This window comes from Lampetra planeri, chromosome 48, assembly GCF_965212315.1.
Source record: "Lampetra planeri chromosome 48, kcLamPlan1.2.h2, whole genome shotgun sequence".
NCBI classification, from domain to species: Eukaryota; Metazoa; Chordata; class Hyperoartia; order Petromyzontiformes; family Petromyzontidae; genus Lampetra; species Lampetra planeri.
The window spans coordinates 3,101,671-3,173,759 of NC_136154.1; the positions used below are offsets into that span (position 1 = coordinate 3,101,671).

The following is a 72,089-nucleotide window of genomic DNA, read 5'->3' on the forward strand; positions in this document are numbered from 1 at the left end:
GTCTGTGTTCTTGCCGGACGAGGCTATCACCTGCCACCCGCGCTTCAAGTGAGAGTGTGTGGCGAGTGTTTGAGTGTGTGGAGTGAGTACATGAGTGAGTGCGTGATATCTGGACAGTGTGGGGAGGGATAGTGTAGTAGCGGTCAGTGCGCTGCCCTACTGAACCCGGTGGCCCGAGTTAGATTCCCACTCATAGTCAACACGAATAACGATGATCTGAACCAGTCCTCGGCCTCCCCTAGGTCGACTCAGCCTCAAACGAGTACTTTGGAGTAAACTAAAATAAACTATTTTTTTTTCAACAGGTAAGGCCCACAGAGCTATGCAGCTCTTTTCCAGAAGCGACCTGGCCAAAAATGATAGCTCAACAAAGTTTCTTATTGTGTGGAAATGTATAGCAGTCAAATACTCTTAACGCATGTTTCTAAATGTGGAGGGAAAAACCAGAGGACCCGGAAAAATTCCACGCAACCAAGGGGACAACATGCAATTCCAAATATACAAGTGGCAGCATAGGGATCGAACCCACGACCTCCTGTATACCAGGAAATGTAGTTAACATCTCGCCACCGTGGTGCCCCGGGATTGACGTCAGGGGGCAGATAATGTTGATGTTGCGGGGTACCATTACGGAGGGCCGTTGCATTCATTTGAAATTCACAGAAACGTCATCGGGTTTCGTTTTTTGTCGTCTCTCGCCCGCAGTACGATTACGAGGAACATCCGCGAGAGGCGAGGAGAGAAGGTCATGGTGAACGTACCAAGTGGGTATCATTAAAACCAGCCGACCCCCTCCCCCATTTTTTTCCTTTTCACCTGCAACGTACAACAACAGGAGTATATGCTGCGCTTCAAACCTCGCTTCCCCCCTCGTCTACCTCCCCCACCCCCCTAGTCTTCAGGGACAGAAACACTCCGTCCCCATTCATCGACCAAATCCCGCACGGTGACGAGGAGGCGGCCATCGCGATGAAGGCTGACCACATTTACATGGACGCGACGGGATTCGGCACGGGAAACTGCTGCCTGCAGGTAGAGCTAAGAAAAAAACTATTAAACTATTGTCAGGCATTTCACAACGGTGTAGCAAGTTGAAACTAGACTATTTTTTCTCATGAAAATTGTTTTCATGATAACAAGGCCCACTGAGCTACGTAGCTCTTTTTCAGAAGCGACCTGACTATCACAAATGATAGCTCGACGTGGGCTTATCATCATTATCGTGTGGCAATTTATAGCAGCAGCCAAATAATCTGTACGTGCGATGATGATTCTAAATGTGGAGGGGAAAAACCAGGGGACCCGGAGGAAAAACCATTGCCACCATGCGGAGAACATGCAAACTCCAAATATATAGGCGTCAGGGTCAGGATCGAACCCACGATCTCCTGTACACCAGGAAAAGTAGGTAACATCTCCTAGCCACTGTGGCACCCCAGTTAGATAAGCCTACCCTCTCGGGTCCCACTCATGTCCACAGCGGGTTTTGCAAAATCCCACAAACTGGCTTACGACACGAAAACGATTGAGAAATATATGTTCCGTGAACAGATTTTATTCACTCTCGCGCAAACGGAGACAGAGGCGAGAGAGATAATGATCAATACGGCTTCGGAAGCTTTCTCTTTTGCTTCACAGGTTACACTGCAGGCCAGAAACATAGAAGAAGCGCGACATATCTACGACCAGCTGGCTCCTCTATGTCCCATCATGGTGAGTTGCAGTGAGTACAGCTGACTGCTCTTTCCCATCGTTGTGTCAGTGAGTACAGCTGGCTCCCTACATCATTGGCGAGTACCATCTGACTTTGTGCGCTCGCCCCTCCTGCAGATGGCCCTTGGCGCCGCCGCCCCCTTCTACCGGGGGCTCGTGTCGGACGTTGACTGCCGCTGGAGCATCGCCTCTGCCGCAAATGACGACCGAACGCGACAGGAGAGAGGGCTCGAGGTGACGATAATAATATTTTTTTTACCCCGCCAAATGCGATCGCCCCCCCTTCTGATCGCTCTATCTGCTTTCATGCTGGAGATTCCGACACCCTCCTCCCCCCCCCCCCCGTTTAAGAGATTGGATACCACAAAAGCGAATATCAGAGAACTAACGCTGAGATCCCTTCTTCACAGTGCCATCAGATCCAGCGCTCTTTCACTTGTGCGTCGCACGGCAGTAACACCGATATTTTCATTTTATTTTCATGGCCAAATTAAGTGCAGAACAAATTTAACATTTTCTTTCTATTAATTTTTATTGAGGTCATGTACAGACCTGCCACATCACGTTGTAACGCATGTGTACACACACCGTCAGCATAAGCCAAAGGTGACTTTTTTAATTAAGGGGAGAGAGGGATACAACCGAAACACAGCTGACCCTCCATCCTGTGAACTTCCAGGTGTTGTATGAGGGGGGACCATCTGGCTTCCAATTCCTGCAGAACCAAATGTAACGTGGGGTTTTTTTGTTCAAGACATTGGTGACTTGGCTAAAACAATTACCTCACTGTACTAGAGAACACAGACTTAATCACAGGCAGCTGAGACCTGGCTTCAAACCCAGAACCTCAGTGGCGCTGGCTCATTTCCAAGAATGTTTCTACTTAATTTTATAATCGCTCATTGACTGAGCAGACCTTGGGGATTGGCAGTCGACTATAAAACGATTGTAGGATCTGGCAGAGGGAAGGCAGCGATGGCGAGGTGTGGTCGCACCAACGGTGTTTGGCCATGGTGACCTCTTGACCTTTGCAACTATTTTTCAGGCTGCACGACATCTATGAAGCCGTGTATTGCAATCAGGGTTTAAGTTCTGTCACTGAATATCTTCCAGTTGCTGGCAGGTGACGAGTAGGTGGCACGTAATGAGTTGGATATTTTTGTTTTGGGTGCAATTGTGAACAATAGCCAAAGAAGACACTCGCGGTAAATACCCAGCATTGCCCAGGGGAAGAATACATATTACAAAACTTTTCTTAAAAACATAACATATATATACACCAATACAAAAAAGTTTTGTGTATGTAAAAAGTGTTTGCGCATTAGTTGTATGTGTTTAGGAGAATACAATATAAACTCTAATACTAAATAAGCAATGCAACTGTGAACCCAAATGATGGACCATATAATAGACCAGTGTGGTCTCCGTCTCTTCATTGGAGGAATAACAGGACTGCATGAGCTCTCTCCTGAAGCCCTTTCGTTGCCAGCAGACCTCAACATTTATATCTAGCTCCCCAAAAGTGCCAGACACAAGACAAACATAATTTTTTTTTAAATTGTAGTTAGCAAGGCATGTCACAAAACACAGACGGTATATAATTGTGGATAGGAAAATGGGGGAAATGGGGAGGAAGGGCAGGTAATGGCCGAGGAGGTGCCGCAAACAACCGCTGGCAGCCAGATCGCCGACAGGACGCTTAGCAGGCACGGAAGCAGGCAGGAGACTTGTGGATGGTGTTGTATGTGTCGGGTCTTGAACAATTTATAAAATTTATTAAAATAATACAAATTACATTAAAATGGAAAATGCGTAATTATCAGAAACCATGCTGATGTATGTAAGTATGTGCATATATTATGCTAATTGTTAATATTTAATTGTGATCAGCTATGCAAATGCATAGAACCATGCTAATGCATGTCGTAATGATAATTAGGCTCTGCCTCGTTGTCTAGGGTCGTATTATCAATCGGGATAATACAATGAATTGTATGAAGTTATACAAGTGTGATGTAATTATGCTAAATTAGGGTCGGCTTCGTTGTCTAGGGTTGTATTATCAATCAGGATAATACAATTATTCTTGCTTTAACATTTACTGATTGTGTCTTAGTGTTTTTATGTCAGGTCTCCAAATTCAATTCTCACCGCAGGATACAGTTCTCATAATTAAGATTATTACGTATGAACTTTGGAAGGCACCATTCAGACACTTCTGTGTTAAGAAATTTAAATTTCTAACCAAAAACATAACACTCTAATATGCGAACTTTTATGCTTGGAATTGTCCACACAGTACACCTGGAGATGTTCTCCTCATTAATCCGTACATTTAACCCTCAATGGTTACGTTTGTAAAATTGGGTAACAGAACAATATATTCATTTCTGAGAGTAACACGAGCATATACGGCAGTTGGAAAAAGTCCTTTAAAATGAATGTGACGATATTCAAACGAACGGCAATAAAGAAACATGTCCCGAAGGCAAAAGTAGGCCTCAATGAATTCATTGGTAAGATTATGTAATTAACGAAATATCTTGGAATAATGGTGTGTGGCAGTGTGCCTGCTTCCGCAAATGCTTATCAATTGGCTAAGGCTTCAATTAATTCGCAGGCAAGATTCTGTGATCAAAATAAAGATTTCAACACAATAGTCTCTCTGCGAGTGTGTGGATTCATAACATAGGTTTCTAGACGTTTAGTTTAATCAATGAATTCATTGGTAAGTGATGCAATTAACAAAAAGAACGACTAACATACTTCTAAACGACCGTATCCACATAACTCAATGGTCATCAATGTTCTTCATCATCAGCTAATAGTTGACGCACTCTTATTATTAGTCTTCTTCTTATTCCAGATATGTGCATGTTGGTGGTTTGTCTTCTTGTTCAACACTGTTGTGTTAAGCAGACGCAGGGCGATGCGTTGTGAGTGTGTGAGTGTGGGGTAGGGTCATACACACAGGGTTTGAATCATTTGGGCGACGTACCCATCACTACCTGTGGACAGTGCAACCAGGCTCTATCCCCAGGCGCCCACTCATGTGCCCAAGCACGGGAACCCCTCAGTCGCTCATTTGCTAATTTACGCGAATTGGAATTTTCCCTGGAAGCCTCCCGCACTTCGGAAAGCTTTTGAAGGCTTAGCGCACGGAATCAGAAATTTTAGATTTAGCCTTTTTGGGCAGGGCTTGTAACTGGACATCAATCGGGGGGTTGTGTTCTCTCCCGTACATTAAAAAAACGGTGAGTTCCCGGTGGATGCATGAGGAGCCATCCTATATGCAGCTAGGACTGATGGCTCAACGTAGAGGTCAGAATCCTGTGCAGACGCTCAACCATGCCCTCCGTCTGCGGGTGGTATGGTGATGTGCGTACTTTCTTTGTTCCCAACAAATCGCACACTTTGCGCAACCATTTTTAAGAATTTATTTTTGCCCTGATCGGTCAGAAGACGTTCGGGAGCACCCTTGTCCATTACATAGCCATTGAGGAATGCCTCAGTGATCGTCGCCACCGACTGGTTGGGGAGCTGCCAGGTCATAGGCCATCGTTAAAAATGCTCGACTCCCACTCGGAAATACTTAGTCCCACGAGGGGTAGTGGGAAATGGACCAGGGATGTCCAGAGCAACTAGTTCATTTACGCAGGAGACCTGAATCGATTACAATAGTGGACAACAAGGTTTCACCAGCGGTTTCCGCCCCATGCACTGCACACACCCTTTCAACAAATTAGTAACATCCTCAGCCATGCTAGGGTAGAAGAAGTCCAGCTTAAGTTGGCCAACGTCTTATGCACACCCAGGTGCAACAGGTGCTCGTGTACCACCCAAATGACCTTACCCCGCAGGTCAGTGGGCACAACAATGTTATAACGGCACAATCTTCTGTCCCAATGCATGAGCAATCCGCCTCTAAGAATGAGAAAGGCGACACCCGTCGATCCCCACCCACATCAGCCTCCCTGACACAGCGTCACAATTTAAGCAGGGAAGCTACCTCAACCTGGAGGCGCCCCATTCGTCTTGGTCCAACCCAATGACGGCGTCACGCGCCACTGGACCCGCGGCCACTTCAGATGTTACAACCTCGGCTGCTGCCGCAAGGGAAGAGGGCGAGTACTCGTTGGGTGAATTACAGCGCCCGGAGCCCGAAAAACACGCGCACCCGGTAATCACAACAGGGCATCAGTGTTCGTGTGTCAGGAGCCTTTGCAATAGGTAACATTTAAGGAATAGTCCTGGAGGACCTCCAACCAACGTGAAAGTTGGCCAGATGGCTGTTCAACACGCAGCGCATATTGTAGCACTGCGTGGTCAAAGTGCACCTCAAAGCGTCTACCATACAAATAGGGGCGATGCTGTTGCACGTAAACCACAATAGCTAACAGTTTCCGGCGTGTGACACAGTACCGTTGTTCAGCCGGAGACAGCTCTTTGCTTCCGTATGTGACAACCCTATCGATGCCATCGATATCTGGAGACAGAACAGCTCCAATTCTGGTGTTACTAGCGTCTGTATCAAGGAAAAACAGCAAGGAAAAGTCAGGGAAGCAGAGGGTAGGGGCGATCACCAAGCCACCCCGAAGCGCAACAAATGCGGCCTCCTCCTCCCCCCAATAGAATTTATGACCCTTTTCCATCAAGGAGTGGAGAGGTTTAGTGATGGTAGTGGCCCTGACTAAAAAGCAGTGGTAATAGGATGCGAATCCTATTAAACTGCACACCTCCCCCACCATCGTGGGGGTCGGGCAAATACGAACACACGCGGTTTTGTCTGGGTCAATCACAATACCTGATTCACTTACTATGTGGCCAAGATACCGAACCAATTTCTGGAGGTGGCCACACGCATTTTGAGAAAGACAGTGCGTAGCCGTTCCAGGTGTTCGTCAAACGTACGGCTGAAAACTATAACATCATCGAGATATATCACACATGAGTCCCGCTGGAGACCAGCCACAACCAGTTCCATAAATTGCTGGAACATAGCCGGCGTGGAATGAAGACCCATCGGAAGCTGATTGAATTCAAACAAGTCTTGTGGTGTATGAATGGCTGTTTTGGGCTTAGAGGCTTTGTCTAACGGCAACTGCCAAAACCCGGATAGGAGATCAAGAGTGGAAAAGAACCGCGTTCCTGCTAGAGCATAATGTGAATCGTCCATCCGAGGTAGAAGGTACGCATCAGCAACAGGGACCTTATTAACCTTACGGAAGTCAACACAAAAGCGCAAGCTACCATCCTGCTTTTTAACAACTACAATTGGGGCTCCCCATGGGCTGGTGGATGATTAAATAATATTTGTGGCTAACATTTCGTCAACCACCAGCCGAACGTGTTCTTCTTCCTCAGGGCTCAACCGGTAGGGATTCTGCCGGATGGGAGTAGCGTTACGCGTATCAATGTGATGACTCAAAAGAGTAGTGCGGCCGATGTCAAATTTCCCTTTAGCTAAAAACATCTGAAAATTCGCGCAAAAGCGCCCTCAATTTCCCCCTCTGGACCTTGGACAAATCCGTATTCTCCGAACAAAGCGTATCCATCCACCCCTCATCAGGACTTTGGTGCGGCCGCGTATTCGATGTGGCACTCACACTGCCAACGATGCTTCCCTCATAAAGCGCTCGTGACGCATGAGCTAGCATGGTATCTTCTTCGATAAACAACGTGTCTAAACCCTGCGTTATGAACCTGAATGAAGGGTTCCTGATCGTTGGATACCAACATCTGAGCCCCTACTAACGTCAATCCACGACTGGCTTCATTAGTAGGTCCCAAGAGAATTCCTCCCGCCGTCGCTTCCTGGTCTAGTGGCTTTCGCAATCGTAGGGGGACCAACATTTGTGTGTCGGGGGGAATTTTAACCATCCTACATGCAAATGCTTGCACGGTAGCGTTAGCTGTGCACAAGCGAGTGGGAGAAGGCAAGAATGCTATTCAACGGCCGGATGGTAATTCCAGGCACCCCTGGTCAATCAAAATTTCCAGGGGCATCCTTCCCAGAAAATCAGTCCCGATCAAGCAAGGAATAGCAAAGGACGTTGAAACAAGAACTGGTCCCCATAAATTTGACATCCGAAATGCACACCTCTGCTGTTATTCTCCCAATGAGCTGCCGTTTGTGGCGAAGCACAGAGCTTCGACAGAGCATAAGGAACAACAATTAGGGGTCAAGATATTATAAATCAACTCTGAAATGATGGTCGCTGACACACTGGTGTCAACGAGCATCCTAATTTCAACCCCTTCTATCAATCAAATGACAGCGGATGAACCTTTAGTCACGGCCACCACTCAATTGGCCAGCTTTGACCACTGACCCAGTAGGAGCGGCCGGTCGGCCCGATTGAAGTCAGAATCCTCCTGCACCGACGCACGACCGGAACGGAAACTGAACGAAAGAGATGGGTGAGGCGGATTCAGGGGCCGAGTGTGGGATGTGTCGTGACTCGCCTTCGGGTGCAGTGGAGCAAAGGACGGTCGGGCAGATGATGGTGGTGGTCCGGGGAGGCATCGTCATGGCACGCGTCAGCCCTACAAGACATGCCCCAGCAGGCCACAGCTGTAGTACATGACGAGCCCGCTCCCAGGACGAGATGTCTTCCGCCATCGCTGGTCTTTCGCCCGTCCCACCATGCCGTCCCCTCACCCGCCTCCGCTCTGGGTCAATGTGCAGGCTGGGATGGGCTCTACGTCTTCAGGTGTATTCGTCCCCTCACAGGACGTGGTACACCCCGCCAACCCCTTGTGCCATTGCAAGAGCTGTTGAGCCTGGATGCATCTTGCAACATTGATAGGCGAAAGATGGTCGTCTACAGGCGGCAGGACGATGTTGAGGTCCTTAGCCAAAGCCAGCAATCTCTTGAGGACCAACGAGTCGACTCCGTTGTGGTCCATCCTCGGAAAGGCAGCCTTCACTAGCACCAAAAGTGCGCTATGGAAGTCGATGGGAACTTGTGGTGCATGTTCGACGGTGACTTGTAAATTGCTGCCATTTGGTCAAAGGCTTGAGTCAGCATGGTCCTCTTTGACGGTGGGATGGTGAGAAACACTGCCAGGGCGTCGTCATCAGTGACTCCACCTCGGTCCACTCCGCTAAGTCGGTGTTCATCAGGAACCACCGCTTGACGGCCACCCAGTCCCCTCCGGCGGTTGTAAATTATTTCACGAAGGGCAGTCGTCACCGGAGAGATGGAATTTCCACAGGCGATTTGGATGCAGCTTCGGATTTGGCGGGCTCTGCGCTCTGCTCTTCTGACAAGATGGCAGCCGCAAGCGCGGGCTCCGCCACAGAGGTTCCCACTTGGGGGGAAATGGCGGCGAAGGCTTTGTTTCCACGCGGTTCCGCTGCACCTCCGTCAACCGCTGGCTTCTTTGCGGTGGAGCTCCATGACGATGGACGCCGTGGCTTGCAGGAGCTCTGAAAGGCTGGAGTATGCCATCCGGCGCTCCTTCCCCGATGGTAGTGAGCCGTCGCGCGCCGGGTCGGTGCACTGCTCCGCCGACAGCACCTCAGGGGTTTCCATCCCCCGGGCTGTTTGAGGGATGAGGTCTTCATCTTCATTGTCCGATGTCCTGGTACATAGTCTGCATCCCGTAGTCATGCCCTAAGACTTCTACACTCTTTGGATCTTTCGGTGAAGTAACATAGGTTACTTCTAATAAAATAAAATAAATCACTACGTTTCGGGAGCAACACAAGTGTCCGTCATCAGGTGGGAAAGCATGATCTGCTGCTGAGGCAGACTGTTTCAAAAGGTTTGAAATGGGTGTAGCCCAAGGGTCATAAAGAAGTGGACAGGGCTAGTGATGTAAATGTGAGAAATTAGCATGTAACTTTAAGAATGGAGAACGGTGCAATCCAAAGGCATGAGAGCGCAATCCAAAGGACATGTAAGCATGAGAGATGTAAGAGAGAGGCACGTGTGCCTTTTGGCGTCATCTGGTCGAAGACCATATGAGACCGTCTCTGGTGTGGACCAATCAATTTCAAGGACAATGCATACATTATTAGAGTGCTGTTTTTGTTTGCATTTTGACCACAGGTATTGTGGTCAAATGCAAACATTATCCCTTGTAAAAAGGTTTCAGTTTTGTGCCAAATAAAAGGGTAAAAAAACTATTATATTTTGCTACTGGCAAAGGAGGTCTTATGATGTACCATGTGTTTTCGGCATTTGGAGGCCGAGAAGACCAGAATCAGTAATTTAGCTGATAATGTGTTCAAAGAGGTAGTTATATATCTGGACAGCAGAGTGAAGCAGAGCTTCTGTCCAGGGAGCAATGTTCTGGGAACCTGGGGGAGGCAAGGGCATGCCGGGATCAGAAACATCTTCTGGATCGCCAACCCAGACAAGCCCCTGGCTGAATTCAAGCCCTGATTTGGCTGTGCTTCCTTGTTCGTGCCTGTTAACTGATCACTGGACAGCGCTTGAGATCTCGTGACTCGTCGGTGCTAAACACTGCGTTGCAATTAACTCTGTAGGGGGAGTATGTACGTGCTCGCGAAAATGCGTGACTATGGATCGAGAACATTTAGCTCTGGACATTTTAAATAATAAACATCATAACGCGTTGTTCCCTAGGCACCGGGTTGATTGCCATTTGTTTTTGCAGCCTTCGGTTGTCGTTGCTATGAGGCGACAGCGTTGAGCTGGCACCACTGAGAATCTTCACAATCAAAATGTCAATCTGCGCATCTCCCTTTTTGCAGCCCCTGACAACGTGCAAGTGGCGAATCGCCAAGTCGCGGTTTGACTCCATCGACAGCTTCCTGTCGCCCGGCGGAGCGCAGTTCAATGACCTGGAGCTGCCCAAGGACGAGGACGTCCACCTGCAGCTCCTGGATGCAGGCACGGAATTTCTCCCTGCTATGCTCACCTCCACTGCCAGGCTCACCTCCACCACCATGCTCACCTCCCCCAACATTCTCACCTCCCCCAACATTCTCACCTCCCCTGCTTTACTCACCTCCCCTGCCGTGCTCACCTCCCCCGTCGCGCTCACCTCTCTGCAACAATTACCTCCCGCGCCATGCTCACCTCTCCCCTCCTTCACTTTCACCGACCGTTTATTGGGGTTATGGATTAATCGCGCTTACTGTGAAACACCAAAGGATTTTTGACTTACCGTGCCGGTGCAACTATCTGCTGCTCTCACTGGTCGAGGGCACGTGACTCGGTGCTGCGTGACCACAGGCATGCCGGCGAGGAAATCATGATACGTCACGTCGATTGTGATTGGGCTGAGTGCGTCTACTGGCTGGTGTCCCTTGCAGGCCCCCAGTTCCCAACCTCCATCTGCTCCAGCTCTCCCCTCTTCGCTTTTTAAACTGGTTAGATCGAGGATATCAAGGCAATCGGTAAGGTTTGTCACTTAAACAAAACATACCAATTAGTTACTCGTTCAGCACACCAGTTGGGTGTTGGAGAGTAAACCCTACAACATTTACAATTCGAGTACTGTGATTTTTCCGCTGGTAATTCCAGGAGCAATTAAGACCAAAACAGGAGGAATTTTCCCCATTTCTGGCTATCGCCTAATGAAGCTGTCAATGCAATGTGTTTTTCTTCTTATTCTAGTGACATGCAATGTGTGTTTGCATGAGCTGTGTGTGCATGTGGAGAAGAGGTAGTGTAGCAGTTAGCGCGTGCTGCTCTACGAAACTGGTGACCTGTGATGATTAACTGAACTGTTCGTGGGCCTCCCCTAGGTCGACTCAGCCTCAAATGAGTACCCGGTGTGGTGTGTAAGCATCGCTACTGGGGAGACAAAGACGGTTGGATGTGCTGGCCACGTACTCCCCTCGTATACCGTTCCAGCCGTCATCGGTGCTCTCTAACAGCGCTTGCTCGTAGCAGCCTCTGTTCAAGGGCACACGGGGGGGAACTTTGTATCTTTGTGCATGAGCCGTGCCTCTGGCTCATTCGCTGCTCGCTCAGCACTTTTCTCACCTCTTCATCCGCGACCCCCTCGTGCTGTTCTGCGAGAAGATCCATGCCGACGACGATGAGAACGAGGCCTACCACTTTGAAGTGAGTCATCCGCCAGTGTACTTTATGAATATTATTATTCTGCTTGTTTACCCATAAAGGTCTCGCCAGGTCCCAAAAATATTTTTCAGGAGGGTGCCGCCAATTTTTGCATAAGCGGGGGGGGGGGGGGTTGCGATATTGCTGCAGCTGCCTCTGTGTGCTGCTAGTTTGAGTAATTTGCAGGTAAATTTCAGCATTTTATGTTGTTTGGCAAACGTCAGATGCATCGCATGGTGTATTTTTTTTAAGCTGTGGGATGAAACCGGAGAACCCGTAGGAGACCCATAAAGAACAGGAGGAAAAACAGACACAAAAATTTCCACGCTGAAAGGTCCCCGAGTCGGGAATCTAACCCAGGCATCTTCCTGCTTTGAGATAAAAGTGTGTTAATACCGATCCACCCTGCCAACCCTCGAATTCCCCACTTGCGGTGCTACCAGTCGCGTGCCTGCCTAACCGGTAACCCCATAAAATATTCCGTGAGAAGTGATAGCCTGACTGGAGAACACCCGCAAGGGATCGGCGCGTGTCTTCCGTGATCGTGGGCGCTGACCGGAGCGCCCACCCCGTGTGCGTGCGTGTGTCCGTGTGCATGTGCATTGCAGTGCATCCAGTCCACAAACTGGCAGACATTACGCTTCAAGCCTCCACCGCCGAACACCAACATCGGGTGGCGCGTCGAGTTCCGGCCGATGGACGTAAGCCTCTCTGAGAGGGCGACGCAGATTATACGTTGAGGTGAAGTCATACTGAGATGCCTCTGAGGCTTGGGAAAAGAGGTGATGATGGGAGGAGGGAATTTCAAAATGGAGCAGTGCATGCGAAGAAGCAGAACCAGAAGCGTTCTGACCCCGCAGTGTAGTGAGTTAGTGGGTGAATAAGTGAGTGGATGAGTGAGTGAGCGATTGAGTCGGTGGGCGAGTGTTGTTGTTGTTGTTACATGCAGTGTGGTTAGTGAGTGAATGAGTGAGCGGGTGAGTGGGCGATTGAGTGGTTGAATGAGTGTGTGGGCGAGTGTGTGGGCGAGTGTGTTATTGTTGTTGTCACATGCAGTGTGGTGAGTGGATGAGCGTGTGAGTGAGCGGAGGACTGAGTGAGTGTGCTGTGACATGCAATCGTGGTGGTTGAGCAGTGTGGGTCAGATGAAGCAGGCAGCGTGTGATGCAGGTGTAGTAAGTTCGAGGAGACGAGGTCGGAGTTGAGGCACACTCTGTTTATTAACTCAGTGACAGGCACAATAGTTGAAGGGGTAACGGCCCCTTCACCCGTACTATGGGAAATCCACCCTAGTATTAAGCCCTCTGTCCTGTTCCCCAGTCCTCCTCTAATGGGCTACGGGAGGCTGACTGATCTGGCCCTGGCAAGCACAGATCTCGGCACCAGCTAAGCCGGCCTTGCCCTGACAAGGGCAGAGGTCCGGGAGCTCTTGGGCCGCGCCGCTGGCTTACCCAGCTCGGCCCTGACAAGGGCAGCGAGACAGGGGAGTCCCAGGGCCTAATCTCCGAGTCTTCGATCTTCACTGGTCAGCTTCGTGTCGAACTGCCTCGAGCTCTCTGGCTCCCCGCCTTTTATAGGGATCCCCTCAGAGGGCCGGGGGCGTGGGGGATAACGGATGCGGACGTCGGTGTGACCACCCGTGTGTGTGAGTGCAGACACCCCTGTGTTTGTCGTCCGCCATTTCTCCCGTAATAACCCCTACACAGGTGCAGCTCACGGACTTTGAGAACGCGGCGTACGTGGTGTTTGTGGTGTTGCTCACGCGCGTCATCCTCTCCTATGGTCTCAACTTCCTCGTGCCACTCTCAAAGGTAAGGAGTCGCGTCCCTCCCACCGACCATGCGAGCGCTGCCGGGAGGCTCATCCTGGTCGCATTGCAAACCATCCACTTGTATATAGGCTGGCGCAAGTGGTAGCGCTTGTGCCTCAGAGTAAGAATGGCCTGGGTTCGATTCCCGACTCGGGCACGTGTGAGCATTGCGGCGAGGCTCGACCAGGTCACATTACAATTCAGCGGAAACAGGAAGAGGAATTGCGGGAATGTTTGAAACAGCACGACGCTGCAGCCAGACTTCCTAACCTAGTTCCACCCACTCACTGATTCTAGACACGTGCCTGAGCTGCGGCAGAATCTTTCAATCCCAGATCCATTTTTTCAGCCATCTTCGGGCCCACAGATAATCCGACTTTTATATGGAAGACAAGTATCCTCGATTGTGACGGATAGCCTATGACAATGGTAGAGCTTGTGCCTCAGAGTTAGAATGCCCTGGGTTCTCTTGCCGACTCGGGTACCTTTATGAGTGGATTTTGTTCTGCATGGGTTTCCTCCGGGTTCTCTGGTTTCCTCCCATAGCTTAAACAACAAAAAAACCTCCACACAAAATGTAACTTGTACGTTAGTCTCTCGGTTAACAGTGACATCAGGATGACGGTTTTTGCAGTCAACGTTTCACCTCTCATAATGACCCCATAATTTCGACTCACGTCAGCATTGTGAATAACGGTACGTTTCCGTTACGCACACCGCTCCCCACACAGTGCCGCTAGCGCTGCAAGGTTGCCATCTCCTGGCTCAGGCTAGGGTATGGCAGTGCAGCAAGTGGATTCATTGCCATCTGTATTCCATCTGCAACCACCCCCCTCTTCCGTTCACACACAGTGGGTTTTCTGAGTGCTCTGCTTTCCTCCCACGTGTACAAACACACGTTCATAGAGTTGGCCTAAGCGTCCAAATACAGTGACTCCTCTTACGAACGAGTTAGGTTCCAAAGGTCTGTTCATAAATCGATTTGTTCTTAAGTCCAACTTTACTCCCGTCGATTCCAAACCCATTGTACGGCATGTACACTAAACTCGGGGAATGGGTTCAAAAGTTGAAGTATCTCATGTAGTTGTTGATGCCACTGTTTTCTTCATGTTCTGCAGATGTAGATGCCACTGGTTCTGCAGATGTAGATGCCACTGGTTCTTTAAGTTCTGCAGATGTAGATGCCACTGATTATTCATGTTCTGCAGATGAACCTATAGGCGCGACTCCGGGGTCCCATAAGCCCCTGGCTCTCGCATAAACTGCTTTGCAAAGTAATTTTTTATCAAAGTTTCAAAGTTTTGCTTCTTCTGCGCATTCGTCCTCGCTGCGCTTAGACGACATGACAACAGAATGATCCATGCCAGGTGGTTTGCGGCGTTTCTGTGTGTGGTGGGACGGAGTCGGCAAAAACAAATTAGTTACGGTTGAAAATCCGTTTATTCGGGACCCCGGGGTCCCACCATAAGGTTCAGATGTAGATGCCACCACTGATATCAATTGCGCTTCAGTTGAATTTACGACTGTTCGGTCTGTTCGTATCTCCAAAAATTCGTAAGTCGAATGTTCATACGTAGAGGAGTCCCTGTATTGGGCCTCAGAGCTTGGGAATTTTTTAGCACCAGGCTCTGGTTCCGGCGCCCCTCAATCTTACACAAACTGTGCAGCGCATTACAAATGTTATTTTTTAAAATTTGCTACTTTTTATTGCTTCTCTCAAGCACCTTTGGTGCAAAAGGTTGCCGCCTGAATGTTTGGCACGTCCCTGACCGTCAATTCTCTTCTGTCACAGGTAGATCAGAACATCAGGAAGGCGCAGAAGAGGAACGCGGTGCTGGAGGAGATGTTTTATTTCAGGAAGGACATTCAAGCAGGCAAGTCGAGCCATTACAAATCAGACGTCTTTTTTTCACAACTTTACTCTGATTGTGCTCTCGGTGTCGAGTCACGAGATGAAGAATACATTCAGAAATCTCACATGGCAGTGACCAACCCCCATCCCCGTGTTAGACAATAGCACACAGAAGTGAATATCCCGGAACTATTTTTGAGATCCCTTCTGCAAATGACCTCCATGTCACATGGTAGGGGGCAGCACTCTCCTACTTGCCCCGCTGCCAACAGCAATGTTTGTTGCATGGCAGTCAACGCGATATTTGAAGTCTCACAGCTGGAATTTGGCGAAGTTAAGTGCAGAACCAAATTTTACGTCATGGATTTTGTAATTTTTGAGCAATCATTGTTGACCGGGCTGAGACCATCTACTCATCGCAGCGGTGCGGGCTCAGCCACTCTGATCTCCAAGCCAACAATCTGGACCTCCTCGCAACCCAAGCCTTCACCCCAGCCTGCCCTGCATTTTTGTGCGCATCACACACGCGCTTAACCTCGCTCACTGTCGCTCGCCAACTCGCGTGAACGTCAAATTGCCATGCGGTTTCTATTTTTTTGTGGCCAGAGGTGGACGCTCCCCCAGCAGACGGCACCGAGTCCGAGGGCGAGGTGGGGATCCTCATGAGCATTGACACCATCATCAAAGGCAAGGTGGGCAACCCGGCGGGGCAGGGCGCACAGCCATCCTCATAGTGTCAGGCCCTGTGGGCTCTTGCAGCATCAGGCTCACCCTTTGCCATCCACCGCCATGGCTGTCCAGAGCACCGCAACATTCGCTGCTGTATAACGTCTCGCTCACCGTTTTGCGCGGTGGCATAGTGGTCGGCATGCTGTGGCTAACATCAGTTGGTGAGCGAAATCTGAACCAGTTCTGGAGACTCCGCCACGCACCCCCCCCCCCCCCTCCGTGCCCATGAAAACCCCATGCTGACGCATGTGATGAATGGTCAAAACCCCATGACTGCGTGGGGAGGCCATCATCGAAGCGGTGGATTGACAGTTGTACATTATGATTAGAGCTCGTCTCCCAGTGATCATGTGAGCTGCCTTCAAGCATGCAGCTCCACTCAAACCAGTCACTTGCACTTCCCGTGCTGCAGACTGGCTCACCACTTCAGTCATGGATCCATCCCACATATCATCATCAGCCATGATCAATACACTGCTGGATTCAGCCCTCCACCAAGTCATTGCCATTTGTCGCCATCCTTTGATGCAACAAATCGACGTGACAAGCCTGGTGAGAGTAACACTGATAAACTGAAGGCTGCAGCTGACACTGCCTGCCATGGCGTGGTGTGCTGCGGTGCAGTGTGATCAATTGTAATGTGGTGTGCTGTGGTGTGGGGTGTGGTGTGTACGGTGTGCTATGGTGTGTGCGGTATGTAATGTGTGGGCTGTGCTTTGATGTGTGCGGTATGTTCTGTGATGTGTGCGGTGTGTGCAGTAGTGTTTATGGTGTGCTGTGATGTGTGTGGAGTGCTGTGGTGTGTGCGGAGTGCTGTGGTATTTACGGTGTGCTGTAATGTGTGCAGTGTGCTATGATGTGTGCGGTGTGCTGTAGTGTTTACGGTGTGCTGTGGTGTGTGCGGAGTGCTGTGGTATTTACGGTGAGCTGTGATGTGTGCTGTCGTGTGCTGTGCAAGCCAGAGGTGTGGACTCGAGTCATGTGACTTGGACTCGAGTCAGACTCGAGTCATGAATTTGATGACTTGCGACTCGACTTGGACTTGCATAACAATGACTTTGTCCCACCTCTGGTGCAAGCACAGGTGGGGGTATTCCAGGGCCTCGTCCCCATAGTCAACAGCTTCCTGGAAGACATGGAGGTGGAGCTCATCAGCAAGCGTGCGTCCGGTGAGTGCACTCCAGCGGATCATCACCCCTTCTCCAAGTGCGAGCGATGATGAGTCCTGATCTCGTGCAATCCTCATCGTGGCTGTGCAGGGGATGATGGCCGACAGACGAGACCGGTGTTGGAATGGCAGCCATAAGAGGGGAAGCAACCGAGGTGATGACCGCAGATTGTTGATGGCCAGGAGCATAGAAGCCGGAGCGTTGTACTGTACAATTGATTTTGGGGACACTGCTTTCCGCTGCCGACGACGTAGCACCGCAGCAACATGTAACGCCTCGGCGTGCACGGTGGTCGCCCATCCAAGCGCTCTCTGGGCTCAGGAATCCTGATCGGGTTGCGTGGTGCGACAAGCTCGGGCGCCTAACGTGCGCGAGAGACTCCGCACACCGCTACGTGCATGGGAGTGGTGGTGGTCGTCGTCTCCTCCTCCGCTACCGCTGACGACGCTGCGGCGACCGCTTGCGCGTCTCGTTGGTTTCCCCCAGGGGAGCTAGGAACGACGGCCCAGCGGCTTCGCGCCTTCGTGAGCGGCCACCCCGACTACGCACACGACAGCGTCATCTCGGAGCGCGTCAACTATGACCTGATGCTGCATTGTGACGCCCTGTCGCGTTCGTGGCCCCACCGCCATGGCGCGGACCCCTTGCACGAGCTCAGCCACGGCGCTTGCCAGACTGGCTAGCTCACCTCGCTCGCCACGCTCAGCGCACTTACCATGCTCACCATGCTTTTCACACTCTCCTCACTCACCTTGCTCCCCGCGCTCACCACACTTGCAACAATCACCGCGCTCACCACACTTGCAACAATCACCGCGCTCACCACACTTGCAACAATCACCTCGCTCACCACACTTGCAACAATCACCGCGCTCACCACACTTGCAACAATCACCTCGCTCACCACACTTGCAACAATCACCGCGCTCACCACACTTGCAACAATCACCTCGCTCACAACACTTGCAACAATCACCTCGCTCACCACACTTGCAACAATCACCTCGCTCACCACACTTGCAACAATCACCGCGCTCACCACACTTGCAACAATCACCGCGCTCACCACACTTGCAACAATCACCTCGCTCACCACACTTGCAACAATCACCTCGCTCACCACACTTGCAACAATCACCTCTCTCACCACACTTGCAACAATCACCTCTCTCACCACACTTGCAACAATCACCTCGCTCACCACACTTGCAACAATCACCTCACTCACCACACTTGCAACAATCACCTCGCTCACCACACTCGCAACGCTCACAATGCTCACCACACTCACAATGTTTACCATGCTCACCTTGCTCCCTGCACTCACCTCGCTCTTTGTGGTCACCACGCTCACCACACTCTGATAAAACCAAAGGCGAGCGCCAGGTCACCCTAGGACAGCAGGGACCCTGTCCTGTGGTATGTGGGCAAGACGCGGGCCATGCTTCGTTTTCACGTGGCCCGTCACTTCACTTGTTATAAATGTATTGTTTCACGTGGCGCTTCACATCATATTCATATAATTGGATATGAAAAAAAACAAGACAAGGCTTTTGTAGAAGTTCTGGTGGTCTGTGGGTTTCAGGTGAGGTCAGCAGGAAACCGTGTGTGAATTGTCAAACGCAGACTAACAAATACAAAGGTGGACGGAAGTGACCGCGTGTGCATATTTAACGCGTGCAGGCTTTCATGAGCCGATGCTATTAAAATATTTTTTTGGTCAGATGGCTGCGAGTAAAAGTGTGTCGTTACACCCTCCTCCACCCGTCACAGACAATTCATGAAATAAAATGCTCTGAAAATATTTCCGTCCATTCCTGTTGACGCTAAGTGTGTGTGTGCTGTAGGAATCGGTGAGTGGTCACCGTTCCTGTGAACTTCACTCATTGATTCCTCCACCCATGTCCACACAGCGTTCAACCAGGTTATAAAGAAAAAGACAAAGACCTCTCGTATAGCCTTAACAGACCGTTGGGGCAAATGGTGTTAGTGACAAGGCTGGATTATGGACCGGGCCAGTGGGGCTAGTGCCCTGGGACCTCGGACTGCCAGGGGGCCTCCAAGCCTCAGGCCGCCCGGTGCGTGGCCCAAGACTTCCAAAGGAAGTTGAACGCCAGGGCCCTCAGTGCACACATCGCAAGCTGACCACTAGGCCCCTGGGTGCTTCTAGCATGAGCTCACCACTAGGGCCATCGGACCCCTCAGCGCTTACAATGTGAGGGCCCCCAGACCCATTGGTGTTTAAAACGTGAGCTGACAACTAGGGCCCCTGGGCCCCTCAGCACTTACAGTGTGAGGGCCCCCAGGCCCCTCCATGCTTAAAGCATGAGCTGACCACTAGAGCCACCGGGCCCCGCAGCGCTTACACTGAGTCCCCTCGGTTCTGAAAGCGTGAGCTGACCACAAGGGCCATCGGGCCCCTGGGTGCTTACAGTGTGAGTTGACCACAAGGGCCCCAAGACCCCTCAGTGCATACATCGAGTGAACCACCTGGGCCCTTTGATACATATGTAATAAACCTTCTCGAGACGGCCTCTGGAATCAGTCCTTTATTTTTCACTTCCAAAGTTACACACACTCCCCGTTGCTGACAGGCAACGGGAAGCGGGCAGACAGCCAGCGAAGTCGCACCCCGCGCACGTGGCACCCAGAGCCCCGTACGCGCGTGGCTCCTGCTCTCTTCGTTCCCAGGTCTGCTCCCGACTCCTCCGTCTCTCCCCCTCTTAACCCCTGGGTCACGTGGTACTCCTAAGCCAATCCTCAGTAGTCAGCGTTGACCGCTCCAGATGACTCCCCGTCAATTCCCGGGACCACGCCTCTGATCCGGCTTCCCATTAGCTGAGGCCAAGATCGGCCAAGCCAATCACCTTAGCTAACATGCCGTGATCACGCCGAGGCCATGCTCCCGGGCTCTCCCCTCATTGGCTACAAAGCGGGACCGGCAAGCCGATCGCCACGTGAGCCATACATGACTCTTATTACACAAACAGTGAATGCTTAAAACGAGGGCCTCTCGGATAGTGCAGTGCTTCTGTAAAACTGAACCACTGGTTGGCACGCTACAATATGCAGTGGCATGATACAATATTCACCAACAAGTCAGTTCATTATAAAAAACAGGACAGTTTGGAGGGCGTCATATTATGGCAAGCCATTCGTTATTTGACTTACCTTAACTCGCTATCCCTTTATTTTAGCTAGCTGCCCATTTTCCTTAGCTAGCTGCCCATATGATTCAGCTTGTTAATAGAAATGAGTTAGCTAGCTGCCATTTTTGCCAGCTCACTGCCCTTACAACCAAATTAGCTGCACTAAAAAGTCAGCTCGTCACACCGAGGGCTTGTCGTCTGTTGAGAGCTTAGACGTTGGCTAATCAAGTATTAAAAATACACCGCGGTTTTGTGAAACATAAAAAAGATGCCAAAAACGATATTTTTACATACACTGACATATATATAAGATACCTAATCCATTCTTAAAGATTAAGGAAAAGTCCAATCATTTTCCCCATAGACCGTCTGTTTTTAGATCCACCGAAGTCGATAATGCTAACGTTGACATGCAAATTGTCGACAGCTCATACGAGGTATTTTTTCCCCTCGCCATCGATGGGGTGTGACCTATGTACACAGTTTACACCAAGTAATTTCACTGACTTATCAGAAACCTTTGTTGGTTGTTGAGCCAATGAAAAAAAGTTATCTTTGGAATTTCAAGCAACATTATTTCTGTGTCAAACAGGTATATAAGACATTTATTGGCAGGAAAAGCCACAGACAGATGCCTGTTTTCTTGCTTGGTATGCCACAGTAATATATTCAGAGACTTTTTTAATTCTTTCTTTTCTTCTTATATATAAAAGTCTCTGCGCGCTCGCGCTTGCGGGGGATTTGGCTCTCAGACGGTGGGGTTTAAGACTGAAATAATTTGCCAGCCGGCACGCCCTAAGCCCCGTGGTGGGAATAGGCTATTCCGTTTTCCCATCCATAAACTTTAAAGTAGTTTAATTAACACATTTGTGCCGTTTATATTATTCATTATTTACCTATTGCACGACATCGGCCGTACCAACTGACGACAATTGCGTGGGGGGGACGGACCCTACCAAGTGCTGCGCGTTCACTCGAGCTCACGAGGCACATTTTCTTTTACGCGTTTTACAGCCAACACATACATAACGCCGCGGACATTTCTTCACAGTATCATGTCCTCTTCGCCCTCCCCCCCAACACGATGCGTCCAGTTTATACTACAGACTCTGTAGATAATACATTTTTACTGCTTACATAGCATTAATCTTGCACGGCCAGGGGATGCTGGGGAGGGGGGGTAGCGGCCCAGCCCCTAGCCTGGCAACGTGCCAACTCCACCGTCTCGCCAATGTAGGCCAGGACAGGGGGCTACGCATGGCACAAGGCCTCAACACGCCTATGGTAAGTAAACATTTCCTTGCTTCTTAGGCTAACAACTCAAGCCCATTGTTTACTTTTGTTAAACACATTAGTTGACAAACATTACAATCATAATGTTTGTGTGCTCGTAAAAAATCTGCTTCATTGCTTAATATTATGAAACAAATACGTTGCCAGATATTACTATATTTATCTTTGTGTGCACATACCAACTCTGGTTCATTGTTCATCTTTCATTTACACTTATTTCTGCTTATTTCTTAAATGCATTTCTATTGTTTCCATCGCTCACGTCACGCTATTTACTCATACGTGGTACTGCAATACTGATGGCTGTGCCATCATCGGGGATTGTTGTGCCCATCGATGTGTGTGTGAGTCCATGTGTGTGTCTTTGAGTCCATATGTTTGTGCGTGTAGAGCCATGCGTGTCTTTAACTCCACGTGGGTGTCTGTCTTTTTCGAACAGACAACGCTCGATGTGTGTGTGTACGTCGAAGTGTTTGTGTGTCAGTCCAAGTGTGCATGTCAGTCCATTTTTCAGTCCATTTGTCTGCGTATCAGTCGCTGTGTGTGTGTGTCAGTCGATGTGTATGTGTGTGTCAGTCCATATGTGTGTGTGTAAGTCCACATGTGTGTATAAGTCCATACATGTGTGTGTGTGTGTCACTCGATGTGTGTGTGTGTAAGTCAGTGCGTGTGTGTGAGTCGATATGTGTGTGTTAATCCATGTGTGTCAGTCTATGTATGTGTGTGTAAGTCCATGTGTGTGTAAGTACATGTGTGTGTAAGTACATGTGTGTGTGTCTTAGTCGATGTGTGTATGTGTAAGTACATGTGTGTTTACGTCAATGTGTGTGAGTCCACGTATGTCTCTGTGTGAGTCGATGTATGTGTGTGAGTCGCTGTATGTGTGTACGTCGATATGTGTGTATAACTTCATGTGTGTGTATCTCAAGTGGATGTCTATGTGTGTGTGAGTCCATATGTGTGTGTGAGTCTATGTGTTTGTGTGTGAGTCGATATGTGTGTGTGTGTGTGTCTCAGTCCATGTGCGTGTGTTAGTCGCTGTGTGTGCATGCCTCCATGTTAGTCAGTGTAAGTCAATTTTTTCGCGTGTCTGTAAGTCCATGTGTGCGTTTTAGTCCATCTGTGTGCTTTATTGACCTGCTCTAGGCCTATGACACCATCAGTAGGCCTGGGCTCTGGGTTGTTCTTCGTGCTTTCGGAGTCCCTCACCCTTTGCTCACGATCCTTAAGGACCTTCCTGCTGGTGAGCGGCCCCACATCAAACTACGTGGCCGTCAGTCAGAGCCATTCTCTCTACACCTTGGGGTGTGACAGGGATGTCCTCTGGCTCCCACATTCTTTAACATATCTTTTGACCACGTAGTTCGTGAAGCCTTCGATGGCTGTACCGGAGAAATTACCATATGGTACAGATACAATGGTAGGCTTATCGAGGCGCGGGTGCGGTCAAGGGATGGCTCTCTATTGCTCAACCATGTTATGTATGCTCATGCTTTGATGATTGCTGCTCACTGCTGCTGAACCTGGAACTTGCCACTAAGAGGTGGGGCCTTACCATCAGCCCCACCAAAACTAAGCACCTGCCTGGGTATTTTGTACCATCGAACAATCCACCCCCACAACTCACAATTGGTGATGCGACAGTTGTAGAGAAATTACCGAAATTCCCATACCTGGCCAGTGTGCTCATGACCGGCTCCGGTTTAACAGCAGAGGTCTCACTCCAAATCAGTCGAGTGCCATTATCTTTTCATCGGCTGCGTTACACTGCGTGGATGCTACCTGGTCTCTCGCTCTGCATGAAGCACCAGGTCTTCTCGCCCACGGTAATTCCCTCCCTTCTTTACGCTTGCGAAACGTGCACCCCCCTAATGGAACATCTTCGCCGGTTAGAAACATTTAGGCTGGCCTGCTAACGATCCATCCTGGGTTTAACCATATATGTGTGTGCGTCTAAGTCGATGTGTTTCTATGTGTGTGGGTCAATGTCTGTGTGTAAGTCCATGTGTGTGTCTGCCTTTTTCGCCCGAGCAACGCCGGGTACTTACCGCTAGTATTGAGATAAACAAGGAGATATACGTGGGGCAGTAGAGGTTGTTGAAGAGGAGTGTTATTTTGAAATTGTGAAATCGTGTATCGTACTGCCCTCTTTTAAGTAACATAATAACAGTGCCCTCGTGTTCTTGGATTTGCATGCGAGCCACCACATGGTACAAGGCTCTGATACTGCAGAATTTGCATTGCCGATAGACTCACTCTGCAGACGGCGCGAAGGCTGTCCCCCGCACAAATCATGCTGGGCTTAACCTTGGCTCCCCACCACCCGGCGCTGCTGCACGCAGCGTAGCTGATGACTGGAAGCCGCACTTGTTGCCGAGTGTTGGAGACTCGGCCTGATACTGACGACACATGACCAAAACGACAAACTCTAAATGATGATTATCTTCGTTATGAAAAACCCTTCATCATAATCACCATCATAGTTAGGCTTCATCAGTCCATTGTTGATCCCCATTTAATGGTGATACTGTACTTTCCTCAGCAGGGTAGCATAATGTCAATGCTTGTGCTCCATAGCAAGATTACTTGGGTTCGATTACCAACTCGGGTGTGATTTCTGTGTGGACTGTGTATGTTTGTCCCCTTTTCTGCATGGGATTCCTCCATATTCTTTAATTTCCTTCAATATCCAAATACAAACACACATACAATGTAACTGGTATTGGCCAACACATCCCAAAGCTGAAAAAATCGTTGCAAATTAATGTTAAAACCGGCCTGAGATTCATAAAGAATGAGGTAAGCAATGTGTGTTGATCAATTGCAGGAAAAAATTATTGCCAAAACTAAAATGCTACTGTAATTTTCTGCAGTCACTACATTTACCCTACTTGTATATGCTTACGATCTGAGCATCCTTAAAGTCCTGTGATATATTTTGAGTGTCCCATATGGGATATAAAAGTCAGCGAAGCTTTTTATTCAGGGTTGGCTCAGATACTTTGTGGATATCAGGTAAGGTTCCATCTAGACCAGGCACCTCTTGAGGTTGTGTTTGATGGATGCCTTTTTCTGATCTCTGTCAAATCAGGAGGGAGGTCCAACTCCGTGATTATGGTGGCTTGTGATAGACGATTAATTACACCAGTCTCTACCAAAAATGAAAAGTTGCTGTATTCATGCCATCTGTCTGCAGTTGCTTACCATCACAACTCTTCAACGGAGCAGAGTTTGCACATTATGGGCCAAATAGGACTTTCAGTGCATCGTATATGCTCCTCCTGTCATGCCTGTGCATTGATCGCACCAAACGATCCGTGGGACAATAGAACAGGGCGGTGCTTACTCACCAAAGACCGAGAAATACCTTTCAATCAAGAAGGGTGGAGCAATCACTTCATGTTATAATTGGTTAGGGCACGGGAAGAAAGAGGATTGGCTGGGGGGTTCAAAAGAGATGAAAACGGAAAATTTGGGCGAGTGTTGCAGGGCAGGTTCGGTCAGGAGAAGGGAAAGCGGTGAGGATTGTTGGAGACGGAGTGCGACGAGGGGCAAATAAAGGCCCAGAGTATTATTTCATATGTAGAGTAAACTGTTGGACTTCATCAGCTTTGTTCCCCACCCATTCGTTCTAAGATAGTCTCAGTTAGACCTCTGTGACTTTACATAAACGGATGAAAGCTACCAGTCTGGAGTCAGAATTTATGTTTTGGTAAGTTATTTTTTTATATCCAGGAGTGCTTCAGAGAGTAATTAAATCTTTTGCACATTGATTGTTTTTTCATGGAGTCGTCTGATATTGAGGTGCCACCAGAGACCAGTTATGGTTCTGTTGACTTTGGATTTGATGACAATGGCCAGCTTGGTTCTGAAAAGTCTGTGATCTGTCCAATATTCTGCTATTTGCATGATCCTGTCATTCAGACATCACACAGATCACTATTCCTGGTGATAAGACAGTTGATCATGTGCCAGTGGCGATATCGTGGATGCATCCACAAGCTCATCGGTGGGCATCACTCGAAGGAACATCCTGGGGCACCGATGTTGTGATTCTCCAGAAAGCAACTGTTTAATCGGTGTACTCTACAGCTGGGTACTTGTCTTTTTTCATCTTTATAGAGTGCCGTATAGCGTAAGGCGCTGTACATAGTTTAAAAATTGGTAGCAAAAATCGTGATGTATACAGCATGGCAAGGGCTGAGAAATAAGTGACTGTAATAGATAACACATGAGGTCACGAAAGAGCAGGGTAGGAACGGGATGTAGTGGAGCGGTGAGGGGAGGTAAGAGGAAGATAATGGGCAATGGAGAAGAGGTGACGTTTTCAGAGAGGAACGGAATGAGTTACGGAGGGGGACTGCTTCATGTGCAGGGGAAGTTTATTCTAATGGAGTGGTGCAAGGAGGGAGAAACATCGAAAACGAGATTTGACAGAAGGACAGAGAAGATTTTCAACGAAAAGCATGAGGGGATACATACAAATAGATGAGAGAGGCTAGCCAGCTCATTGCACACAAGGACAGACAATTCCCACCTGAAGAATGTAATGCAAATCTTAACTGGGACACTAAAATAAACCCCACAACCTTGGTTACCTGTACCCTCCCCATATCGCCAAAGCACACCTCTGACTTGAAGCAGTAACACTCTTGGAATAAATGTGCTACCAAAACAAAGACCTCAAATCAAAATCAATCTCAACAACCTCTAAACAATCAACCTGAGAACGTTTCTCTGTATCTCTCGCAGTCGATCTCTGTTCATCTACATATGTCTCTATCTCTGTGTCTCTGTATTTCTCTGTATCTTATCTTTCTCTGTCTATTTGTTTCCATTTATTTCCCTCTCTCCCTGAGTCCGAGTGTGTTTTTGTATGTTCTGTATCCATATATCTTCATGTTAATTAACGCCAATACATTTGTATAGTGCTGCCCATCCAAACAAAGTTCAGAAACTGACTGAAAAGGCGCCTAAATCGAGGGAACCAACTCGGAAACACGGCAGAAAGGTTCGGCAGCATGCCGGGAGGCATGCGAGACTGGTGGATGGACAATTGGGAGGATCAAGCCTCTCATCGTGGATTTCACCATCCAGCCATCAGGAAGTTCACTGATGCACAGCAGTGGGCTACCTTACATCGTGTCCACACTGGCCACGGTAGGTGCAATTACATTTTCCAGAAGTAGAAAATAACAGAATCATCCAAATGCGACCACAGCACACAAGACAATGGAACACATCGTGAACTCATGTCAACTGCGAGCATTCTCTGAGGGTATATGTGGATCACACTTATTTTGCTCTGAAGAGAGCGGTTGGCTTTGCAACCCAGACATCGATTCATGGTTGTTAGCAAGTAACTGGATTAAATTAGTGATGGGTCATTAATCAATCTAAATGCTTCCCATTGAATTCGAAGAAGTGTAGTGAGGTAGGAACATGAGATGCATTCTCAATGACATATGTCTATATATGTGTCTGCATGATAGTGATGATAGTGATGATAGTTGTTTGGTCCTTACACGATGATGTTCCCCAGCCGGTAGCGTAGCACTCGGCATCATTGGTGAAGATTTGTCCCGGGTAAGGCAGGGACGCGGGTTGGATCTTGCTGGTGACCTGCACCGACTCGTTCAGCTGAATGAGTGCGATGTCAAACCTGGTGAGGGGTGCAGTTGACGGAGAGGGCAAGTGGCGTTAAAATTACGTTCGATAGCTAAAGGGATGACAATACTCTTTGGTTCTTTCGGTATAGTCACGTAGTTAGAAATAAAATAAAACATATCACGACGTTTCGATTGCAACACAAGCAATCATCATCAGGTGGGAAAATCAGAGCAAAACAAAATTTCGGAAGTAGGAGAGAGAGCTGCCGTGGCTAGAGATTATATAGGTAAGAAAGGGGGAGGGGCAAGGGGGGAAAGAGAGAGAGAGGGGAGGGTGGGGGGAGGGGAGCGCTGCGTGAGCGCTAGAGGGAGAGAGGCTGTGGGGGGGGAAGTGGGCTGCACTTGAATTGGGAGGCCGTGAGAGCTGGGGATGCGGGGGGAAATTAACTCGGAAAAATAGACTAGTAACCGGCAGATATGATAGACACAACCATAAGGCAGTTAAGGTTTTACCTGGTTAATAACATCCTTCCTATGATTGCTCAATTTGTATACATGTTCTCGGTTGAAGTTATGTTTATGTTTATATATATGGATGGCTTCATGAACAAACCTTTGATAGTAGCCCGAAGGTTTGCAGAGTATCTTGGTCTCGGAAAAAACAATATCATGCGAGCCCACAGCGTTATACAATGGTCAGCCACGGCAGAGGTATTGCTTCTGCCGTGTTTCAGATTGGCCTTGTGTTCGCGGACACGGTCCGAGACATGTCGTTTCATTTCCCAATTCTAACTGCTACCGCAGGTACAACTCAGTTTGTAAACTCCAGGATATTGCATGTCAGGAATGACATCCTTCACAGATGGGATTAGATCACAGATTTTGTGTACTGTATTGAATCGGACCTGGATCTTGTGTTTGTTTAAGATTTTGGAAATATTTTAAGTAACACTTGCTATGTATGGTAACATGATGGTTTTGATCGGCTTCTCAGGGGGTTATTTCTCCATGGTTGGAGAAACAGCTTTGCGAATGTGGTCCTAGTACCCATTCATCTTGAGGGCCTGGTGTACGTGTTCCAGTTCACTGGCTCGGTAGTGTGGGTCAGAAATGCAGTGGGCCCTATGGTGTCGTGTTTTGATGTGGGGATTCTTCTGTGTCGGATGGTGGTGGGAATCAGGTTTCAGATAGGAATCTGTGTGGGTGGCTTTCCTGTAGATAAAGTGTCTCAACGAGCCGTCAGGTTTCTTCTCAAACAAAACATCCAGGAATGGTAGCTTTCCATCCTTCTCCACTTCCATGGTGAATTTGATGGATGGGTGTATGAAATTTATGTAGTTGAGAAATTGGTCCAAAGCTGGAAGGCCATGTGGCCAAATGACAAAAGAGTCATCTACATATCTCTTCCACAAGGAAGGATGTAGGGTCGATGTCTGGATGGCATCTGTTTCAAATTTCTCCATGGAATCATTCGCTATCACTGGTGATAAGGGGGAACCCATGGGGGTACCTTAATTTTGTTTGTAGAAAGTACCATTCCAGGTGAAGTAAGTGTTGGTAAGGCAGTGCCTAACCAGAGTAGGTACATCGGGATACAGTCCATGTTGGACTAAGTCTTCAATTATTGCTAAGGTGTCAGGTACAGGAACGTTGGTGAACAGAGAAGCTGACGAGCAAATCATCTGGGGACAGTGAAATGCCCTTGATTAGAGAGACCAAGTGAGCTGAGTTACTTACTGCTGAGATAGTCTTGCCCGTGAATGGAAGGTGTCAGACAGAAAACGGGCCAGTTTGTAGGTAGGTGAGTTGATAGTCGAAACGATGGGCCAAAGTGGAGTACCATCTTCATGGATTTTTGGAAGACCATAGAATATGGGTTGTCTAGCAGCAGAAGGTTTTAGGGAGAGCCGTTTGAATAGTTCGAATAGAGAAGTCGAACTGGTAATTATATTGTTGTTTTTTGTAGCCAGGTGGTTGGTAGGATTTTTGTTGATTTTGGTGTAACTGCCATCATTAAGAAGGTCCTGGATTTTGTTGTTGTATGTGGTTTTATCCATGATGACAGTAGCATTGCCTTTGTCGACTGAGAGGATGACTATATTTCAGACAATGGCTCAAATGGGTAAGACACGCACTTTAAAAAAATTCGTATTGAAAAATAAAAATAAACATTCATGAGAGGTGTTTTGTGTTAGATCGCGTAAATATAATTGTGTTGTTAAACCCGCCACCATCCGACATAGCCAATTAGTAAGGCTTGTCACTGAACAAAAATACATGGCAATTCTTTACAAGTACAGCACACCGGTGTGCTGGACATCACATTTATCCCACTATATAAGAACGAAATAGGAGGATTCCTTCACATATCTGGCTGTCGCCTAATGATGCTAGGTGTAATTACTGGTGAAACGTCGTAATCGAATTGTAAATGTTGTGGATATACTCTCCAACAATTCAGCGTTCTATACGAGTGTATTGACATGGAATGTGCCACTGTGGTACATAGCGCTGGTTGCTGGCACAGAAGGGGATCGGCAGGTGTAGTAGCCCTGTCTGCCAGCAGGATGTGATGAGCCGGAGAGAGGGACGTCAGACAAAATGGATAGAGGGGGTTCTAGAAGGGGGGCATGGCCGAAGGTGGGGCGAGGCCATGCTGGGTGAATAAAAGGGGAGCCTGAGCGAAGGTTCGGGGCTGTTGTTTGGAGTGGGACCGTTGTGCTGCTGGAGTTTTCGTCATCGTCTTCACCTCCTCGGCGTTGTTGGTCAGGCAGCCTGTTTGCTATCCTGACCATAGTGTAGTTATTTCTTGTATCTGTGAAGGCTATAATAAATAGTGTCTCCTACCATTTTTGTATCTGAGTGACACACTACACTAACAAGGAATTGGCATGTTCTGTTTATGTGACAAACATTACTAATTGTCTGTCTCCGGTGGTGGAAGGTTTAACGGCACATTTATATATTTACGCCATCTAACCCAAAAACCTCTATGGATAATATTGGTCGCGAAAGCCTACGTGTTAAACTGACCAGCGGTAGTGGAGCAGTTAGCATGCTGCATTATGAACCCGGCGACTCGAATTAGATTCTTGCTCACAGCCAACACCAGTGACGATTATCTGAACCTGTCCTGGGCCTCCCCTAGGTCGACTCAGTCTCAAATAAACACTTGGTGCAGTGTGTAAACATCACCGCTAGGGAGACAAAGACGGCCGGGCGTGGTGCTGGCCACCCGTGCCGGCCTTCAGAGGTGATTGCTTGCAGGACTTGTCCCAAAAGTCTGTTAAGGCTATATGTGGGATCTTTATAAGGTAGTTAGTATGTTCTCCCCTTTTCTACATGGGTTTTCTCGAGTTTCTCATGTTACCTGCCATAGCTAAAACATACAAGGTAATTGGTGTTGGGGAAATATTTAAATGTTGGATCTTCCTTGAAAGTCGTCGAACTCAGTGTGGGAAAATTTGTGAAGTAATGGTTTTGGTGACCAAGCTGAGAGATTGCCAGGCAGTGTGCAGCCATTAGCTTTCTGGTCAAACTAACTAATCAGCGAGTCCATGGGCGTCTCTGTCAAACACCTCCGATAAGACGGTTGGATACGTATGGTGAGAAATAAGTTCAAATACATACGTGCAATCACAGCACCAATGTTTGTGTGCTGAAACAATGGAATGAGACACTCACTGTATGCAATGGGCGGCAGTCATTACCCATTCGCTGTTGATGAAGATGCCTCCGCACATGTAGATTGAAGCATTGGAACCAGCGTGATTGAGATACGATAACAGCTGGATCTGTAATGATATCATAGCATCACAATAGCATTTTATATCACAAAGGTAGAGCATGCAAACCACAGTTTTCTTTGCATATCAAGATTATACTGAGTGCAGGAATCCTCGCCAACCATGGACTTGCCAACCACGGTTTTATGTATACACGGTGTATTATTTTTAATACCAATTTACCAACCGCAGCCTGGAAATCTGAGTATCCACGAGTAATGACGGTTTTAAGGAAGTCACATGAACGTGTGTGTTACGTCATTGCATTACTGCATTACGTAATTTTATTGCGTGATGTAATTAAATACGTTTTGTACGATACAGTTATTTTATGTTTTGTTTCCGATTCTGGAAAGCGTAAATTTTTCACTTAATCACCGACCCGCAGCGTGCAACGTGCAGTGAAGGTGAGAGAGTGTTGCGTCTGTAGCCCGGAGGAAAAACGGGAGTGTAGGCTGAGTCCCACCTCCGTCTAACCAGCCCTTCCGCCATCATCTCATTGTCAGCATGGTCGTGAATATTAAAGGTATGTAAAATTACTCTTTGGTTCTTTCGGTAAAGTCACGTAGGGTAGAAAAATTAAATAGAACTAAAAATAATATATCAAGACGTTTCGATTGCAACACAAGCGGTCGTCCTCAGGCGGAAAAAAATAATCCAGCAGTAGAACTGCTGATGGGCAAGCAATAATCTTATTCGGTGTTTAGTTAATAAACAGGAAACTTATTTAAGCGATGACGAGTCTGACCGCGGCCTTGGTTCCCCTAACCCCATATTTCCATAGGCCCTGTAATTTACCAACCGCGGTTTTGCCTACCGCGGCCTTTTCCAGGAACCTAACCCCTGCGGTTCGCGAGAGATTGCTGTACATTATTTGTTTTAATTCTCTACATTTACCGTATTTTATATTCGAAATATTTATTGTTGAATGTTTGGGTTGATAAAGGGTAATAAAGCAAAATAAAGGGGGGTCATATTACTAACCAGGAACCAAACCCTCGTTTTTTCATTTGCCTTTGAGTTTGCAGAATGTGGAATTTACAGATTGCGGCTAATTTAAAGAATGTAACCCCGTGATGGGCAAGGGTATGCTGTATGAGGCAGTCGAGCAATGTTCGATATGCTAGGTCTTCACGAACTTGTCTACATGTTCCTTGAAGGAAAGCTACTGGTTTATTAACACCCCGAGATGTGTAATTCTGTTCCTTGTGTTGTTGTTGGGGCCGCTGGTCCCCGAGGTCCCTCCCTGCTGCGTGCCAATGGCAGGGGCTCCGCCGTTTGCCGACCACTCACTGGTCTGCGACCAGCTGCTGCCGTCGCTGGGTTCATCGCCCGACGGCTCCCCTCCCTGGTCCGCCCCTCCGCGAGCTCGTGTGAGAGGCATAGCTCGCCGCCCGCTCTCGTTCACCTGTAAACGCTGCGTTATCTCTCCACCAATCCCACGCTCTGAACGGGGGTCAGGGGTCGGAGGGCGGATGACGCTGCCCTCACACCGCGCGAGTCCCTGCGGCGATAGACGGAGCGGGTACCTGTGGACGCACCGACCCCCCCCCCATGCTACGAGCGCACACACCTGCACACAGCTTCACTCACACGTAAGACCACTCGAGGCTGCGCTGGGTTATTAATGGTTTATTCTCCGCGACTGCGCTTTACTGTTGGGTCGGTATCGATCGGCGTGGCTGGCCTACGTTATCGTCCCTGGGTCCGTACCCGATCTATTGGAGGGATATGTTCTAGGCGGCTCTGGACTCTCTAGTCTCTTTCCCAATACCCCCTTTCCATTTACTCACGATTAGGTGCCCACGGCGGTCCGCTGATTGTCCCAACCATCGGGACAATTGTCCCGATGGTTGGAGATCCTCCAGGATTTTGATTTTGAAACCACCTACCGTAAGGGCGTTCGCCACACAAATGCTGACGCTCTGTCGCGCATGCCAACCACCTCCGAATGTGCATGCCTCCTGGGGTCGGGACGTTGCAGGCCAGCAGGGGACATACCGGTTCCGGTCCTGGCGGCCGCCGGCCACGACGAAACATTGGTTCCAAATTAAATCGCACAACAGGGAAAAGATTCCCTGTTGGGGATGCCCGTCAATGAATGGGGGCGCCTCCAGATGGAGGATACCTCTCTCCTCGGGTTGCGTCGTCGCGTCGGCTGTGCTGGGCAGGGCAGGGGTGATGCCGACGCATGGGAATTGGTGCATGGTCTGCTGATGCACTGGGACAGAAAATCCCATCGACATCGGCTGGTGGTCCCTTCGGGGTTGCGGGGCAAGGTGGTGTGGGCCGCACATGAGCGCCTCCTACACCTGGGGACCCAAAAGACCCTCGCCTTACTCCAACTCGATTATTTTTGGCCAGGCATGACGAAGGATGTCGGGGATTTACTGGGGTCATGCCCTCGGTGCGCGCAACGAAAACCGCCAGCACGTGTGTCTAACCCACCCTTGCATTCAATCAAAGTGTCCAGAGTTAACGAACTCGTCGCACTGGATATTTTGGGCCCATTCCCCGCCACACCCAGGGGCAATAGATATTTGTTAACTGGTGTGGAGTATTTTACACGCTGGCCAATGGCCTGGCCCCTTGCCAACCAGTCGGCAGCAGCCATCGTGGAGGCCTTTGTTCAGGGTTATGTCCTGGACAAAGGTGCTCCGGAGTGGCTGCTGACCGACCAGGGCAAAATTTTTTCCGGTAAATTGCTCAAAGAAGTCTGTGAGCTCCTGGGCACGAAGAAAATTCGTACCTCCCCGTATCACCCGCAGACTGATGGGATGGTCGAGCGTCTGCATCGCACCATCGCGTCAATGTTGTCACAGCAGGTGTCGGACTCACAGACCGATTGGGACTTGCAAATTCAAGGGGTATTGGCGGCGTACCGGATGGCCCCCCACGCAGCTACGGGATTTTCACCCTTCTACCTCATGTACGGCCGTGAACCTGACCCGCCTGTTCGTGCCCAGCTGCAGATCCCCGCGCCTCAGGGAAAAACTAAATTGGCTGACCATGTAAAATTTAATTTGGCCAAATTGACAGAGGCACGGGATGCTGCCATGCAAAACTCTGACCTCCGTCAGAAAGCGAATGAGCGGCTCAGACTGGGTCGGGCGCACATGCTGCAGTGGAAGCCGGGGGACAAGGCATGGCTGCACTGTCCCCAGGTGCCACTCGCAACCTCCTCTAAGCTGGTGCGGCCGTGGCGGGGCCCTGTGGAGGTGGTCGAGGTTTTGCGACCGCAGTGCGTGCGCATCAAATGGGGGAAGCGGCGGTGGTTCGTCCACCCCTCTAGATTAAAACCCTTCGTTGCGGTACACATCCCCACTTCACACACGCGTGGCCAAACATGTGGGGGGTCTACCGACTCACTGGGTCCGTCTCCGTCGCGCTCACCTAATGCCTTGCCGGCTGTGCCACCTCCAGGTGCATCAGGAATGACGGGCTCACGCCCGATCACCCCTCCTGGGGATGCCAAGGGTCATGCGGCGTCGGATGAGGTCTCACTCCGAGACGGACAGTTGCCACCTGACGGTCCACCACCCGGGGTTACCCGTGTGAGGGGCCCGCTGCACGGACACGCGCTAAAATGCGCAGACTGTTGTGAGGCCGGAAGATGTGTACATAGGTTGTGTTCATTGCGTGTTGTGTGTGTGGTGGGTTCCCTGCAAATTGTGTATAGACTGTTTTTACGGAATTCGTATTTAATCGGGGGGGGTGCGTCGGGTTGTTTTCTCTTCTTGCTGTTGCGTTCTTGTTGTGTTGTTCTTGTTATTGTTGAAAAATAGTGAGGCACACGCGCGGTCAGGGGGTAAATGCGCTTTTATTGTCGTTTTTTTTTTGTATGTTGGCAGCCGGGACGGCTGCAAGCTATGCGGGGGGGGGGGGGGTGATGTAGGGGTGTTAGAGAGAGAGCCGTTATGCATGGCAGCTTATGGGAAACAAACACAGTGGGCGGGGCTACGTGAGTGCACGGGGGGGGTGCTCTCAACGACGTCCGCACCAGGCAGCCCGGGGCCCCACCCCTCAGCGGGGGTTGAGTATAAAGGGGGATGTGTCAGAGGGCTCGGGGCAGAATGTTAAAGCTAAACCAGTGAAGACCGAATATCGTCTAGCTAGAGCCCTGGACTCCCCTGGGACGCCGCCCTTGTCAGGGCCGCGTAGGACCGAGCCAGCGGCGTTGTCCCGAGAACCAGAACTAGTGCTCTGGGACTCCGGGTACCGTAGCCCGACTTACCAGTGTCGGGCCAGACAGCCTCCCCTAGCCCGTTAGTGGAGGACTAGGAGGTAGGTCAGAGATAGCTAGCAGTGTATTCCCAGCTAGCCAGGTGAGGGGGCCGATACCCCCTCCAGTGTTGTATGTCCGCGGTTGTGACAACTGTTGCGGAATAAATACGTGTGCCTCAACCCCGGCGTCCAAGAGTCCTCAACGGTATTACACTGCCAAAGGAGGCCTCATTGTGTATATGCTTACCCCGAGCTCTCATTACTCTGATAGTGCGTTGTGTTTGAACTGTGCGCCTTTTGGCGTCATTTGGTCGATCACTAGGCTCCAAGAAAAGCTGTCTCTGGTGTCGACCAATCAGTTTTAAAGACAATGCATATACTACCAGAGCATGTTTTTTTTATGTTCACCACAAGCATATATGGTTAATGCAGTCATGATTCCTTGCAAAAGGTTTTAGTTTGGTGCTTTAACATCTTAACACCTGTTTAATTGCCAAAAAGGGTAAAACCAATTATTACCTCCGTGTTAATTAATTTTCATGCACCGCGGCACTCAAGCCCAACACTCGCCCTTAACATGGACACTTGAACGTTAATGATCCGCTACCGAGGTGTGAGTATGACTGACATCAGCGGAGTGGTCAGATGGATCTACGCGGCAAAATGTGCAAACATTTGCATTGTGCCATCGTGTCTCTCAGAGTGCATTGATGATTCGCTATCTAGGCGTCTGTTTAGGGTCCCTCAACGAGTGGACAGCTAGCAGAGATCCATGTGGCAATGTGGACAATTACAATATGTCATTGTGCATGTTGAGTGTGCTACATTATCACACAAGACACACATATACGACATCATACTCTGGTAAATAAATCGTTCTCACAGTCGATTCATTCCTACCTTCCCACGGATGCAGCACTCTCACAGCACTACTTTTCGACGCAGAGATGAGGATCTTAGCAGCATGAAACCACATAGAGCGGAAACATGTAAAACTAAAACGATATTTTATTTTACGAAGTGGTTTATCAAGAGGAAATGCAGTGAAATACTTCAAACGTTTATACACGTGAAAAATTGGAGTACCCGAAAAAAAATTAATGTGTCCTCACTGAGTGAAAGAACACGCAAACTCTAAATATACAGAAAACAGACCTCGTTAGGCAAATCCGCGTTGGGCAAAGTTTTTCTGTACTGCCTTGAGAAAAGTCGATAGGCCACTTTTAGCGAGAAGAGACCTCAGAGAGCTGCATTCTAATTAAGTAATTTTTTCTTAGATATATTCATGACAGACAAATTGCATCGTTATCACACATGAGAGACGACTGATGGGGTTTGGGGAGCCACTCTCACCTGCCAGGGCCAGCTGTTGGGTGTTTGCCTCCTCGCCATTGACGATGCGACTCTGCTGGGGGTTGACTTTGATTGCTCGATGTTTGTGGTCGAGCGGTAACGTGGTTCCTTCGTCATCCCAGGCTATGATGAGACCTGGGACACAGACACAGCAGCATGATATTGATCTCATAGCTAAATTATAAACGAACTTTTGTTTAAGAGGTAAAGCCAACTGGACTATTAGCTTTTTCTCAGAAGCGACTAGGCCACTAATGATAGCTCAACAAAGTGGATTATTACGTGGAAATTTACAGCAGCAATATACTCTAAATGCGCGTTTATAAATGTGGAGGGAAACACCTGTTTACCCGGATAAAAATGGACACGGAGAACATGCAATCTCCAAATATACAGGCGTCAGGGTCAGGATCAGGATCGAACTCACGACCTCCTGCATACCAGGAGAGGGGGAACACGTTCCTTTGGAGTAGGCAGGTAGGAACTTGGTTGGACAGCGCATTCGTGCACGACAAACAAATATGCGCGACAGACAGATAATCCCTGGTGGGCAGTGTGGAACGTGTTGTTCCTACCTGTATAACACTGTTGTATATATGCCTTTTCCCAAAACATATAATAAGAGTGATATTGTCGAATTTTTACGTAATCGACTTTATTATTTATATGGATTCAGCGAGTTCCAAAACAAAATACAGTGACGCATACCTGCGAACTCCTCTCTCGAGACAACAAATGCCAAAAGAACCCCCCTCCCTGCTGCCTCGCCACACAAAAGACATCTGGAGGTTGATTACTGTGGAAAGTTGCAAAACTGGAACGGCCACAGTTAGGGGCAATTGAGAGCATCTGTGTCCACAGGCCATAAGATGACTGGAGGAAGGGTAGAGGAGCCAGGCCTTGATGTGACTTCGGAAATTACTTTAATAAATTAGAACAGACACACACACGTACAATGGACTAACGGTCACTCAAAAGGAAAGTTCCATCGTGAGAGGAAACCAAGCAATCACAGGCCAAGGAGCGAAATCAAAGGAATTACGGTCCTTTGTGAGAAGACGAGCCGAGGCTAAACATTTGGATATAACAAAGAAGCCGAACCATCCAAATCAGTCTTGCTATGGCAAGCTCCGGGGTATGGTCCTCGAAATCAACCATGGGTGTCGAGTCTTACAGAGGAGAGGGGAGATGCGTTGCTAAGTATTGAGTTCGGCGCTGAGAGACAGAGTATCGCTGAAAGTTTGATTCTAAATTCATCCTTATTTTTTGAGTCGCTTACAGAGTCAAGGACTGCAAAAAGTTATATTGTACTAAGCTATAAGAGTTGTAAAAAGCTAATAGGTGTGCGAATACATTTTATGAGTTTACGAGAGTGAGAGAGGAGCAGCGACGAGCAGCTCACAGCAGGAGCCATCCTAGAGAACCAAGGGTGGTCACGCAAAGCCAGCTGCTACTCACAAGACCAGCAGCGCAGCGGCTCACGGCTAACCACGAGCGTGCTCACCTGGAAGCCGTGAGCACACTCCAGAAAATGTCGAGCTCAAGGATCAACAGTGTCTAGTGACGCGCTGCGGCACAGCGGACGAGCTGCGAGCGCTATCTGACGACGGGACCATAGCGCACATCGACCCATCATCCCTGCCAGCACGGGCACCGCCGCCAGCGTAAGCAGCGTGCGGACTCAGCAACCACCCCAGCGGTGGAGAGAGACTGACGGCGCAGCCAAAAGCGCCGTGTGTTCGACACATACACGCCGACTCAGCGCCCCCTACTGGGGACTTGAGGTATTTTTGTTACAAGGAACGCTGCACCGCGGAAGCCGCTGACTCGTCAGAATCACAGCAGGAATAATACATGAACAAGTCAAACCAGACTGCCCGCAATAATTACGTACTATAGGAACTCTATCCTGCGGCGAGATCTGAATCCTGAGACTGGACATAATTACACTAAAACATAATCAGTAAAAGTTCAAGTGAGAATAATTGTATTATCACTATAATACACCACTAGGCAACGAAACCGAGCCAATATAATAATAATACACGTACCTACACACACACCTATTGATCATAATGCAAATATGAATCGAGTCTAATTAGCATAATTGCGCACATTTGCAAAATTTAATAAATTAAAAAAATCAAAACAATATGTACAACAACATTCCGTCACTGCGACACTCCAACTCAGGATTTGAATGTGCATATTCACTCTCAGTGCGAATGATTCAGAGAAGCTTTTTACCGGTGGAATTTCCGTCTGGTATAGATACAATGGGAGGCGAATGGATGTCCAGGTGTGGTGAAGGGATCACTCCCTATTGGTCATTCATGTTATTGTGATGCCGCCACCACGAAGCCGTTCAGCAGGCGCCCCATCCCCGACCTCGCCACCACCAAGCAACGGAGCCAACCCCTCGTCCCCCTCACCTCACCTCACATGAACACACCTGCACGCATTTCCCCCCCCCCCCCCCATAGAGCTGGAAGGGAAGGTCACCTGATCGACCGGTTTTTATCCGAGAAACCCTTATCGGGATTAACTCTCACGGTTTACGGCGATCAGGGAATTGGACGGCCTCCCCCGACGCTACGTTGCACCGCGGCGCTGCGACCTGCCTTAAGATGGCATGGCCGCGGCGAGCGGCATTCGGCCACCGCGGTTGAAGCGCATTCCCCACACACACCACCCACGTGTCGACGGGGCAAGCAGGGGAGGGACGGGACAGCATGAGTAGCGGGACCGCAGGGGCTCTTGCGCATAGTCACGGATGGTTGGGATAATTACGCTTGAGCGCGCAGGCACGATTGTTAGGGAGGGAAAGGGATTAATTAGAATTTATGCCGCGCAACGCCGCACATTGATTAGCATATCACAGGCGTCCGGAACCGCGGTGCGCGTGCTAGAGGACGTGAGCCCATTGTTAAGGAAAAGCTGAGGGCCACCGTCCGGCGCGGAGCCACATCCCTTTGATGTAGGGAGGATAAAAAAGGGGGGCAAAGGAGAGATCGGGCTCTCTTCTCTCCAGCGCCAGGCGACAGGACGCTCTCCAGTCCAGCGACCCGAACGTCCGTGAGACGCATCGAGGCACGCTGCGAGTACGGGATCAACGAACCGCCGTGGGCATCTAACAGGGAGTAAGAAGGTGAAGTAGGATAATAGCCGATAGATAAGGAATAGGTACAGGTTTAGTGGAATAGGCCAGCCTCGTCGACTCACTGATTCAACATTAGTTACCAGGTAGCGAATAATAAATCATTAATAGCGAAGCGTGGCCTCGCGTGATCTTGTCGAGCAGTGGGAACGTGTGGGTGCGCGTGTGTACACAGTGGTTCGCCACGTGAGTGAGCGCTGCGTAGAGCGGCGCACGAGTAGGTGTCGCGTGTGTGCAGGTGTGTGCGCTCGTAGTGTGGGGGAAGGGGTCGGTGCGTCCGCAGGCCCCTGCTCCGTCTGTCGCCGCCGGGACTCGCGCAGTGTGAGGGCAGCGTCGTTCGCCCTCCGACCCCTGACCCCCGTTTAATAGCGCGTGATCCGTGGAGAGACAACGCAGCGTCTGCAGATGAACGAGGGCGTGCGGCGAGCTATGCCTCTCACACGAGCTCGCGGAGGGACGGACCAGGGAGGGGAGCCGTCGGGCGATGAGCCCAGCGACGGCAGCAGCTGCTCGCAGAGCAGCGAGGGGTCGGCGCACGGCAGAGCCCCTGCCATAGGCACGGAGCAGGGAGGGACTTCGGGGACCAGCGGCCCCAACATTACGTATACTGATGATCTGGTGATTTCTGCCCACTGGGGAGTTGGAGACGGTGGCTATGAAGAGATTGCACCTCACCATCAGCCTCAGAAAAACAAAGCATTTGCCTGTATATATAATGTTATTAAATGCTCCCCGCCCTCTACTGGCCTTGAGTGATGGGGCAGTTGTGGAGAGGGTGGAGAGGTTTCCGTACCTAGGAAGTGTACTCATGAGCAGCTCTGATTTGGCAGCAGAGGTGTCTCTCTGAATTAGTCGAGCGGCATTATTTTTTAATCGGCTGCACAACACTGTGTGGAAGCTTCCTGGTCTATGGCTACGAAGCTCAATGTCTTCTCAGCCATAGTTATACCCTCATTTATCTATGCTTGCGAATCGTGGAGCCCTCTTAAATAATATCTGAGCCAGTTCGTAACATTCACCCTACGGTCCATTTCGGGTTTAACCAGACTGGATTATGCGAGGAACTCACCTATTTTTTTAAACATCGGTGAGCTCCTCTGGCAGATGAGGCTGCATTGCCTGGGTCATGTGGCCCACATGCCCAGCCACCGTGTACAATATGTGAGTAGCTGTGTATGTGTGTGAGTAGCTGTGTGAGTCTGTGAATAGCTGTGTATGTGTGTGAGTCTGTGAGTATCTGTCTGAGTATGTGAGTAGCTGTGTATGTGTGTGAGTCTGTGCATTGCTGTGTATGTATGTGAGTCTGTGAGTAGCTGTGCACGTGAGTCTGAGTAGCTGTGTATGGGTGTGTGTCTGTAACTAGCTCTCTATGTGTGTGAGTCGGGGAGTAACTGTGCATCTGTGTGAGTCTGTGATGATCTGTGCATGTGAGTATGTGAGTAGCTGTGTATGTGTGTGATTCTGGGAGTAGCTGTGTATCTGTGTGAGTGGGAGTAGCTGTGCATGTGTGTGAGTATGTGATTAACTGTGCATGTGAGTCTGTGAGTAGCTGTGTATGCGTATGATTTTGTGAGTAGCTGTGTATGTTGGTGATTCTATGAGTATCCGTATATGTGTCAGAGTCTGTGAGAAGCTCACCAGCACTGGAAAGCAACAGCAGGTGGCTTAGAATATTCAATTTCCACATCTTGGTCTTTCAAGGTTACTAGATGTCGCGTCTGTGAGATACCACTGCAATGGACCGCTATTTAAACACCAGCCAGCATCCTCCTCTCACCTCGCCTCCTCCCCTCATCCGCATGTATAACCCCTATTGTGAACACCTTGCTCTGTTCAGATTTCATTTCCTGGAGTTGTCTGAATTCCATTCCATGAAGTCGTAAATGCCGTGTGTTTCCTCGTGTATTATAAAAGTTAAGTGGATTTACTTCGTGTGTCTAGCTGCCTGGATTATTTTTACAATTTATAAGTGGTGGTGACACTGCAGCCCTCCCTGATTGTTTGTTCTGAGCATAGGCATAAAGACACCTTGGCTGCAGCACGCTTACACATGAACGTCAAGGTATATTAATTTGTGTAATGCAGGATTCACCATTTGAGCATCAAGAACAAAGCCCGGGTCGAGTGTTGGTGTTGTGTCCCATTAAAGGCTCCGAGTAGCAACGTGTATACCACTCTGAGTAGAACTGCTATATGTTACACGTATACCACTGAGTAGGACTACTATTTGTTACACGAATACCACTCAACTGAATTTGGATTTTTCCAGTGACTAAAACATTTTAGTTCCCCTTTCTTGAAACGCATTCTCACATTGCTTACATTCTGTACATTCTTTACAACATCATCACGGCGGGGTGTTAGAACTAGTTTATTCTGTGTTTCGACAGATGTCAAAAAAGTCACACAAAAACCATGATTTTGTAAAAGTCAGTCACGATAAAATTGTTTTATTCGAGTTCCAATATTGACTCATAGACTGAACGTGGGACAAAAATCGGCCCAGGCATTTGCAAAAACATCAGCCAAAATTCTCGTTATGAAGTAGATAGATTGCTACGTGACTTATTTGCCTGCTTTCGCCATGCGATTTCATTCACTCATTTGGGCTGTACAAAAAAACAAATAGGCCAGTGAGAAATAATATTTGGGGCTGCCGAATATGGGACTTAATATTATCGTAGAGAGTAAATAACCCATGAAGCATACAAATTAGAGGTCATGAAATATGAAAAGAAAAAAATTAGAAATATAAATGATACTAATAATACTGTGATTAAATTTGAAATTTTCCCACACACACTGGCACCATTGGCCCTTGGAATAGACTGGTCCACTGGGCATTTGACCAGACTGCCCAATGTCCAGTCCAGTCCTATGTGTAGTGATTGTGAATGTCACTGTGTCGTGCCAAGCTTGCGAGGCCACGGTGGATAATATGTTGTCATTATGTGCACCCCGGTTACGGGGCGTAGTACCAGCCCTAGCGGGGCTTGGGTGAGTGCTGGTCAGCGCGGAGGCACCATATCCAGCGTGCGGTGCGGGCTCCTGGTGAGGGAGCAAGAGAAAGTGTTAGCCAGCCAGGGTTACGTTGGGGCATGATACGCTGGTTGACTTGCTGACACATGACCGGATGATATTGTAAGGGGGGCCACCGGTGGACGGGGGCCGCTGGGTGGTCACGTGGTATGAAGGAGCTCTCGGGAGCCTTCGGGAAAGAGCTCGAGATATCTAGAAGGTGGGCGGGGTGAGGGGCAGAGCCAACCCCAGCCCAGGCCGATATAATGGGGGCCTCCTGAGGGGCTCAGGGTTCTTTGTGTTGTTGGTGAAGAAAAACTACATTGGGTTGAAGAAGCCTCTAGCCACGTGGTCTGGGACCCAGCTCGTGGTCCAGACCGGGATAGCGGGACCGTGTCTAGTTCTGCCGTAGTGTGTTTAGATGGGCGTTCAACACCCAAGTGTAGGTTCCGTTATGTTGTATTGAGTTGATATAATAAATAGTGTTTCTCCCAAGACAACGTCTGCGACTCAGTTGGACTCACTACATATATATGCCACTCTGAGTGGAAATGCTATCTGTTACACGTGTAGTGGGTTCAACTGAGTCGCAGATGTAGACTTGAAGGCAAGACATTTATTCAGTTCCAACACACAGGGTAACTTCCCCTTAACACAATACAACCTTTGGTGGTGACCACCAGGCTAACTACACTAGTTACAACGTAGCTACTACTTCGGACCAGGACCAATAGTTTTGGCCCGGATCCACGTGTTGTAGACTCATTGAATGGAGAACGTAGACGAAGGGTTTCTTCCAGGATGAACAACAACCCTGGTCCCTCTCGGGACCTGGCTTATATTCTCTGTGGCGTTGCCGGCTCCACCCTTGGCCAAGTCCACCTTCCAGAATCTCCGGGAAGGATCTTGGTCCCAATCACGTGACCCCCCCTAGCCCCTTCTTGGGGCCCCTCTGTCAACTTAACCGGTCACGTGTCCTCCCAGGTCAACCAGAGTGCCATGGCCTCACACAACCTCATCCTTCGGTCGGCACTTACACACCTTGTCCTGTCGGGTAGGCACTACACTTAAAGCATGGTGCCATTTCGCGCTATTATTCAGCACACACCAGGCCCCTTTAGGGCCGGTACTACACCCACACCATTGTGGTATCTGGCGATGTCGCTACACAGCACGCCATGCCCGTCTCGGGCCAGTACTGCACCTCTTCTTGACATCCAGCGATGTCACTACACACGTATACAATTGAGTATAAATTCTAGCTGTTACACGTATACAACATATACAACGGAGCAGAACTGATATCTGTTACACATGTATTGACATGGAATGGATCACTACGGCGAGTAGCGCTGGGTACAATAGAATGAGGGAATATGGGTGTAGCAGCCAGCACAGCATGTAATACCATGCAGTGGGTCACTAGGGTGCGTGGTGCTGGCTGCTGGCAGAGAGGGTCATATGAGTCCTACCGACAGAGCAGGGTATAGCAGCTATCCCGCCAGCGCAGCAGGAAATGCCACGAAGTGGGTCACTAGGGGGCACGGTGCTGGCTGCTGGCAGAGAGGGGCATGTGGGGACACAAAACCCTGGCCTGCTGGCGAAGCACGTGATGGGCCGGGGTGAAGGATGTAGGCAAAGGTGACCAAGGGGACACGGGAAGCATGGCTCAGGACCTTCTGGAGAGTTCCAGGAGGGGGCGTGGTTAAGGGCGGAGCCAGGCAGATAGCAAGTGGAAGGCGGCCCAGAACCTCCTGGAAGGTTCCAGAAGGGGGCGTGGCCAAGGGCGGAGCCAGGCCACACTGTGGGGCATTAAAGCGAAGCCCCGAGGCTGAAACAGGGCTGTCTACAGGTGGAATGGAACCCAAGGTGCTACGTCTTTGTCTCCAGCATTGTGCGTCAGACAGCGTGTTGGCTGCTCTGATCCGTAATTTGTTATCTGTGTGTGAACAGTGTGTAAGATATACAGTACAGAATATACGTTGTTGCCTCCTAAAATAGAGTCTCAGAAGTTACTCACTACATTTGGTGTCGGAAGTGTCAACGATAACAATAAATAGTCATGATAGTTAGGGTTAAAATGTCCATGTTAACCCGGAGAAAGACACTCACTTTGATGTCTTCGGACGAAGAAAACAGCGGGGAGGTGATTTCCCAGACAGCCCCAGAAGCCCGGAGATGAATCCAGAGGAGGCACTTCTGGCAGAACAGCAGGAGGAGGTCTGTGACTCCGCGCTGCGGCCATCAGGAGGAGGACACTGGATCATGAGCACGCGCCTCGCAGACCTGTTTTCTGCGGCGGTTGCGCTGGTTGCTGAAATTGAGTTTGTGGAGTCCACACGGCCATGGACCGCTCTGCCACCGCCATTTCACGAGCGCGGGAATGGTGGAGCCGCAGCCTGCGTGGGTGGGAAGCTGTTCCCGATAAATTTGAGACACCGCTGACTTCGCGCTCAGAGATGCCCACCCTTGAGAAGCGGCTGCCCTTTGTAAGGCAGTTTGCAGCAGCGGGGGGTGATTGGACGGCCTTTCAAAGGTGGTTTACTCCTATGTGTGGGATGGACTGATGTTGAGGTGCTGCGAGCGCTGCCTACGACTTTAGATGACGACGCCTTAGCGGCCTTTTACGTGATTCCCCCGACGGACAGGACAACGTCATTGGCATGCGCGCAGATGGCGGCTATCTTCAACCCGCCGTCCAACGTGCGACAGAAGTTTGCTACGCGGAGACGGGGCGAGACCACTTCATCGGTACAACGAGCAGAAGGAAGGATCCAGGGGGTATGTTCCGTGTGGTCCTCCGAGATGGGCTGCTTATGAGGTGGGATGCAAAAGTCCAGCACTACTGCATCATTGTGACGACCCTGCAGGGATAAAGTTACGAGAGCTGCCCATGTTTTTTTTTCTTCTTGGTTCTTTCGGTAAAGTCACGTAGAAGGGAAGTAATAAAATAATAAAAAATAAAACATAATAAAACAATTCTCACGACGTTTCGGCCACAACGCAAGCAGCCGTCCTCAGGCGAAGAATGAGAACATTATCAAGCTAGGAGCTTATATATAGGTGTAGCGAGGAGGAGCGCCTTAACAAAATAATGTGCATATGAAGAGGAATTTAGCATACCAATGGGCAATGAGTAGGAGGTGGGCGGAGGGGTTTCAAAGTCCCATTATGCCCATGCATTATGCAGGATCAACAGCACCACGGGGGGGCGCAAGGAACAGCGTTAATAAAGGAAAGGAATGTTAATGATATGTAGCTGCATTTACCAAACAACCACGTAGAAAACCAAAGTAAAAACTACATTAAAAACTAAAATATAAACTGATACTTACTATACTCTACAATAAGCTGAGTTACTAACAACAAATAATAAATTACAATTCTACGTCGTAAGAAGTATATAATATACTTCCATCTAAACTTTATTCTCTTAGCATATACAGTACTATATACTGCCATAGATAAACCCAACATTAAATTATATACTGTATTGCTGTAAACCACCCTATACTTTATACATTTTAATATAACACTATGTATTATTCAACTCACCCTAATGTGTATCGAAATGGTTTATTACGTCCTTCCAATGCACCTTTGGGTGCAGAAGACATTGTCTTTTTTGAAGCGAGATTTCTTTTGACCCGGGATGTCTAAAGACGTCCACAATGTTCTTAAAGGATGTGTAGAATGTGCGCACGGAAAGCCCCCGCCGAGGCTAGCCCGACTACCATTGCAGTCTATTGGGGTGTCGGATATAAACAAGCTCGTTGCTCTTGACATCCTTGGCCCATTTCCCACCACGCCAACGAGAAATACATTTTTGCTCGTGGTAGTGGAATACCTGTCACGGTGTCCTATGGCATGGGCCCTGCCGGATCAGTCGGCTGCGTCTTTTACTGACGCATTCCTTCATGAGTATTTGTTGGACAAGGAGACCCTGGAATTTCTCCTTACGGACCAAGGCCGGAATTTTTCTTTACAATTGTTGAAGGAAGTGTGCGATCTATTGGGAACTAAGAAATTTCGGACCTTGCCCTACCATCCCCAGACTGACGGGATGGTGGAGCTCTTGCATAGGACTGATACATCTATGTTGTGCCACCAGGTCGATGAGGCACAGTCTAACTCGGACTTAAACGTTCTGGGTGCTCTCATGGCATATGTAGCGGTGTTACGGAGGGGCTGTATACAATGGGATCAGATGGGAAAGAAACACAGTGGGCATGGCTATGTCGGTGCACGGGAAGGTGCTCCCAGCGACGTCCGCATCGGGCAGCCTGGGGGGCTGACTCGGAGCTGGGATCCCCCGGGGCCCCACCCCTCAGCGGGGGTTTTGGTATAAAAGGGGATGAGCCGGAGGGCTCGGGGAGAGATGTTGAAGCTTACCAGTGAAGATCGAAGATCGTCATAGATAGAGCCCTGGACTCCCCTGGATCGCCGCCCTTGTCAGGGCCGGGCAGGATCGAGCCAGCGGCGTGGTCCCGAGAGCCAGAGCCGGTGCTCTTGTAAGAGCTGGTCTGGGACTCCGGGTACCGTGAGCCCGACTTACCAGTGCCGGCTAGCTAGCCTTCCCTAGCCCGCTAGTGGAGGACCCAGGGGTAGGCTAGGCGTAGCTAGAAGTGTATCCCCAGTTAGACGGGTGAGGGGGCCGATACCCCCTCCAGTGTTGTATGTCAGTGCTGTACTGTACCGACACGGAATAAATACGTGTGCTTCCAACCCCGGTGTCAAAGTCTCCTGGAACACTATTACACGTATATAGAATGGCTCCTCACACCTCTACCGGGTTCTCCCCCTTCTTTTTAATGTACGGGAGAGAGTGCGATCTCCCCATAGAAGCCAAGTTGAATATCGAGTGTTAAGAAGGTCGCTGTGCTGGGACGTATGCGCCTCATGCTTAAACGATTGACTGAAGCACGGGAGGCATTCTGTGGGAATTCAGTCAGCGGAAAATGAGAAACTGACAGGGATTCGGGAGTCAGGGAAGCTGTGTAATGTTGGGGAGAGGGCATGGCTGCATTGGCCCCAGGTGCCCTTGGGCACGTTCCCTAAGTTGTATAGACCATGGCAGGGCCTGGTCGAGGTGATAGAGGTCAAGAGGCCGCAATGCATTCGGATCCAGGTCGGTCGCAGACGATGGTACGTGCATTCGTCGTGGGTAAAACCTTATTTTCTGCCTTGTCAAGATGTTTCATCCCCACTGCCCCAAGGTCTGATATGCCCAACGAGCCCGGGCGTGCGACGTGGAGGTTGTGCCTCAGTGGATTGCTGTTCCTCCGCCCACAGAAATTCAGCACTTGACGACCACGGAACCACCCATTCAGCCGTCAGAAAGCCGTTATCGGAGGAGGGAACGGCCGACACCCACTTCTTCTCCCCCCCCATCTTTTGTCTGGGAGGGGCCACACCCGTTACGCCATCTTCCAGTCATCCCTGGGGCACCCAGGAAACCCGACCTTGTCCCACCCAGGGGCCCGGCGACGAAGACCCTTTCGAGAACTGTGTGGTTTAAATGACTGCCCCTGGTCATCCTATTTATTCCGCCACCGTTTGGAAAGAGGTCACAGACACGAGCCGGGCTGCGTGTTGCCGGTTAAACTGGGTCCTTCTTGGGTTCATGGGCTGTGGTGAGTCAGCGGTTGTTGGGTATTGTATATAGTCTGGGGGTGGGTTATTACAGTGCGTCGCAAATTATTTTTTTGGTTGTTATTTTGACTCGCGAGGGGGGCTAACGGTCGTTGATGTTGTGTTGACTCACGATGATGGTTAATGGTTGTAGTTGTTGTGTTGACTCGTGCAAAGTTGCTGACAGTTGTTGTTGTTGTCATGTCATAATTGTTGTTGGTTACTGATGGGTCATCCCGCTCCGTGAGGTGTGGAGGTCAGCCGGGATGGCTGTGTTTTTTAAGCGGGGCGGGGTGATGTAGTGACATAGAATGGATCACTATGGCGTGGCGCGCTGGGTACAATAGAATGAGGGAATATAGGTGTAGCAGCCAGCACAGCATGTAATACCATGCAGTGGGTCACTAGGGTGTGTGGTGCCGGCTGCTGTCAGAGAGGGACATGTGCGGACACGGCACCCCGGCCGTCTGGCGAAGAACGTGATGGGCCGGGGGATGGATGTAGGGCAAAGGTGACCAAGGGGACATGGGGAGCATGGCCCAGGACATTCTGGAGGGTTCCAGGAGGGGGCGTGGTTAAGGGCGGAGCCAGGCAGGTGGCACGTGGAAGGTGGCCCAGAACCTCCTGGAAGGTTCCATAAGGGGGCGTGGCCGAGGGCGGAGCCAGGTCACGCTGAGGGGCATAAAAGCGAAGCCCCGAGGCTGAATCAGGGCTGTCTACATAGAACCCGAGGTGCTACATCTTCATCTTCGTCTCCGGCGTTGTGGGTCATACAGCGTGTTTGCTGCTCTTACCCGTCATTAGTTATCCCGGGTGTGAACAGTGTGTAAGATATATAGTGTAGAGTAAATGTTGTTGCCTCCTAAAATGGTGTTTCAGAAGTGGCTCATTACACACATATATCACTGAGTAGAACTGCTATCTGCTACACTTCCACCACTCTGTGTATAACTGCTTACTGTTACACGTATACCACTGAGTAGGACTGCTATCTGTGCCACGTACACCACTCTGTGTAGAACGGTTATGTGTTACACAAGTACCACTCAACTGAATAAGGATTTTTTCCAGTGACTAAAACCTTTTAGTTCCCCTTTCTTGAAACGCATTCTCACATTGCTTACATTCTGTATATTATTTACAACATCATCACGGCAGGGTGTTAGAACTGGTTTATTCTGTGTTTCGACAGATGTAAAAAAGTCACACAAAAACCATGACTCTATAAAAGTCAGTCACGATAAAATTGTTATATTCGAGTTCCAATATTGACGCATAGACTAAATGTGGGACAAAAATCGGCCAAGGCATTTGCAAATACATCAGTCAAAATTCGCACTATGGAGTAGCTAGATTTGCTATGTGACTTATTTGCCTGATGTTGCCATGCGATTTCATTCACTCATTTGGTCTGTACAAAAAAACAAATATGTCAGTGAGTAGAACGGCTATCTGTGACACGTATACCACTCTGAGTCAAACTGCTATCAGTTATACGTGTAGTGACACAGCGCCGACTGCTGTACCGCAGCATCAACTGCAGGTGGACACTTTGCACACACCCCTTTGAGCAAATACACGGGTGTGCCGGCAGGGCTGAGGAACTGGGGCAAGGATCACGGTAGACCCTGTAGGGAGGCCCCTGAAGCCCTCTGGAGGTTTGGAGATGGGAGGTGCGGCTACGGTGTAGCCAAGCCACGCCAAGGGGAATATAAGCAGCGGAGAGTGAGAACTCCGGGCAGCCAGTTCTGTGAGTGGACTCATCTCGTCGTCACTGTCATTGCCACCTTCGTCGCTGCCACCTTCGTCCGATCATTGCGCAGCCGGACAGTAGTTGGCTGTCCCGGTCGACACGTCGGTGCAGCACACACATGGTCGTGTCTGGGTTTGGCTATATAGCAGCGTGGTCATGAGAGAGGAGGCCGTAGTTGGTGGCGTGAACCAGAGATAATAAAGAGAGATGGTGCCTCCTGAAACTTCATCATCTCCGACTGAGTGTGTGTGACGCACGCCACACGCACACACATGCCTCGAGAACAGAGGACACCACACCTATACAACTGAGTAAAACTGCTATATGTGAGACGTATACCACTCTCAGTAGAACGGTTAGCTGTTACACACGTACCACTCAATTGAATTTGGATTTATCCAGTGACTAAAACCCTTTAATTCCCCTTTCTTGAAACACATTACTTACATTCTGTACATTCTGTACACCATTAGTGTGGCAGTGTGTTAGTACCAGTTGCTTCTGTGTTTCGTCAGATGTCAAAAGTGTCACACAAAAAGCATAACATTATAAAAATCTAAAGTCACGCTGAACATGCTTACGAAAAAATGGATCTTGAAATTCTCATTCTAGTTAGTTAGGTGACTCGTATACTCAACGTGTTATTATTCGAGTCTGAGTTATGAATATGGAAATTGACTTGACAGTAAGTCCTCGCTTAACGCATGTTCACACAATGCGTTTTCTTGGATAAAATTTACAACATCCTCCTTCAACTTACCTCATCGCCTTCCCTTGCCCCTTTTAAAAAATGTTCCCCGTCATTCCGGGGACCAGGGCAGTGTGATGTTTGTCCCGGTCCGAAGTTAATAGTTATTTTGTAACCTGTGTAGTTAGCCAGGGTGGTCACCACCCTAGGTCGTTGTCTTGTTAAGGGGTAAAGTTACCCTGTTGTTTTGAAGTAATAAACGTGTTTCCTCCGAGTCTAAATGTGCGACTCTGTTGAACCCACGACATTTGTATTAAAATAGCCGTAGCAACAGTAATCCCTATTGATGTATGGTGCCCTTCATAGGCATGCATTTAAATAATGTATTATTTGATGTTTCGCTTCCACGCAGCACTAAGGCGGTAGCTATCCGAACGGTTAAAATAATTTGCATGAATGCAGAGTCATACCATCACCCCGCACAGTAATCTGCTCTTATCAAGACGCTCATTCATCGAGCTAAGAAAGTGGTGACAGTCTGAGAAGTGAAATTCACCATGTTAAAGAAGCACTACAAATGAACTGTTACAATGATGCACGAATCAACAGGGCATTGAATGCCAAAACCAAATCAAATAACAAGAGCATTGAAACTGCCCAAGTAATTAAAACAATCAATATACTGTATTTTGTGGGAGTAACTGATAAACTAGCCAGATGTTTGGAAAAACAAAACATCTGAGTCAGATTTGGCATGGTACATAACATACAGAAATTAATATCTGGTACAAAAGATGTATAACCAAAGCTATCAACAAAAGGTGTACACAGTATTAACTGCACGTGTGGAAAATGTTACGTTGGGCAAACAGGATGAATGATCAGCACGAGACTAAAAGAACATCAGAGAAATATGAAATACTCCCAAATACAACTGTCAGCAGTATCAGAACACGTGTGCCAACAAGGAAACTCAATTAATTTTGATAATATTGAAGTTCTGTGCAAAACTAGGTACTACTGGCCAATACTAATTAGAGAATCTATCGAAATTGACAGAAATTAAAATGATTTTAACCGTTCGGATAGCTACCATCTTGGTGCTGCGTGTAAGCAAAGAATCAATAATAAATCATTTAAATGGATGCCTATGAAGGGCACCATACTTCAATCGGAATTACCGTTGGTACGGCTATTTTAATACACACCATAGACAGGAAGAACAAGCTCATAGGGCTCGCATAATGCGCATTCATAATGTACGTTGACTCATTAATCCCCCGCCACACTTTGCATAAGAGCGCGGAAGTGTGGTTACCACATCTACGCCGCTATATAAGGAACGAAACAGTTAGACTTCTCCACAAATGTGGCTGTTGCCTGATGAAGCTAGTTGTAATTACTGGCAAAACGTCGTACTCAAATGATTAATCTTGTGGCTTGGCTCTCCAACACACCAGTGTGCTGTACTGGTGACGAATTGGCATGTTCTCTTTACGTGACAACCCTTACTAACATTTATATATTTACGTTATCTAACCCAAAAAAACTTATATTATGGAGGAAACATGACGAAGAATATTTACAGTACCATACATATTTAATTACGACTGACACGCATTTTTTTGTCGTCAAGCACCCCCTCCCCTTGTGTTTATCTCTTTTGTTTCTCTCAAGCCCTTTTTCCCGAAGGTTCCCTGACTTGCTTTCCACAGTCAATCCTCGTCCTCCTTCTCTAACGGTGTTCAACCTTTCTCCTGTCAGTCATCCTTTCTCACCATTTGTGTTTTATCTTTCCTCCAATCCCGCCCAGCCAATCTCTTCCAAGCATCTATGTACCTCCCCTTTCTCCGTCATTCGCTCCACGTGGTCTCCCAGATTAGGGGCACCAATCACAGGCCTTGTTTTGCTTCCTGACTGCCCGTGTTTGCATGCACAGCATGTGCACTATGTCAGGTAAGTCGTCTGTTGTGTTTCGGTCTCTACACATATAACGGCTGTCTTGGTTGCTACACCTTCGCAAGATACCATGCACATTAATATATGGTGGGCACAAGGGGGCAGCCACGTTATATTCAAAAGCAACTGGTTCCGACCTGGATATGGAAACGATTTTATTATAGTTAGTTCTCCTATAACGCATTATATCATCTGGCGCATTGGATATAACACGATGAATGTATCAAGGAACACATAATGCGGATACGAATTGGATATAACGTGATTGAGTGAACAGAACTACGTCGCACGAGCGGAATGAGCGGCCGTGTGGCTGCCTTGGTGTAGCATCACACAAAGCATTGGGATGCTGCTGGATGCTTCTAGATGCTACCAACGCGCCTCAGTCTTTGTTCAGCCTGTGTACGCATCTGACGTGTTATCGTGGACTGTGCTTTACCCCTGTATTATATATTATTACGGAATGTTCCCATAACCCGGGTGTTCTTCAGGAACACAATTACCACAGTGATCTAGGAGAATAGGCTGTGTTATGATTATGAAAGCCTCACTGTATCTTAAGACTCTTTAATTCTGGAGGGTCCTGCTAATTTATTTTTGTACATAGTAGGCGAGCAGTGGTCGCTATGTGTAATCCAAATTTAGTGCAGTAATTTGTCGTGCCGATATTTTAACATTATATCGTGCAATCAATCTCGACTCTGACGCTTGTATATTTAAAGTCTACATGTCTCTCTCCTCGTGGTCACGTAGATTGTTCTTTGGAGGATCTAGCTTTTCGACATGAACCGATTTTATTTCTCAAATCCCCGATGGATATAATTGCACTCACATCGCCTCCTCTTGCTCTTGCTACCCCTCAATCGATATGTTGTCTGCCTTACCTGGTATACAGGAGTTCGTGGGTCCGATCCCAACCCTAACGCCTGTATATTGGAGCTTGCACGTCTCTGTCTCCGTGGTTGCATAGATGTTTCTCCGGTCCTCCGGTTTTTCACCCCACATTCAAAATTAACGGGTGTTTAGAGTATTTGAATGCTATACATTTTCACGTGATAAGAAAGTTTATTGGAATATCATTTGCAGCCAGGTCACTCGGCATTACCAGGTAAAATAATAGTTTATTTTTGAAAATGTTTACCAATGCTTGGGATTTTTGAAAAACAATTACCCTTTCAGAAATAATAAAGGAGGTGTTACTATGTTAAAAACCGGTCCCATCGATATAACTTCTCGACCGGAGCTATTAATGGTTTGATATTTGCATTGCCTTTATGCTCTTCGAAATTTTGGCATTCTCTGGTCTAACACAGGTGAGACAAGGCCATAAAGGATGTATTTAATGTAGACCAATCAGTTTCAAGGACAATGCATGCATTATTAGCAATGCATGTTCGCATGTTTTACCACAAGCATGATGTGTGGTTAATGCAGACTTGATGATTCCTTACAATAGGTGTGTATTTTCGATGTGTGAACATCTTAACACCACCTGCTCTCTCTCCGGAAGGGTGAAGCCGATTATTTTTTGATCATCTAGATACTGGAAAAGAAGGTTCCCGTAGATATATATTTTGTACGGATGGCCATTACCGCTTACGTCGCACGTTTTTTGTTGCTAGTTCATTTTATCAACAGCAGCAATAATAATAATAACACATGTGATGGTGTAATAATGAAGGATGAATTACAACGGTAATTCTAACACCATGGCAATACAGTACTGGATGGGGAATTCCCCATGTCGTGTCAGTTGTGTAGCTGTAAATCGCCGGACGTTACTTGTCGATGTGGGCAAGGCAGGCGCCTCAGTGGGGTGCAGCTGTAGAATATTAAAATCAACGCATACCCATAGTTGCTATGCACGTATAAATGGGTACAAGAGTGAGGCAGGGGACAAATGAACCGCGGTCTAAAGGAACCTGTGTTGGCGACGGAGGGGCAATCGAAATGTGGGAGACGCTTATGGATCGCTCTCTCACTCTCTGTTAACACTAGCACCGAAGCATGACATTTGTCTGTACAATACAGTTGTCGGGGCCGTTGGCCCCCGGGGTCCCCTCCGCCTGCATCCCCTATTCCGGTTGCGTTGCCGCACCGCCCTATTACCCGCTACGGTTTCGCCGGCATTCAAACGCGACGCCCCTACTGTTACAGCCTTGCGCCGCGCTCCCACGCTGCGAGCATACGTGCGCACCGCATCGTCAATCAAGCGCCATACTGCCCCTCTTTACACCGCTACGTACAGCTCTCGCACGCTGCGAGCGTGTGCCCATCTATAGCCCTGTGCAGCACTCGCCTCCACGTCGAATAACCATGTGACCAATGCGCACCCGTATCCGACACGTAGCGAACGTACGCGCACTCACGTACACAGCTCCCCGCGGCACTCGCTCACCACTGAGCACTCATGTTGGGATTGTGCACCTGTATCATACACGTATTGAACACAAGCGCACCCACACGCGCAGCTCCGCGCAGCGCTTACTCACGTGGCGAACCACTGTGTACACACGCGCACCCACACGCTCAGCTCCGCGCAGCGCTCACTCACTCACGTGGCGAACCACTGTGTACACACGCGCACCCACACGCTCAGCTCCGCGCAGCGCTCACTCACGTGGCGAACCACTGTGTACACACGCGCACCCACACGCTCAGCTCTGCGCAGCGCTCACTCACGTGGCGAACCACTGTGTACACACGCGCACCCACACGCTCAGCTCTGCGCAGCGCTCACTCACGTGGCGAACCACTGTGTACACATGCGCACCCACATGCTCACACTGCTCGACAAGATCACGCGAGGCCACGCTTCGCTATTAATTATTTATTATCTGCTACCTGGTAATTAATGTTAAATCAGTTTGAGTCGACGAGGCTGGCCAATTCCACTAAACCTGTACCTATTCCCTATTTATCGGTTATGACCCTACTTCACCCCCTTACTCACTGCAGGGTGCCCACGGCGGTTTGCTGGTCCCTGTGCTAACAGCGTACCTCGATGCGTCGCACGGACGTCAGGGTCGCTGGCTGGAGCCGCGTCTGGTCCTCTGGCGCTGGAGAAAAAGAGCGATTTCCCCTTTGCGCCCCCTATTTATCCTCCCTTCATCAAAGGGATGCGGCTCTGAGTTTTTCCTTAACAATTGGCTCGCGCCCCCTAGCACGCACACGGCGGCTCCACGGCGCCTCCACGGCGCCTTTGATATGCTAATCGGATGTGCTGCGGCACCGATTCCAAACACGCTCCTTCGGAGTGAGCAGGTAGGAACTTGGTTGGACAGCGCATTCGTGCACGACAGAGAGACCAATAATTCCTGGTGGGCAGTGTGGAACATTGTTTCTACCTGTATTAATCTCCCTCTCATGCATGGCACCGTGCTCCTGTGCACCCTAAACTATGCCGCCCCGTCCCTCCTCCGCCTGTCTCGTCGACCCGTGGGGGTGTGTGTGGGGGAGAAATGCGCCTCAACCGCGGTGGCCGAATGCCCCACGCCGCGACCATACCATATTAAGGCTGGTCGCAGCGCCGCGGCGCAACGTAGCACGGGGGAGGTCGTCCAATTCCCTGATTGCCGGAAACCGTGAGAGTTAATCCCGATAAGGGTTTCTCGGATAAAAACCGACCAATCAGGTGATCTCCCCTTCCAGCTCTAGGGGTGGGGGAAAATGCATGCGGGTGTGTTCATGTGAGGTGAGGTGAGGGGGACGCGGGGTTGGCTCCGTTGCTTGGTGGTGGCGAGGTCGGGGGTTGGGCGCCTGCCGAAGGGCTTCGTGGCAGCGGCATCACATAGCCCCCCAAGGTGCCAGTCCCCATCCCGGGTTGACTGGAGCACCTCGCTTGGGCTGCGCCCACGAGGAAACGTTGCGGGGTCCGGGGGATCCGTCCGGACCTGGTGGCTGGCCTCGGGGCGGGTGGTTCCGTCCTCTGTAGCTCCTGCGGCGGCCTCCTCCTCCACTCCAGCGGCTCTCCCCGTCCTCCGGCACCTGTGGGCTGGGGCACAAACTCAGCAGCGGAAGGGTTTAGTGGCCGTCGTCCGCGCCGTCTCCGGACTGGATCGGGGCGTCTCGGGGGACTGGCGGGGCCCATGTAGTGTGCGAGGCCCCCCAACATGAGGGGTGCGGGTCCTCTGGGATTTCGGGGCCTTCGGGTGACGGGGTTCTCTCTCGCCGGGGCCGCTTTCCACGGTTTTAAGCGGCGGACATTGACCACCGTCTCTCGACCCCTCTCCCCGCCATAAATTAGTACCGTCCAGGGGGAGATCTGCCGCACCATGGTCCAGGGTCCCCGCCAGTAGGTCGTCAGTTTCCCCACCTGCCCGGTCCCGACGCGAGGGGTGTGTAGCTACACCATAGCGCCTGTCAGGAATAAGGGGGGTTCCATGCGGGGTCGGGTGCTCTGTTCCTGCCGCCGATGCGCGGCTTCCCTTGCGGGTATGCTCGGCCTCGGGCTTCTCGTAGGGTCTCCAACAGGTGTTCCACGGGGCGGCTTCCCTCCTCCGGCTGGGGGGAAGGGACGCCGAATAGCAGATCTGCGGGTAAACGAGACTCACGGCCGAACATCATTAAAAACGGGGTTTGTCCCGTCGACGCGTGTACGGTGGTGGCGTAGGCGAAAAGGGCGTAGGGGAGGTGTTCGTCCCAATCCCGTTGATTTGCGGCCGCCATACGTTTGAGTTTCCCCGCTAGGGTCTGATTCATGCGCTCTACCATACCGTTCGCTTGGGGGTGGTACGCTGTGGTTCGGTCCTTCTGGATTCCGAATTCTCGGCACAGTGCCTGGAACAGCTCGGCCTCGAACTCGCTACCCTGGTCGGTGAGGACTCGTTTTTGGATCCCGTGCTTAAGTACGTAATGTTCCACGAATGCCCGGGCCACCACCAAGGCCGTTTTATCAGGGATGGCCACTGCTACGGGGTAGCGGGTGAAATACTCTACTGCGACTAGGATATACTGGTTGCCTCGATGGGATCGCGGGAATGGCCCCTGTAGATCGATCCAGACCAGCTGATTCGTGCGTCTGACGTGGAACGGCCTTAGGTGTACCTGGTATCGTGCCGGTTTTGGCCCGCACTGCTGACAGGCGCGGCAGCCCTGTACCCAGGCCGCCACGTCTTGTGGCAATTTGGGCCAGAGATACTGGCGACGCAGGGTCTCTCGCGTGCGTCGTTCCCCATCGTGGCCCCCGAGTGGGTGGTCATGCACCAGCCGTAGCAGCCGGGGTCACACCTGGGCAGGAACACAGATGCACCCCGGCTGGCCGGCCTCGGTTAACTCCCCTACCACTCCGTTCTGCACACACAACCGTGCATACAAACCGCTCCAGGGTCCTGGTAGGGCTCTCTTTTCCTCCCGCAGTGCCGCCTCCACTGCTGCCAGATCCGGATCTCGCTGCTGGGTCTGTCTCAGCTGCTCGTCGTTTAGGCCCGGGAAGGCGCAGCCGACGTCCTCCTGGATCCGTCCGATCGGGTCCCGAGCCCCGGGTCCCGCGCTTGCCGGGCGGTCGACGGGATCCTCGGTGCCACCTGTGAGGGTCTCTGTGGCGCACACTGCACTCTCTCTCGCTGGGGGGGGGGGTCAGTGGCCGCGGCCTCTCGGGGGTCCGTTGCCTGCCGGCAGCGTCCCCCCGTGAAACACGTGCAGGCCTCCTCCGCCCTTGTCTCGGCGTACACCGTGGGTTGCCTCGACAAGGCGTCCGCGTTTGCATGCATCCGGCCAGCCCGATACTCGATTTGCAGGTTGTACTCCTGCAACTGCGCCAACCACCGGGCCATCTGCCCCCGCGGCTCCTTGAATGTAAGAAGGAACTGCAGAGCATAATGGTCAGTGCGTACGCGACATCTCCTGCCGTACAAATACGGCTGGAACTGTTTGCATGCGAAAATCACGGCATACAACTCTTGGCGGGTCACGTAATAGTTTAGCTCGGCCCCACCCAAGGTTCGGCTGGCGTACGCGATGACTCGTTCCGTCCCATCCTGTACCTGTGACAACACCGCGCCCAGCCCGCTGCTGCAGGCGTCGGTGTCCAAAATAAAATCGGTGGTAAAATCGGGGAAAGCGAGGGTGGGGGCGTGGGTGAGGTGATCTTTGAGAGTGGTGAAGGCCGTCTGGCAGGCCCCCGTCCACTGATAGGGGTGCTTAGGGGAGGTGAGTTGGGTGAGAGGGCGTGCAATCTCGCTGAATCCCTTTACAAATCGACGATAATAGGTGGCGAGCCCCAAAAATGATCTGATCTCCGTCAGATTCCTTGGCCGTGGCCACTCCACTACGGCGCGTACCTTCTCCGGATCGGTGCGCACGCCTGCCTCGCTGACGCGATGCCCTAGGTACCCCACCTCGCGTTGTGCAATGTAACACTTACGTGACTTGAGCTTGAGATGAGCCGCTCGCAGTCACTGGAACACCTCTCGAAGCCTGGACCAGTGCTCAGACAAAGATCTACTGAACACTATCACATCGTCCAAGTAAATCAGGCACTGTTCCCATTGCAAGCCCCGCATCACCAACTCCATCAGCCGCTGGAACGTCGCGGGCACATTGGTGAGTCCGAACGGGAGTACTCGAAACTCGAATAGCCCCATCGGGGTGGTGAATGCAGTTTTTGGCCTATCCTCCTCCGCCATCTCCACCTGCCAGTACCCGGATGCGAGATCGAGGGTAGAAAAATATCGCGCTCCGGCGAGGTTGTCAAAAGTGTCGTCGATGCAGGGTATGGGGAAGGCATCGCCGAGCGTGACTGCGTTCAGTTTACGGTAATCAACGCAGAACCGGGTTGATCCATCCTTTTTCGTTACTAGTACCACCGGGGCTGACCAGGGGCTCGCCGAGGGCTGAATTATGTTATCGCGAAGCATGTCCCCAACCGCCTCTTTGATCTGGGTGCGTTCGGGTGCACCCACTCGGTACGCAGGGAGTTTGATGGGTCGGGCTGCACTGGTGTCCATTTGGTGCTTAACAAGGTCGGTCCGACCCACGTCCGAGTCGTGTTCACTGAACACGTCGGTATACTCCCGCAGTAACTCGCGCAGCCGATCGGCCTTTCCCTTAGGTAAATCCGCCCATGGCACATGTAACGCGTCGAGCAGGGGGACGACCTCGGCTCGGGTAGTCGGGCCGACTCGCCAGGCCAGGTCCTGGTCACCCTCCGAACAACCGGGGTCCTCAGCCCAGAGTGCGAACACCGATTCGTCAGAGTGGCGTGCGTGCAGGGGGTGTACGGTGGCGATCGGGGTGCGCCGTCGCAGTATCGCTGGGGTATTGTGCAGGTTAAACATCCGCATAAACAATCGGTCCCCATCTGCGTTTACCAACGTGGCGGATCCCACGACCCCATACTGTTTTGCCAACTCCGGGTGAGGAGTTAGCATTACCTCCCCTGATGGTCGAAGCGCGGGTTCGGTGGGGGATGTTGCCACCGGCACCAGCATCTCGGTGAGCGGGCCAATGGTGACTGCCGTCGCCAGGATAGCGGCCACAGGTGCGAAGCGGGGGCGCGTTGGTTCTCGTCCCAGGAATGGAATCCGCTCGCCGTTGCTCTCCATGGTGGCGCATCGCTGGCGGGGTTGCACGTTGAGTCCCAGATTTCTAAGAGGTCGGTACCTGCAATACACTCGTGACACAACGCACTCGACACGTAGAACTCCTGGGTGCACACCTGGCTGCCCATGCGGACCTCTAGGGTCGCTCTCCCCAGCAACCCCATTCCGGCTCCGCTCGCTGTGTGCAGCGCGCGGTCCGGGGCCTGCAGGTGACGCACGTCGACCCCGATCGTGCTGCAGTGCGCTGTGTTAACGAGCGAGGCCACCGCCCCCGTGTCCAGCAGGATTCGGGTACGCACTCTGTTTACCTCCCCTTCCACCAGTGACGTGGCCCCCGTGATCCCCGCCACCAGCTCCCGTAGCCAGTCGCCAGGAGTCACCGTTTCTGTGGGCGTTGTTGCTGTAACCTGTGTGGAGAACACTCGCTCGCCATTATTCTCATTATCGTCTATTTGTATCGGGACCGCGTCGATTGCACCCCTAGTTGGTCCGCTCACTAAGAGGCGTTGGAGTTTAACCCCCGCGTCTGCCTAGCTCGGGTGATTTCAGGACAGTCTCTCACTAGATGCCCTCGGCAATCGCACATATAACATGCCCGGGGAGGGGGGGCGGTTCCGTAGCGGGTCCCCTGTCCTCTCCCTCTCCTTCCCCCAGTACGCAGTTGTCCCACATCGGACTCTAATTGGGACACCCTCCCGGCTAGCCCCCCTACTGTCGAGCGTAGTTCCCCCATCTCAGACTGGAGGGTACCTGGCCAGCAATATCTCCCATGCCGGTCTGTAACCCAGCTACCCACCCCGGAGTTGTTTCGCTGGGTCTCTGGGGCTCCCTTGCCCGCCCCCTTACTGTGATGGCGAGCTCTTCCTCCTCGTCGGAGAGTAGGCTCGCTACGGCGCACTCTCGTCCCCTCCCTCGAGGCTGCGCGCGCTCACCCGAGAGTTTCTCACATTTGCGCGCGCGCTTGACAAGGGTGTCAAAGGAGAGGCGTGCACCGTCGACATTTGGCTGCCACCACGGGGTTTGTGCCAAATATCGCTGGACCTTCCCGGCGGCGAGGCCCTCAATTATTTTTGACTCATACTCCGGGTACGCGAGCTGGGTCAGCGTGCGCAAGTCCTCGTCGTAATCTCGCAGATCCTCGCCGGGTTGGCAGCGGCGTGCCTCTAATGCCGCCTGCGCCTCCTCCTCATCATACTTGCCGAAGCGCTCTTCGAGTTGGCACATTAGTTCCTCCCAATGAGTTTGAGCGCTTGCGGGCAAAGCTTCTACAAAGTCAGCTGCCCGTCCATCTAAATGTAGCTCTAACTGCTGCAACGCCTCCTCATCTGACCACCCATTAACCTTTTTCGCCCCCCTGATGCTGCGGGCAAACGATTTCCACGATGGAATTCCTTTGCCCGTAAATGTGCATTTGATTTTAATCTGGGTTGGGGGGCCTCTTTCCCTTGGGGGTGCGGGGGATCATCTCACTTCTGACACCACTTTGTCGAGGTCACTAGTCCCCGAGATCCCTCCCTCGATAATGTTTACGGCCGGGCTAACATCATCACTCGCCCCCCCGCTGCTAAGCGAACCGCTGATGGGTTCCTTACCCATGGTGTGGGAGCCGTCGCTCGAGGATTCCCCTCCACCGCGGATCCGCGTCGTAGGCATGGTTAGATACCGAGTAGTGTATTATGCCCCCTTTACACTACCACGATACCTCCCTTTCCTAATCGCGCGCCTGCAACCCACACGGAGCGAACGTACGCACGCCCACACACACGCCGCTCCGCGCACTCCAACTCAACTTACGTTATGATCGCGCACCTGTATCACACACGGAGTGAACACACGCGACACCTACTCTCGCGCCGCTCTGCGCAGCGCTCCCCCGAGGCGAGCCGCAGCACTACACTCACCCCTGACTACTCGCGTTATGATCGCGCACCTGTATCGCACCCGGGGTGGACGCACGCACACACACGCAGCTCCCCACGCAACACACCGCCCAACAAGATCACGCGAGACCACGCGAGACCACGCTTCGCTATTAATGATTTCTTATCTGCTACCTGGTAATTAATGTTATGTCAGTATGAGTCGACGAGGCTGGCCTATCCTACTTCCCCTGGACCTATTCCCTATTTATCGGCTTACGATACCCTGTCACCTTGCTACTCACGGGTCGAAGTATTCGGCGTCCTGTGGCTTTTCCTCTATGCCGTCGGGGCATGTCACGCGGACGTCCGGAGGGCAGAGCTGGGAGCCGACTTGCACGCGTGCCTCTTGAAGAGAAGTGAGAGTCTCTACCTTGCTGCGATCCTTTTTATCCTCTCTCCCGTACTCCCGAAGGCTCTCCGCTCATGAGCGGCACATATGCTAATTAATGCTCTGCTGGCGCGGCGTAAACTCTAAACAATGGCACGCGCCTCCCTTGCACGAGCACGGCCGCTCCGCTGCGCCTCCACGGCGCTTTTGTTATGCTAATCGGATGTGCTGCGGCGTCGATTCCAAGCACGCTCCTGTATTAATCTCCCTCTCATGCATGGCGCCGCGTTCCTGCGCACCCTAAACTATGCCGCCTCGTCCTTCCTCCGCCTGTCTCGTCGACCCATGGGGGTGTGTGTGGGGGGGAAATGCGCCTCAACCGCGGTAGCCGAATGCCCCACGCCGCGACCATACCATATTAAGGCTGGTCGCAGCGCCGCGGCGCAACGTAGCACGGGGGAGGTCGTCCAATTCCCTGATCGCCGGAAACCGTGAGAGTTAATCCCGATAAGGGTTTCTCGGATAAAAACCGGCCGATCAGGTGATCTCCCCTTCCAGCTCTAGGGGTGGGGGAAAATGCGTGCGGGTGTATTCATGTGAGGTGAGGTGAGGGGGACGCGGGGTTGGCTCCGTTGCTTGGTGGTGGCGAGGTCGGGGGTTGGGCGCCTGCCGAACGGCTTCGTGGCGGCGGCATCACAGGCTTACCTGTGGTTACTGCCCCCCTGTTACCGCATCCTTCCTCTGATCCTCGGCGGCGGTCGCCGGCCACCCATTGTCCCTCGTTACCCATTGTCTGGCAGGGCACTTGCACTTTTCTTGCCTAATATTACGCCCTCCGTCCTCCCCCCAATGTTGTAACTCATAGCGTTTGCCCCAGGGAACCTTTTCTTTCTGCGCCCATGCAATTTTAAACCAATTTTAGGGGCATCACAATGTAACCTGTCCTGCGAGGGTCGGCCAATCTCCTGGCACCAGGAAACCGTGGGACTTTTCCCCGAGAGGCCCTTCGGATTAAAACCCGATGTGCCAGGCAATCCCTCGCCAGGACACTGCGTGGGTGCAAGTGCTGCTTGTGCACGTGTGCTCAGGGTGGGGGGTAGTGGACAATCGCAGCACTTGCGGAGTTGCTCCACAGTCATGGCACCACAGTCTATATATAAAGTTCGTCTACTGAACATTTTGCTGTAACAGGAAATCGATGTACAGACCAGTGTTAGTACTGAAGTCCGGGCAGCAAAAGTAGCACTAACAGAGCACTGCGGCAGCTAAAATCTTGAGCCAGCGGCAGTCTGCAATGAGGCCAGATAGAAGGATGTGTAATCCATGGGGCAGGCCGCCAGACTATATCCGACTCACTGCTGAGCTGCGTGATAGCTGCAGTCAGGTGGTAATCAAATGACACTTCTACCACAGTCATACTTCTCCCGGTAGTACTTGAATAAACTGAACTGTGGCTCATTTTAAGGCCAATGTAGACATTATTATCGAGGCTTTACCCACCCCCCCTCCTCCGTTCCCTATGCGTACGTAGATTGTCAGTATACCCCCCATACACAAGCGTACGCATTTTGGTTAACCCCCCCTCCCCCCTCCATGCGTACGTACTAAATGGATTGCCCCTAATGACAACGATAGTGATACATTTTAAAATGTTACTTACGAGCACGGGTTTTAAACTGGTATACATGTTTTAGGGCGATGCAGTATTCTATGTAGTGTGCATAATAAATGGAAACATCACCACCATGTTGGATAATTTAATGTCATGATGAGTCGCGCAATATTCGCAAAGTAACTATCCCTATACGTAATTGTTTCGTGGACTGCAATAATGTTTGGTTAATTCAAATACATATTCTCAAAATCCCTAGCCCTGAACGTGGACAGATGCGACATGACATGAATAAGGACACCTACAGAATACACGAACATGTCTCTAAACACATTTATTAATGTTGGAAATACAGTACACGTCTAACGCCCCATAAATCCCCAGGCCATTTACAAGAACAAATATGACATCAGCCATACTGTCGGCCAATTTTCTTAGAGGGGAGAGATGAGAGGGCGCGTGGAGGTAGTAGAGGGATATGAGAGGTAGGCAGGTATTCATTTAAATTCGGTAATGCCCACTGAGCTATGAAGTGATTTTTCAGAAGCGACTTTTCCACAAGTAATAGCTCGCCAAAATTTATAGCAGCCAAATAACCTAAACGCATGTTTCTAAACGTGGAGGGAAAACCCGGAGGACCCGGAAAAAAATCCACGCGACCAGGAGGAAAGCATGCAAACTCCAAATATACAGGTGTCAGGGTCTCGATCGAACCCACGATTACCTATGTACCAGGTGACGTAGTTAACATCTCGCCATTATACATTTTCACGTGATAAGAAAGTTTATTGGAATATCATTTGCGGCCAGGTCACTCGGCATTACCAGGTAAAGTAATAGTTTATTTTTGAAAATGTTTACCAATGCTTGGGATTTTTGAAAAACAATTACCCTTTCAGAAATAATACAGGAGGTGTTACTATGTTAAAAACGGGTCCCATCGATATAACTTCTCGACCGGAGCTATTAATGGTTTGATATTTGCATTGCCTTTATGCTCTTCGCATTTTGGCATTCTCTGGTCTAACACAGGTGAGACAAGGCCATAAAGGATGTCTTTAATGTAGACCAATCAGTTTCAATGCATGTTCGCATGTTTTACCACAAGCATGATGTGTGGTTAATGCAGACTTGATGATTCCTTACAATAGGTGTGTATATTCGATGTGTGAACATCTTAACACCACCTGTTCTCTCTCCGGAAGGGTGAAGCCGATTATTTTTTGATCATCTGGATACTGGAAAAAAAGGTTCCCGTAGATATATATTTTGTACGGATGGCCATTACCGCTTACGTCGCACGTTTTTTGTTGCTAGTTCATTTTATCAACAGCAGCAATTATAATAATAACACATGTGATGGTGTAATAATGAAGCATGAATTACAACGGTAATTCTAACACCATGGCAATACAGTACTGGATGGGGAATTCCCCATGTCGTGTCAGTTGTGTAGCTGTAAATCGCCGGACGTTACTTGTCGATGTGGGCAAGGCAGGCGCCTCAGTGGGGTGCAGCTGTAGAATATTAAAATCAACGCATACCCATAGTTGCTATGCACGTATAAATGGGTACAAGAGTGAGGCAGGGGACAAATGAACCGCGGTCTAAAGGAACCTGTGTTGGCGACGGAGGGGCAATCGAAATGTGGGAGACGCTTATGGATCGCTCTCTCACTCTCTGTTAACACTAGCACCGAAGCATGACATTTGTCTGTACAATACAGTGCTGTTTGTGTTCCTAAAGCAGAAGTCATTGACAAAACGAAACTCAAACTACGAAGATGAAATAGCAGGCGGACCAGTGGTCAGTGAAACACCACCATCGCTTCGTATACAGAAGGTCGTGGGTTCGTTCCCGACTCTGATGCTTGCTGAATATTTGGAGTTTGCATGTTATCCCCGTGGTCGTGTGGATTTTACGCCGAGACCTCCGCGTTTTTCCTCCAAATTGAGAATCAACATGCATTTAGATTATTAGCCTGCTATAAATTTCCACGTGATAGGCCACTTATTTGAGCTATCATTTGTGGCCAGATCTCTTCTGAAAAGAGCTGTGTCCCTCAGTGAGCCTTACCTGGTGAAATAAAAATAGTTTATATAGTTAGTTTGTTTCGCCTCAACAGACTTTTGGGGCAGGTGCTATGAGCAAGCATCCACTTGATAGAAGTGGTAAGGTATATTGTTTAATTTCAGAATCAGAAGTGTCAGAAGTTTATTTCCCCAAGTAAAGCACATTGAGCTCATTGTGATTTTGATAGGACAATAGTGTGATTCTAATAATCTTAATGCTCATCTAATCCCGCACCTCCATTCACATAATTACGGAAGAGCGCCTGCATCGCCATACTGCTGCTGATGTCGGGTATCGAGCCAAACCCCGGACCAGGGTTCATCAACTATGCATTGATCAAGGGACGCTCCATAGTCAATGAGTCGGTGCTGATCCATCAATTTGCTGATACACAATCGTACTCTGCAGTGAAGTCAAAGCTAGATATGGAGAACCTCGACAACCTTGAAGATTGCACACGAGCGGTGCACGTGTGGTTTGGACGAAACGAAATGCTGCTTAATCAATACAAATCTGAGGTTTAGCTGGTTGGCACGCAGGCTCAGGCAAAAACATTTGTGGGAGGATCAGGTGTGGTGGTCGCAGATTCCAGGATTCCGTTTTCTACTCGTATCTGATGAGCCGAGGCACCGTTCTCGACCAAAATACGTCTCTTTGATCACCACGTGTAAAACATGATCAGGTCTTGCAATTTTCATATCAGGGCTCTACTACACATTCGACCACTATTCAGTCGTGACATAGCCAAAACAGTGGCGTGTAGCATAGTATCGACAAGGCTCGATTATTGCAACTCACGACTCTATGGGACGTTTGCCTAAAACATTACCAAGCTGCACCATGTACAAAGATTATGTTGTGGCTGTGAGCGGGAATTGAACTCAGGTCGCCAGATTCGTAGCGCAGCGCGCTAACCACTACCACTCACCATACCCACTGACAATCACAGATATGAAGATTACCTGTGAAGCCTTTAACAAACTGTCACACCATCAAGGAGATGGAGTGTAGTGGGGTAAAATAAGGGTACTCGTGGTAATAAAGCCCTAATACGCCCAAGAGGGGAAATCTGGAATTTCCCCAGTGGCTGCCCTTTGGCTATCAGTGGCGTGTGTGCACCTTTACCAACATTGCCACCTTGGAGATTTGCTGTCAGTTTAACATCTGTTGTGGAAATCCCCGCAATTAAACTCCGATTATGACATTGCATAAAGGGTATGTATTCACATGCACAGGAGAGTTGTGTTAAAACGACAGTCAAACTGAAACAGTAATGCTTCGCAGTTGTTTTAATAACTGGTTACAAAACAAGAGTTATACTGACAAAGTCAAGGTCTCTAGATTTTTTTTGTATCTTCATGGTTGCTGTTGGCATCAATATGCACTTGTAATTAGCACAGTTATCTATGTACGGTGCGGAAAAAGTTTGACGTACATTTTAACAAACACATAAAATCCCACTATCTTTTAGCGAGTGGCTATTGCAGCCTCCGAGGTAGAGGCTCGTAAAGGATCCTACTGGTCAGTGCCAGGCTAGGTGCACCTTGAGGCTACTTGAATTGAAGGCACTTGCCATCCAACAACAACAGAAGGCAGAATTAGCAACGCTTACAACTGATGGAACCTGGGTTTGTCCAGTGACCTCATGCCAAGAGCGTTCACGTGGACTCAAAAGTGCACAAGAGTCGTGGTGATGTCACCGCCACTAGTTGGCGAATGTGCATAAGTGGAGTGGTGAGTTGGCTGCGCTACGAACCCAGCGACCCGAGTTGGATTCTCGCACACAGCCATGTGTTGGTGTGTACATAGCGTGCCGTGTTAGTGTGCGCGTGTGTTGTCAGGAGTTCATGTAGTGTTCGTGTTTATATGTAGGTGTGAATGTTTTCTATGCAACTGCTTGGTTATTACTTTAGAGAGTGGCTCCTTCACCTAAATAAAGGCTGTTGTGGGCTTTCCCTTAAGAAGGAATTAATGATGGTGGTGATGATGAAGGTGGTGGTGATGGAGGTGAAGGTGGCGATGGTGGAGAAAGTGGTGATCGCTTATGCCCCCCCTGAAGATGAGCGCCAATGGTGTGATACAGGCCAGGCTGGTGAGTCACATCAACTTTAGTTATCTCAAACTTGATTTGAAGCTTTCGTGACTGTAGGAATTATTATTTGGTTCTTTCGATAAAGTCACGTATAAATAAAATAAATGAAATAATAGGGTTATGATAGAGGTAGTGATAGGGGTTGGCGTAAGCCTGACCGTAGCCGTGGGGCGAGGGTAGGGAGTAGCTGTAGGATGCGCTAGGAAGGAATAGATGGAGTTTGTTGAATTATAAAAAAAAAAAAATATGTTCAGTGGGATTTTTGTTCCAGAGAAGGCAGATCGCTTGAGTGCTCTGCCATGAGGAACCCGAGAGGTCGCCGAAAGATGGAACCGCTACACACCATGTCAGCGTATGCTCACACACTTAAATAAACTATATTACATTGTATACAACTTTGTTTAAAATTATTTATTTTTTCATCATGCTGAACGTAGAGCGGCAATCGCGGAAATAAATACTGTGTTTAAGACATGGAAAAAACAGAGAATTGAGATAATCCAATTCATGCGAGAAATTGTATGTCTACTCAAAGGAAGGCAACAAAATGTAAACATCGCAAGAGCATCTGGAACATCTATCGGTGTTGCTGGTGGAATCCTGTCTATTGTCAGCTTTGCTTTGATTCCCGTTACCTTCGGAGCATCTCTTGGTCTCAAATTAGCTGGAACTATTTTGGGAGTAGCCAGAGCATTGGCCAACACTGGTTCGCGGAGAAAGAGACACGGACTCACACGAAAAGCCCTAGATTCACAGAAACCCACAGATTAAGGCAGGGACAATAAGACTCACAGAGACCCATAGTCTAACACAGATACCTATAGAATCAGACCCATACCGACAACAACAGCCGTAATTGATTTACTAAGTGGCGGTGATGTCACCTCAGCGCTTGTTCCAAGCTAGGTGCACTTTGCGAACATTCCAAGTGTGGAATTCTTGCTGACAGGGGTTGGTGTTGACTCTATAAGATGACTGACAGACGACGTGTGCTCCCCACTCTACCAATTTGTTGCGTTTAGCCGCCTGAAGCTAGTGTCTTGTTGCTAGCATTGCTCATCTGCCATCCATTGTTAATATATAGCTACTGCCTCCAATTGCCCATTAGCATCCTTCATGAGCCTCCGCCACAGAGTTTGATCTTGACACCGCTGGTACCAGTCTACAGAAAGGACAAATTATCTCTACATCCTTCGGCACCACATCATCTAATCTCTTCTCTAGCTCATACCACACAAACATATGTGGGCTACATAAACCAACCAACACAGTTCCACCTGCGGAGCAAGCTCACCGATGGAACTGTGTCCAGATATATCAACAATCTGTGAGATTCTCCCACAATCCTGCATAGTTAAACCCAGGCACGCCAGCCTGAACGTTTTAAAATAGCGTGCATGTTACTTCAGAAGTGTACAGATTGTGTAAGCATACAAAAGTGAGTGCCTAACTTTTGCTGAGCAGCACGGAGCTTCGTATGGAGTGAAGCTTCGTGATTACACGATTCTTCTGCTCAACTTATTCAGGCTGAGATCACTCATGCAAAACCCATAGCTAGTCATATGCACATTATCCAGATAACGTGCATATGGAATTCTCCAATCTCTCCACATTATTCATGGGGAGTTGAGGGGGTAGACTTTTTGATGAAACAAAATACCCAGGCAGGTACTTTGTTTTTATGTGCCTAATGGTAAGCAGCAGAGCCTCTAACCCCTTTTCAGAGTGAGAAACAATGACCAGATCATCAGCATATATAATACGGTTAACTAAAATGGAGTAATGCCTTGACCGCACCTGGGCATCGATCAGCTTCCCATTATATCTATAACAGATGGAGATTACTCTGATACAGCCATGGGAGGCGTCTTGAATGGTGTATGTACAGTGTATGTATGTATGTTGAACTCCTTTCGCACTTACGTATCCAACTGTGATAATCGGAGGTGGTAAAAAATATGTTAAATAATGTAAGAATTATTGTCGCATCCTAAGGTGAAAAATGAATGGCTCCGACTCCCGGCCATGTAGCTTTATCTGGGCCTGCCCACCATCATGAAGGTCCTTAAGTATTCTGAGCAGAGAGTAAGGGACTCCGAAAACACGAAGAACAACTGAGAGCCCTAGCCGATTGATGGTATCATAGATTCCATATTATCAGCAACCCACAACCACCACTCATCGTTGCATCTCAACATGGCTCTCAGAACCTCTAAGAAAAGGCTGTGGTAAAACTCGTTTTCCAACGTGGGACAGTATAAATGGTGGGAGTGGGCCTGTCACTTTTTCTCAGCCAGCCAGAACACTTCCTCTATCAGCCAGGGTCTATGGGGAGGTTTGGACCATGTACCCGAAGCAGGAATTGCAGCTGCATGAGCCACAGTCCTAAACATCATTCATTTTCCCTCGGTAGCAGGAGTAGGAGGGGACGATGCCAAACCCAGCTGCAAGCAATGATGACATTCTAGCTTACAACTTTCATTACATAACCGAGACACCAGGCCACTGTGGATTTGAATGGAGTCCGAGGTGAACACTCACCACACTTTAAATGACAAACCGATGGTCAGTGGGCAGATCAGCTACACAGTTGTTCCTGGTGTCAAGGACGTGTGCCAACATCCGTGCTCCCATCACTATATAGTCCAGCTGATGTTCCTTTTTGGACCCAGCGTGCGTCTATGATGTTGTGTGGATGCACTGATGCCAGAATAGCGTGTTGGAAATGACAAGCCCATGGGTTCCACATAAGTTTAGCAGCTTAATGTTGCAACTCGAATTGAAGGACGTGGGCAGGTGCTCCAAACTGAGGGCAAACACATTTATTGTGGTAAATCTGTAAAATGGAACAGCACGTGTTTCACACAGCACTTCTCAACCGAGTCGCCATTAACCACGTGACTGGTGTACAAGTCCGGTTAATCAATAACCCTGCCACCCACCCACAGGTCCAACTCAGTTATCACATGCTGGTGTACACACGTGCATTGATGCACTGCACAGCCCATAAGGACTTTCACCAAACAACACTTTACTCCCTTGCTGCACGAGGAAATAATTAAAAGAGTGGTACATTCCTAATGTGCCACACTAATAATTCAATAACCCAAAAACACAACGCGGATGTGATGCCGCCGCCACGAAGCCGTTCGGCAGGCGCCCCATCCCCGACCTCGCCACCACCAAGCAACGGAGCCAACCCCTCGTCCCCCTCACCTCACCTCACATGAACACACCCGCACGCATTTTCCCCCACCCATAGAGCTGGAAGGGGAGATCACCTGATCGACCGGTTTTTATCCGAGAAACCCTTATCGGGATTAACTCTCACGGTTTCCGGCGATCAGGAAATTGGACGACCTCCCCCGACGCTACGTTGCGCTGCGGCGCTGCGACCGACCTTAATATGGTATGGTCGCGGCGTGGGGCATTCGGCCACCGCGGTTGAGGCGCATTCCCCCCACACACACCCCCACGGGTCGACGAGACAGGCAGAGGAGAGACGGGGCGGCGTAGTTTAGGGGCGCAATTGATAGGGCAGGTGGTGGTGACATGCGGAAGCTCCGCGCTTAACTTCAGCAGCGGG

The 72,089-nt window shown here is 49.8% G+C and overlaps 1 protein-coding gene, 1 long non-coding RNA gene and 1 pseudogene across 2 annotated transcripts; 2 read left to right on the top strand and 1 right to left on the bottom strand.

Moving 5' to 3' along the window:
* The first annotated feature begins 936 nt into the window (after window positions 1–936).
* On the top strand, window positions 937–11,055 carry LOC144733713 (glutamate--cysteine ligase catalytic subunit-like). Its single transcript, XM_078615740.1, has 5 exons — window positions 937–1,032; window positions 1,639–1,713; window positions 1,831–1,947; window positions 10,439–10,737; window positions 10,923–11,055. Exons 1-5 carry the CDS (start codon window positions 970–972, stop codon window positions 11,053–11,055), a joined length of 687 nt encoding a protein of 228 aa, XP_078471866.1. The 5' UTR covers window positions 937–969.
* A 600-nt stretch (window positions 11,056–11,655) lies between these two features.
* Window positions 11,656–13,859, top strand: LOC144733858 (uncharacterized). Its single transcript, XR_013588443.1, has 3 exons — window positions 11,656–11,759; window positions 12,365–12,926; window positions 13,463–13,859. It is a non-coding gene; the product is annotated as an uncharacterized LOC144733858 (long non-coding RNA).
* Window positions 13,860–20,076: 6,217 nt separating this feature from the next.
* On the bottom strand, window positions 20,077–41,573 carry LOC144733714 (chymotrypsin-like elastase family member 2A; annotated as a pseudogene).
* Between the last annotated feature and the right edge of the window lie 30,516 nt (window positions 41,574–72,089).

Excerpts from the sequence above, each read along its gene's own strand:
- LOC144733713 (XM_078615740.1), top strand. The coding sequence starts at position 970 with ATGAAGGCTGACCACATTTACATGGACGCGACGGGATTCGGCACGGGA. Across the intron at positions 1,714-1,830 it reads CTCCTCTATGTCCCATCATG|ATGGCCCTTGGCGCCGCCGC; the intron begins GTGAGTTGCAGT and ends CCCCTCCTGCAG. Across the intron at positions 1,948-10,438 it reads GACAGGAGAGAGGGCTCGAG|CCCCTGACAACGTGCAAGTG; the intron begins GTGACGATAATA and ends CCCTTTTTGCAG.